This window comes from Drosophila hydei, unplaced genomic scaffold, assembly GCF_003285905.1.
Source record: "Drosophila hydei strain 15085-1641.00,03,60 unplaced genomic scaffold, DhydRS2 tig00008139-arrow-pilon, whole genome shotgun sequence".
Taxonomy (NCBI): Eukaryota; Metazoa; Arthropoda; class Insecta; order Diptera; family Drosophilidae; genus Drosophila; species Drosophila hydei.
Window position 1 is genome coordinate 2,298,638 of NW_022045847.1, and position 72,089 is coordinate 2,370,726.

Sequence of the window (72,089 nt, forward strand, 5' to 3'; positions counted from 1 at the left end):
GTTTCAAATGTTCTTTAATGAAATACAGTTAATTAATAAGTCCGTTCTTGAGGTAACCATATATAAAAGCAAATGCGAAGTCAAAACGAAACAACAAATGTAAATCACCCAGTTTATTAACGCTTGGTGCGGTAGATGAATGCAGTTACAGGGTTAGCTGCATAAAACATCAATGTAAACATTATATAAAATGGGAGGAGGAAGAAGAGGAAGAAAAAGAATGATGCACACTCAATATTTCAATATTGTGCATTTCTCTCAATTCTATCTCTCTTCTCTCTCTCCCTCGCTATCTTTCTCTCGCTCTATCTCTCATAAATTAAAGCGCATCAATAATTAATTTTGAGCTATAAATATTATATGCATATACAAAGTAATACCCATATTAATTATGAATACAAATACAATTGAAGTAGTAGATTTTAATGTAAGCGCAGGTTAAATTCAAAAGTAGGTCCACAAAATGTTCTCCAAGCGAAACAAGCGAATTGTTTAACAATTTTTACAGGCAGCACAAAATATATTCACACATATGAAGTATGGTATATCTATTAAAATATATACATATATATTTAATCACACCCACACAATATACAATTCAGTTAAACAGAGCCGGACTTTTAGCATAAATTTTGTCATTATATTGTTCGTTGTGTCGTGTTTCTTAGGTAAATATTAAGTTCCTGTATATAAACTAAGACATAAAATCGCATTAAATGAAAGCACATTCAAACTAAAATGAAACCGTCTGAAAACAATTTGTGGTTCATCAGTAAAATGCTAAATTTCACTTAGTATATTATGAAAAAATTAGTAAAGCCCAAATAAGGAACAAAAAAATAAAACAAATTTATGAAAGTAGAAATTTCGAATACAGAAGTCGAATTCATTTTATTAAGAGTCAAAATGTAAATCGAAATATATTTGATGTCTGTGCATACTTACTTCATAGTTAATGGCGCTTTTGATCTGTCACAACAAAATAGTGAACGCTAACGTAAAAACTAAAAACTAAAAACTCAAAACAAAAAACTTAAAACTAAAAACTAAAAATAAAAAATGAAAAAGCAAAAAATAAAACTGAAAACAAAATGAAAGAAAAACCTAAAGAAGTAAATACATTTTAATAATAACATGTAAGAAATATAAGTGGAATAGAATGGAGCTGAGAAACAATTAATTTACAATACATACCTTAAAGCTACTTACATTACAATTATATATAGATGACATGCATATATGAATATATTATGTATATATATATATATATGAATATATTATGTATATCAACTCAGCTTAATCATGATATTACATCTAAGTTCAGTTATGTTGTGTAATTATCGAATTTTTGTTAATGTTTTGCTTCATACATTATATAATATATTGTGTACACGTATGTCTACAAATTTGTATGCATATGCATATGCATACATACATACATATATATACATACTTAATTATTAATGAAATTATTTCGCCAATTGCTTTATCCTAGTTCTTGTATTATTATTCTTTCACACCTTTTTTCATAAGTTGTAGTCTAAAGTCGGTTATGTTTATGCTTATGTTCGATTATAGTTTGTTTAGAAAATTTTTACATAGCGTTAGCAATTCTCTTTTTTAAAAAGTTAATTATTGTGAATAAAATAAAAAAATTGCAAAAATCAAATCCAACAAATATAAACACTTTCAAAAATATTGAAGAGTATACTTTTGTAGCTCATTTAGCTAATTTCTCATTATGAATTTATTCACTTAGTTACCAAAACACGTCAAAAACTAAAGCCAAATCCCCATCGATTCATCCATTCAGTTTCGGATTAGCATATCTCGGTTATAAACTTAATTTGGTTTTTCTTAATCGGTATTTTAAGCTTTTAATTATTTTAATTTGGTTTTGGTTTTGGTTTTGTTTTTTGGTAAGTACTTTTGTCCACTATTAAGGCTCTTGTCGCAGAGGTTATCAATGCGATCACATTGCGATTCAAGGACGACCTCTCAGCATCGAATTTATTCATAAGCATCCATAGAAGCTACTCGTGCAAAGTATAAATAAACTTAGTAAACTTCGATTTGCAATCTCAGTTCTGTGAAAGCAAAAAGTTTTGAGCTCAGAGCATATTTTTTGTTGCTTTCCAGCAGCTTAAATAACTCAATTCGGATTATTGATTTCTTATGCCTTTTGTTATTTTATATTACCTCTGAGTTAAAGTTAAACTTTTTGTTACACAAATAACATAAAACGCAGCGCTTCAACAAATGAAATCTAAATTGCAATAGTTTTGTTTTGAAATATGTCATAAGGTTAAATAAATTATTACGTAACTGTGATGTCTGAAGTTTTATTTACAACTGTGCAGGACACTCCTAAATTTCCTTTTCTAATAAATCGTTTTTTATCTAAAGTCACATGAGTTAATTGCTCAGTTTACAAAGTAAAAGTCGTATGTAGAATCATGTTTATGTTTGTAACTAATGTAGTTTTCTACACTTTGTATATTCAGCCTTCTAAGCATAGTAATTGAATTTGGCTCACAAATAATCCACGTGCACAAATTAAGGATAAAGAACTTACTTGACTTTCCAAACAGAATATTGGGAAATTTATGATTCTCAACACTGTTGCTTGTTGTATTACTTAAGAGCTTATAATTTAAATGTAGAACACAGAAGTCATTACTAACTCGCATTCAACATATTTTCAATTAGAATATACAGAGATTTCGATATGTTCCAGGTCCTAAAGCTACAGCTGTGACTTTTCTTTGCAAACTATGCATTATCACAGTGGAACAGATGGAACCATTTTATCAAAAATTCAGTGATCAATATAAGCAAGATGTGGTTCACTTACCAAGTGCAAGAGGACACCTAGCAGTGTTGATGTATCTGTGTCTGACTGTCTTTCCAACATTTAAGGAGTAAAAGCCCCGAAATATAATAACAATAAATGATAATGAGCAGTTAGTTGTCGCAAAGTGTAAAGAGTTAAGTAAATTAATTCGTATACCTTATATTTTATTATATTATAGGTAAAGTAAATACTTTGAACGTCTTTTAGACAGTACTTCTTATTGCTAAATAGAAAAAGGAATAATTCCGTTTTCTATTGTCCATGAAAAGAGCAACAAAATAAGTATACGTGCTAGAGCACAGCTCACTTTAATACGAATTTTCTGATTTCTGATATAGTTAGGGTCCTTGGTAATAACTATCTGAGCATATAATGATCCATAATTGAAATAGGACTCACCATAACTTAAAATAAAACTTGCTGACTGCAGCTTGAAGAATGCACTTATAAATAAATATGTTAACGAAAACAATTGACAATGATACGAAAGTTAGCTTGAACTACGAGTGTAATAGAAGGGCCTACGTATTCCTCCTGGTAAAGTATGGAAATATTTATAGCGTAAGCCACGACTCTTTCTGCATGTAATAAATAGAGAGAAAACACTTAGCAAACGATTGCTTGAAGATTACCTTGCTGCTGGATTGCTGAAGGTTGCTGGAATATTTTCTGCCAGCGAGGTTAATTTCAGTTCAAGAAGTATACGTGTTCTTCAGCAAGATGATCTATCTCTGTTTCTTTGTGTGCCTGTACGATAGATATATTATTTAGAATATATATTCTAGTTGGGGCTTAAACTAGAAAAGTCTGTGGTGCATCTATTTCTTAGAGAACTAAAGAGTTATAATAAACAAGTGTGCTCTAGTCGAGACTGTTCGACTAGGAGATACCCTGAACCCCGTAAGTAGCTGATAGTCGAATCATTCTTCGATTCTTTGATACACACACTGCAAATTACACATGCACACACACATATACACATAGACACATATACACATGTATAAGCACGCGCTCTGCGCACTGCGCAGAGTCAAACGTTCTTTGCTACAGGAACCCACGCGTCCTTCTGCCAGTTACATACATTTTCACGCAACCGAATTTCAATTTTTAATGGGTTCAGGGTATACAAAACTATAGAGTCATCTCATGCTACGCTTAATGATGAGACAGACGTACTTGAAGAAATCTTATAATCTAATTTTCGACTCAGTCAGCATTAAAGGACATCTTCCATATCTTCTGCATATCTTGTTCGAGCGCATATTGTTTTGTGTCACAATGTGTGGCTTAGTGCCTTATGTAAATAAGCTTACCAATTATCTTTGTTTTGTGTCACAATGTGTGGCATAGTGCCTTATGTTAATAAGCTTACGAATTATCTGTTATACTATGAATTAATACGATTTATGATATTTTAATGGCGAATAATATTTAATGGCTTTCGCAGTTTCCTTAATTCATTCGACTCTATGAGAGGAATCGCCAGTCGAATAAATAAATAAACCCATATGTTATGTTTATAAGGATGTTTAATATATATTTCATCTGTCATCTGTTTGTGTCGTAAGTGCAATCGTGCAAATGTCCTTACTGCAAATGGGCTTTAAGATAATAAACATAAAATTGTAAGTATCTAAGTGTCTTTATTTAAAGCTAAATTCCGGTGAGTATGAAACACTTTTTTTTTTAAATATTAAAACTATTTCATGCTAATGACTTAGTTCCTATTAATAGGAGTCACGCTAGTTACTAAGGCAAATTATTACGAGTGTCTTATTATTATCATTATTAAATCTTAATCAAAATGTTTTTTTTATCAATCTATATATAAGACAACATATATCCTTTACCGATATGTGACAGACAATTTCATACTTCTCAAAGTGTACATTGGGGTTTTCCAATGCTCGTGTTGCTGTACACCCGTCTCTTCGTCTAACCCTATAACTGTTGAAATTTGAATACACACCCTGATACGCCTACTTGGGTCGTAGTAAATTGGAAATTTATTTATCTGGTACGTCAGAGAATCTATTAGATAAAGTCTATACATTCTCATGTTGTACAGCTAAAAACTTATATATTCGATTATTGATTTACTGTGGACGTTATCTATCGATGCCTTTTACCTTTTTAAAGAAAATACTCTGTAATTTTCACAGTTTTGAACCTTAAGCCCCACAATTTGACAGTTTCATCACTGTAGACTTTTGATTATATGCCCACTCCTATTGTTGAGTATTATGCAGTCGTGTACAATGATCTTAATAGTTCAAGATGTGTGCATTTAACAGAACGGAATGACAGATTCTGTACTTAACATAGCTACGGAATTCGAGTCATTCGTACGTACATTTGATTGGAGTGCCAGAGTGACATAATGTATGTATAAATATATATTTGACTTTTGATATCTTGAATGAAAAGACAGCAGAATAATTGTCAATATAAAACAAATAATATATAAAATCTCCTCGTTCCAATGGCAATGTGTTAAAATAGTATGCTTATTAAATATGGGTTTGGCGATATATGTGCTACGACTGAGTAAAATTGCTATATATTAATGCTATGAGACTGTAAAGTAAAAGGTGAGCCCAATGGATAGCCGTAGGGAAAGCAACGCACAGGCTAAATAGGACTCATATGCCAGAGTGCAAACGTGCGAAGTCTGGCTAAAAACTGAATTGATATCTTGTGATAGTTCTCTTCGTAAAATCTGGGGGTCGAAAGCATATTTTGAAACTCTATCGATGCCTTATATACTTGAACTTGATTATGTATGCACTAAGCACCCAGATTTTGAAGTGAGCGGCATTGAAGGGATGCAAAATATGCGCACAAAGGAAATGCTATAAAATGCACCCTGCTATGTAAACATTGCTACTCCCCTCAATGAACCCTGAAAGATTGTAAAATAAAGTCTTTCTGTGCGACTTAATGCGTTTTTTATGTTATGTACAAGGAGAGTGTATTCACGACTATCGAACTCTACTCGGTTTCATTGGGTGGCATACGGCAGATATTTGCTTTGAAGTCAAATGAAATTCTAACAACCCCAGCCGAAAAGGTTTGCTTATCGGTTACTTCTTAACAATCGATTATTGCACTTGTTTGCCAATCTAGCAAAACCAATCGGTTTCTAAACTTCAGAAATTATCAATCTTAAACAATTTTGGCATCAAATAAATTGTACTTCATTGTTCAAGACAAGCATAATATACTAGGCATAAATATTTCCATTTAAGCACACCTCAATTGAATGTGAATAAATGCTGTGGTGATTTTCAATTGTTTATTCCTGATTCGGGTACTTCATGTTTTAAAATAATATGAAAGCAAATCGAAATATGTATGAGAAGTACAAAGCTTCGAAGACCTATAATACAGAAACATACATAATAAAAATCACCTAAGCAGGTTCGGTCATCCATTTCCACAAAGTCTACAAGTATTAATATCAAGAATTTGGAACTCGACATACATTACACAGCGCCTCTAAAATCATGCAACTTTACGCGCGACAAACACCATTTGATTACTGCTATTCTGCTGTTAGAATTCGAAAAATAATATAACATCGCAATCGGTTTCTGGCATCGAGCAAATGTATCGATTATTTCAGACAAATTAGATTAATGAACTTTAAATAAAATCTCCAAATCTTACTGGGCTCATAGATACAGAGCAACGGACAGGGTTTGGATGCTTCGGCTAGTTTTCCTGTTAAATAATATTTATTCCATGGTCGGCTACGAGTCCTTTTTCCTGTTACGTGCTTTCAACAAAATCATTATACACTGATTTCTCTAAGTTGAAGCTATAATAAAAACTACAAATCCTTGCAATTTCTTGTTTCTTTTATATTAAACAAACAGTAGCAGAAAATGATTGGGTCAGATTGAAAATTCGAGCTCAGGTTATAATATTCTTGTTTAAATATGTATAACAGGCATAAAGAGAGGGAGCAACTTAATAAATAAAAAACGTACATTCGGGCTGCATAATGGGAATATAAATATTATATAAAAAGATTATGGCTTGCAAACCAAAAATATAAAAATTTATTTTTTATCCTTAGTAAGAAAGCTAACAATGGCTTAAGATTTATTATGTGATACCCTTTTGATGAGCTCACCGATTTTGTATATTTAAGATTTTGGATATCTTTTACAAAACCACTGAACTGAGTTATCGCAAATACTCATATAATTGTCCGACATTATTATGCTCAGAAAATTGCATTCTGAATTCGTATGCATTTTGTTATTTCCTTTGTATAATATACAATGCGCATACATTAGAATATAATAAGTGTAGAATGATTGGAATGTGATCATCGGATTCAGGCTATTTCCTAATCTGGCACTCCCAACTAGAGCAGTCTGGCATGTTTGTGAAAATATTATCAGAACAAGAAAGCTCTAGTCGGGCGTACCCGACTAGGTGGTGCCTTGAGTACCATCTGATCTGTGCTTCTAAATATTTTCCATTGCTTATTTCTAACACTAATAAAGAAAAAGAAGAAACACATTAGGACAACATGAGGACACCTGGATTCGAACAAGCATCAATGCCTCTGCCAACGAATCCACCTCACTGCTTGCAAATCTAAATTAATGTAGCGACTGATAATTCAAGCTTATTCAATTGCAATTTGGATTTTTGGAATAAAAAAGGAATATGAAACATTTAGCTTCATAACCTCTGGGCTACTTAATTGACTTAAATGAAATTTTCAGCATATGATCTACATATTCCATAAAATTAAAAACTATTTTTCATATTGGCTTATTTGCATCGGCACCTAATTTTAATATGTTTAGTCAAATTATGAGTTAGTAATATTAAATGGGGCATAGTTATCGATCATATATCGACATCTATACTATATCGGGATATATATAGGGATCTATAAAAATATCAAGTCTCTTGCGCTTTTAGGCTCTGAGATCGACGCGTTTATAAACACAGACAGGCAGATGAACAGGGCTAAATTGACGCAGCTTGTCCTGCGGATCATGAATATAAATTTTATGCGATCTGTCAAGCCTTCTTTTGCCTGTTATAGACGTTTTAGTAAAACTGTTACGACCAGCTTCCAATTTTTAATGGGTTCAGGATGCAAAAATATAAGCCGAAATTAAGTCAATCTGTTACTTAAAATATGGGAAACATGCCAAAAAACAAAGGCTTAATAATGACTTTAAGCGATTTTATAAATATGGAAATCGTTATCTGATAACAGTGATTCAATTTTTTCTTTTCCATAATCTTTTTTAGTAAATCAACAGCTGAAAAATCTTTAGTGTCTGTCCACATAAGCTAAATATCATGGATTTCACATGTATTTTAAGTTTAATTATATTTTATTTTTGTTTCATTTTTGTCCCATGTCTCATGTCTCTTGTCATGTCTTGCTTGTCTTCTATGTCCTGGCCGCAAATCGATAACAGTGACCTATAAAGGTAGGGGTTGGCATGCTGCACAGCAATGCAACTCCCGTATCCTGTCAACGAATTTTCTATCAATTTGTATTAAACTGTTTTTCTTTAAATCCATTACTATTTATTTAAATTATAATGAAAAATTTGGGACATTTAATAAAGTTCCATTGACTTTAACACTATTTACACGTTTGACTTTGAAGTGCTCTGCGTGTTACCTGTATTCATACAGCTCGAGCACATTTGCTAGCCCGTTTCGAATAGGAATTGGAGATAACAATAAATATGGTCAATAGAGTCCGGCATTTACATAGAACTGTAACACTTTTGTATACTTTCAGTCAGCCTAAAAGCCTATCGCTATCAAGCTAATTTGTTCTCGGGTTTATGTTTTTAACCGTGGAAGGCGTCAAAGTAAAGTGTGTTTAAGCGACCATCTTGTATGTTTTTCTTTTTCTTTTTATTTTTATGATTTTTGTTCTGCGCTGCGCCCCAAATTCAATACAATTCGACGTGGTAATCAAAAGATAAACGGCTGATAGATGCGCACTGGGAACTGAACCCCAATTTCGATTGAAGATAAGAGCTGGTGGTGGAATCTAGACAGATTGCTTTCGTTCTTGCTAATTTCGGGCACAGAACGAAATGCAGAAGGAATAACAATCAAATGAATTCGGAAAGGGAAAAACAACAGCAACAACCACTTCTATGCGAAACTGGAACTCAAAATTGACTCGTCGTTGATGCCGATGTCGTCAGCGTCAATATCAACAGCGAGTATACATACGCATACACTCACACTCTCACACACACACACACACGTAATCCTACACGAAAACGCAAAGTATATACAGATCTCTGTAGAAGACGCCGTCGCCGTCGCCGTCGCCGACGCGTCGTTGACTTGTTTCGCACATAAAGATACAAATGTATCTACAGCAGACAGCAAATGGCGTATATAAAATGATTGGGCATGTGTCTGTATTAGTCTGTCGGCTCGTGAGAGTGCTCTGGTGGTTGATTTTGTGTGCGTGTGTGTATGGGTGAGCGAGATGGAGAGCAGAAAGTGCGCGCCCCAGAAGGAGAGGGCAGCTGCATACGCGTTTTATTACCCATCGTTTGTTTCAACTGCTGCTTCTCTGGCTTTTCATCTTTTCACCGCTAGCCGGCAATGGTGGTGCCATGTGGTTGCTCTCAGCTTGCTGCGCTCGCAGCTCATGTTCATGTTCATGTTCATTCTCATTCTTATTTCCATTTTCATTTCGTTTTCGTACTCTATCTCTGTCCTTTGGCGTGCTAGCAAGCGTAAGTGTTGCGGCCGCTGCTTCTGCTGTGGGTTTATGACCTTTTTTTTGTCTAACTAAGCGACGCAACGCTGTCATCGTCATCCACATCCACATCCACATCGACATCGACATCGACATCCACATCCACTATATCACACACACATAGACAGCCTGCATGGGCCGCCCTGGCACAGGCAAGTGAAGCGTTCACTCTGGCTCTCAACCACCGCCAAGCGACACCTTTTCCCCTTCGCGGAACGCGTCCGTTCGTCTGTCTGTATCTGATTGCTCTGGCTGTTGATGTTGTGCTGTGGCTGTTTCTGTTGGTATTGCTGTTGCTGCTGTTACTGTTACTGTCGGCTCTGTCTTCCCGTATTCTCACTCTCATTTTACGTTTCTGTTGCTTTTTGCTTCGTTCTTGTCTCGACGCCGCTTCGTGCGCCGACTGCGCTTCCACAACCTTCGCCTTCGCCTCGGCATCGGCTGCGGCAGCCATTGACTGAACTGTCAAACTGAACAGCAAATATTATTTTTTGGACACTTTGCTCTCAGGTCGACGCCGCGTAAACCAGACGTCCTGCTCCATACACCATCCAACAATTGATATCTACTTAGGCAAGCGAGCTCCAAGAAGCAGACAAGAATGCTCGATAGCCAAATCGGGGTCGAGGCTTCCAATTTTCCTGAGGTGTCGCACTCGCAGTCAGACAGTAGAAGGCGAAGCCCGGAGCACGGCGCCCAAGCCCAGAGCCCAGCGCCCAGCGCCCAGAGCACAGAGCTCAGAGCCATGGCTGCCATTGTCTGCAGCAGCCACTCAAACGAAGTGTGACTCCAATTGTGAAAATAGAAAGACAAAAAACAAGAAACAATACAAGAAAATAAAAACGTGCTGTAAATCAACGCGAGCCGGTTTGTGTGCTGCCAAAATAACAGTATTAATTATAATTTTGACAAAGCAAGAGGAACGCTCTGCTCCAGCGCCTTTCGACCAACTGTGAATGCTCCCAAACATGCATATATTTAAATGTGGATTACAATTTCGCGTGTGAGTCCCGAGGCAAAGTAAAAGTTGACGTTAACAATACTTGTGGATCGGCTCAAAGCTGTGTGCCTTGTTTGTGTTTTCCTTTCCGTTTCTATAATGTTTGTGGCTTAGTTCGCGGTTGTTGCTCTTTGGCTGGTCTCCGGGACCATCCATATTCGGTTATTCTCCCAACTTGCATGTCCGTCCAGCGACTCGCGCTCGTCGGTTTCTCTGGTACGCTGGGCGTGGATTCAATTAAACTGATTTGTTGCCGCCATTTCTGACAATTCGGACGTTAATAGTGGATCTGATTTATTGTACAATGCTTCTCGTGTAAGTAACTACGAAAGCAACTGGGTCTGCAGACCCTTCAGGTGACTATATATCTACTTATGTAAAGGTGTGCGTTTCACCAAACTGAACAGTCTGTATAGTGCCACTAATACTGCTGAAATACAGCACAAAATGCATTCACGGTTGTAGAATAGCAAAGCACGTGAGCAGATGGACGGACGGACAGCACAGCACACATTTCGAGAGCGATTGTAGTAAGGCCCTTAAACAAGTACAAGCATACAATAACTTCTGAAATACTCTTAATTTTATTTGGTCGAAATAGCAACAAATAATTTCTGATATAAAAAAACAATCAGAAGAAGTAAAACAAATGTAAGCTTCTATAGATTATTGACAGATTGTCATTGATTATTATATCAAAATCAGGATGACTCAAATATATGTGATAAGTATGCATAGCCGTGATTCTAGCCGACTGTGTGCCAAGTGTGAGTCTGATTCATATATAAAACTTTCTTTCTTGTAAGTTAGTAACAAAAGCAAAAACAAATAAATTTGCCTTTCACACAAATATTTTCCAAATTCAGACAGTTTTAGCAACACTCTTCTCCGGGCACATATCTAACCAGGCATTAATAGTTTTGTGGTTTTCCAGAAATCCCCTTTAAATGTGATATATAAATAAATTATAACATATTTTTGCTGACTACGAAATTAGTGAATATTTGCATATATATTTATACCGTCGGCGATGGGCAAGGACAACAGATCTAACGATTAATATAACTTAAGTTAAGTGAAGGTGTTTCACAAAGGAAATCAAGTTAAAAACTTCGAACTCACAATTTCATAATTTATAAATTATTTGTATGTTGTGGCCAGTTCTTTCACTAACGTTACAGCCAGTTGAACTAGCTTAATATTTTGTATATACAGTTTGGAAATACAATTTTGAGATTTAAATAAAATATAGATTTAGCTCTTTTTTAATGTTGCCTATAATATCTTTCAAGATTTTGGCTAAATTAATAACCATGTTCTTTGTATTTATTTGTATTTACAGCTGGTCTATGAAGGACTCAACATCTTGTCAGGAAGGACAACCTGCATGTTGACCTCACCAATTAGTGACTTGGTAAGCTATTTTGAAAAATAATTAAACACTTTTAATTATAAATTATTATACGATTTGATATTCAGCCCTAAACTTGATATGAATGATTAGTCTGCTACTTTTTTATATACCCTAACAATATTCAATCTCAAACTTATGCCCAAAATGCTTATTCAAATGGGGAATTGATACACAAGCATTTTTACAGAGCAACATATGCTAACTGATAATGTTTGTGGGCGATCGCTTGCAAAAAGACAGAAGAGCAGACATCGAAGACACGCAGAGACTACTTTACATAGGAAGGCAATAAACCTTCAATGTGATGCAGGTAGCAAAGTGAGGAAAGGGTTGCTTTAGTTACATTTTGAATGATTTATGAGCGTGAAGCTGAGAAACGACCTTTCGCGATGCATTCAAGAGAACAAATGACGCAAAATGCGATCCCGGGCACAGCGTTTGCCTGTGGCATATATTTTTGCCTAATGACGGCTCAGGATTTCTTCGGGCCGGTGTGGTCCGGCGAAAGCGTGAAGACGGGTTCTTATATGGCCATATCGTAAAACACCCGCATCAGCAGCTCTGGTTCAAAATATTTTGATTTAGACAAAGGCTGAGCCAAAACCACAGAAAACACGCAGCTGGAGATCGAGTTTGGACGTGGAAAAAGGATTCGAGAAATGCAAAAATCCAACTCCAAATGGAAATGAAAATGAAAAAGCAACTGTTAGGTGCGAGCAGGAAGAGATGGCGATTGACACGCTCTCACACAGTGGACACCCATTGAATGTAAAAGAAGCAAAACAGAATTAATGGCGTGTAGAACATCATGTCACTGTCATGCTTTAATTCCGATCTGCCTCCAAGACAAGTGGCAGCTCTTTACATATTACTTTCTGTTCGGCAACCACCGGCAATCAGTTCGAATGAGAGTGCGGCATAAGAAATGTTTGAGTATTTGCATAACTTAATATTCACGCATATATTGAAGTACTGAGACGCCGTGCAGGGTGAGTTAGGGTGACAGAACAGACCCAAGATAAGCAGCGTAGGCAGAAGCTCAGCATTTCTTGGGGCGTGTCGCATATGCCCCTGCTTCGGCAGCCAGATGAATCGCCTCAAATGGCAGAAAGACGCAATGAAATTATGAGCAGACTGAAATGCCATGCAGGCAAAGTTATCGTGACCCTGGCAGTCAAAGCCATCCTAATGCGCGGCATAGGCATAGGCATACGTTAAAACTCCTCCTTAAAAGTCGTGCCTAGTACTCAAACTTGTGCCGAGGCGTAGGTATCAGTTGGCTTGGAATAATGTAATTTATTCTGACACTTTCATAAAAAGAATCCTAACTCTTGGCAACAAAGCAAGACATTATCGCCGCATAATTAATGCCACATGTTGCAACTCAGCGCGGAGTGTTGAAAGGGGCCAGGGGGAAAGGGCGCGGCCGCTCGCAGTGCACCGCGACATAAAAATATCCAGACATCTCGATCTGAAGTTACTGTCGCCGTCGTTGCTGGCGGCACCAAGAAAAATCATAAAGCCATTCGGATTTTAATTGCCTTGCTAGAGCGGCGGCCCCAAGAGTCATTTCCATATTGAGCGCTTTTCATTTGAATACATTTATAAAAATGTTAATCAGCGACGGGAAAACCCACTGGAACCAACCCAGCGCAGCCCAGCGCAGCCCAGCCCAGCCCAGACCAGCCCAACCCAACCCACTTAGCTGCCCCACTCTATTCTAACTTCATTTTATTCACATGCTCTTTAATTTCCATCCCGCTGGCCGTTTGCCGCGCGACTTCCATGCTGTCCGCTGTCGCGTCGCTGCTGCTGTCGCTGTCGCTGTCGCTGTCTTTCCCTCTTTGCTTTGTCTTCCATATTCGCCGGCAAGGCGCATGCGTCGCTCTGGCTATGTGGCAGAGGCCATTAAAAAATGGGCGGAGCTAAGGTCGCCATAGTCAAGGGTTCAACGCACATTCGGCGTGGTAAATTTCGGTTTTCTCGACCTCAAAGACTCGTCCGCTGAATAATGGTGAATATGGAACGTGCTGGACATATGCACATACATTGATAGATAAGCATAAATACGTACTCTGATATGTACCTGTGCTGTAGTTTTTTTCACAGAATACAAAATATATGGATACACTCTGAATGTGGCGTATACCCTGTAAATTTGTACAAATGAAGCATCCAATTCTAACAGCGGTTGAGGGAAAATACCATATTGCTATATTCAAGTATTACAATATTTTATATCTCTTATCATATTGCAATTATTCAAATATGAGATATATACACATATAAGTCTGTATGAAAGCATTTCAGATGGTCGAGTCACAGCCAGAGTCAAGAGTTTGAATCGATCAGCTAAAAGATAGACGTTGAAATATTTTATTATATTTTTAAATATTGAGTTCTTGCCTAAAAGTCAAAATCAATTAGTAAAACTTGAAATTAAGAAGTGTTAAAGTCGGCTAATTATATTTTGGTAAAGTATGAGATGCAATTATCTTTATCTTGATTATTTATAATAAATTAACCGGTCAGATCAGATGTAATGCAACGTTTTTCTAAAGCGTTAATTACATGTATCATAAGTTATTTTTAAATATTTTCTCCATTCTCAGACAAAATATAATTCTGAGAGTCCAATGTAGTCTATCGTAATAGTTGTAGCAAGTTTGTCTTTTGACGACTTGCTGGTTTCTGTATTGCGTATGAAGTATTTTTGCTAGATATCTCTTAAAACAATAACTGCAAAATATTCCTAAAGTGTCAGATAATTAGAACACATAGATATATATTCAATTTATGTTGAGATCTGTTATATTCAAAGTTATCTGGATAGGGGAATTAATTGAGGGTTACAAGTATCTAGAACTAACAGCTCAACAGCACACAACAAGCTGTTTTCTATCTTATTTAATAACGCTTCGTTTCTATAACAACCTGATTTTATTTTTGTTTTATATATTAACAGTCGTTTTGCTAATTTTCTTAATACTTGTGTTGTGGACTGTCGCTTAATTTACATTCCAATTAGTTTTTTTGAACGCATTTTTTTTACATAAAATTTTCTCATAAAATGAGTTAGAGTGAGTAATTCGAGTGTCCAAGACTAAAACCCTGACTAATAGAATAATAGAAATAGATTACTTTTATATACTATAGAATGCAACTACTCTAGTTTAAAGCAATAATTAGAAAACGAAATAATAATAAAATAGTAAAATGATAAATAAAATATGAACAATTAGTTGGTTACTTGAGTCCAGTCACCATACAATCGTGCTTAGCTAGAGCGGCTCAACTCATTGTTCACGGTCGGGAATGGGTTAACAAATTGGAGTAAAAATTTTAAATTTCCACAAATCAGTTATTGATTCATCCCAATAACAATAATGATTTATTAATAATTATATAAAGAGGGCATGTCAAATAGATACAAAACAGTTTTGCAAGGTTTTGGAGCTGACAGTTTAGTTGCAACCGACTTCTTTCTACTACTTAACACAAAGAGGTTCGACTGTATTTGGACCGAGAATGACTGTATTGAACGTCGGCTTCCTTTTTTTGAGTTTCACACATTTTAGTTGTAGGAATACACGCGCTTAAATTGATTTTGGATTTTCTGTGCGAAACTATATAAAATATTTGAAAGCTTTCCATTTAAATATTTTTAACAATTTATTTTTTTAATAAATGCCATACGAGCCCCAACCACTATTAATTCGAACAGCATGTTTTTTTTGCAGTGCGCAATGTTTAACACACTATATTATCAATACTACTAAAGATAACACATACCAATGCATTTCGTCTCAAAGAGAATTTTATTCTCTTCACGACGAAAAAAAAAGTTTTGCTCTATTTCCAACAACAACAAAAATATGAGTAATTTATTCAAACGGTTTGCTTAAGAGATAAGAAAAAAGTGACCACTATTAATTCGAACGCGGCGTAATGTGATTTACTATCATACTTAAAACAATAATTTAATTAATATTAGAATTGTGTAACGTCGCCCTTGGCCTGCATTACGCATTTAACTCGTTTTGGCATTGAGCTTAACAAATTTTTGCAATGCTCTTGAGAAATTGAGTCCCACATCTCTTGCAACTTGATTTTCAAGTCAGAAATATTCCTTTGTGGCTCATTTCGAAGCTGGTTTTTCATTAGCCACCAAATATTTTCAATTGGGCTTAGATCTGGACTATTTGATGGCCAATCTAAAACCTCCATTTGATTATATTGCAGCCAATTTTTGGTTCGCTTGGCTGTGTGCGATGATGCTCCGTCCTGCTGAAAAGTGAATTCACCGCAATCTGATAGTTTTGGTATTGATGGCAACAAACTATCTTGTAAAATATTAATATATTTTTCAGCATTAACTGTCCCTTCAATGAAATGAAGTTTTCCTAATCCTTTGGCAGACATACATCCCCATACCATAGTGCTCGCAGGAAACTTTGTTGTTCTTTTAAGGCAGTCTTTATGGTATGTTTCTGACCTCTTACGGATGACGCGTTTTCTCGTATCGCCGACACTAACATCAAATTTAGCTTCATCGCTGAATATGATGGTATCCCATTGCCTTTGAGTCCAAGACATCCTTTCCCGAGCCCATTGCAAACGCTTCTTTTTTTGACGAAGCGTAAGCAAGGGTTTTTCCTTGGCCTACGAGTAAGATTACGAGTAAGTTATTGGGTACGATGCACAGGTAATAACAAAACATACTTTATAAAAACCATATCCAATACTTTTTAATTGCTGTCGCGTCCACTCTCGCTTGACAGTTTTGCCAATTGTCTGCGACCACTTAGAAGCCAAATTTCTCAAAGATTGGCGACGATCAGCCTTAACAATTTTGGCCAGTTGTCTTTTGTCGCGGGGTGTTATTGCTGATGTTCGGCCTCTATTCGCAATGTTATTTTCAATATTCCCATTTTTTTTGAAAATTTGTATCACCCCATGCACAGACGACTTAGGCAAATTTAATTGCTTGCTTATCTCCGTAAGTGTCTTTCCAGATTTAAAATAATCCCTAATCAATACTCTGATTTCTTTAGAAATAGGTTTACCACGAACCATCGTTGCTAAACTTCTACTGATCTGCAGCAATTCTAAAATTTTTTTGCATGCTGTATTGTGACATTATTTGCAGATCATAACTAGATAATGATTCCGTTACATTAGTTGCTTTTGTTTTGCTCTTCTTGAGATTAAGGTAAGCTTACGCCGCGTTCGAATTAATAGTGGTCACTTTTTTCTTATCTCTTAAGCAAACCGTTTGAATAAATTACTCATATTTTTGTTGTTGTTGGAAATAGAGCAAAACTTTTTTTTTCGTCGTGAAGAGAATAAAATTCTCTTTGAGACGAAATGCATTGGTATGTGTTATCTTTAGTAGTATTGATAATATAGTGTGTTAAACATTGCGCACTGCAAAAAAAACATGCTGTTCGAATTAATAGTGGTTGGGGCTCGTATTTTAGTTTAATGTTGAGCTTAAATTTAAATTAATTTAAATTTGAATTAACTTAAAATGAAAATCTGCATCATAAAGTTTAGGAATTACATCCAAAGCAAACAAAAAAAACATGTCAATAAACTCTAGTCAGCGGTACCCCACTAGGACACATTCTGAACCCAGTCAGCGTTTTTTTAATATTTTCAATAGTTTGTAAATAAAAAACAAATAGAAACCAACACTGGCACACCAAGATTCGAGCCTACGCAACGTACATCAACTCTACCAACACAAATTAAAAATAAAAAACAAGTAATAAAGCTTTAGTCTGAGTACCCGTTTAGGAGGTTCCCTGGTTTCAGTCCTGTCTGCATTTTTAATATTGACAATAGTTTGAATCGAGTATTAAAAAAAGAACAAATAAAACCCGACATAACGACACCAATATTCGAATCAACACCTATGCAACCCGCATCAACATTACCAACACCTCCACATCATAATTAGAAACCAAAAAAAGGTCCTTTCGCCGCTTGGGATCGAACCCTGAAATTGTCTGCAACGAACGCCAAACCTTTTGTTAATAACTTCTTTTTTACTTAATGGATTTCAATAAAACTTTCAACATATGATCTACGTGAGTGGAGTTGTCAGCTTAGTAAAAATGCAAGCTTCCTCACATATTGGCCCTATTTCCAACTAAACTTTAATTTGAAGAATTTGGGGAAATTCCGAGGAATCCAAAATATAATAAAAATTCTGAACTTTATAAAATAAAAATTAAATTGAATTCAGAGGCTCTAGCTCTGTGGGTGCTATGCTCGAGCCTACAAATAGTCTCTAGCTCTTATAGATGCTGAGATAGGCGCGTTCACACAGACGGACAGATGACCGGACTGCAGACTGACAGACGGACAGACTGGCAGACTACATAGTTCAATCGACTCGGCTTGTCGTACTGAGCAAAAATATATACTTTATGAGGTCTGCCTCGCCTCCTTCTACCTGTCACATACATTTGCACAAAACCATTATATCCAGATTTCCAATTTTCAATGGGACCAAGGTATAAGAGGCCCCGACGCCTGCCTGGCGTTATTGGCTATACAGCTTCAGCGATAAATTGTCTCAATCTCGATGAAAGTAGTAGTTGAAAATTCAAACACAAGTCAATAGCAATTTCGATTCTGTGAATAAAAACAACTGCACGCAGTTGAATGTATGTGTGCTTAGGAGAAAGGCGTAACACTTGACGTAATAACTCTTGTATTACTTAACGGATTTCAATGAAATGTTCGGTATATTTCCACTAAAATATTTGTCAGTTTAGTAAATACGCAAACTCTATCAAATATTGCCCTTACTCCACTAGAACTGAACTCTAAGGAATTCGGGGAAATTTTTAACCGAAATATAACAAATCAAAATTGTGTAAAATAAACATAGAACGAAATAAAAAATTCAGAGATTAAATACAAATTATAGATGCTGAGATCGACGAATTGACAGACGGACGAGGCTCAATCGGATTTTCGTCCTGATCAAAAATATATATACTTCATCGGGTCTGCCACGCCTCCTTTTTTATTTGTTATTACATACATTTTAACAAAATAATTTTACCCTGATTTCTCAGTTTGAGCGGGTTCTGGCTATATTTAATAGAAGTAACATAAGGCGTTCAACAAATTGTTGTTGGTCTGATCAACAAATATGCTAGATATTATATCTATAAGAATTCGATGTCCTATCGGAGTTCAGCACGTTTCAGTAGCCAGGTCACACACCCCTGTACGGAGCGACCTCTGGTGTTGCTGGCTAGGCACGGTACATTGAGCTGTAGATGGCGTCGGTGTAAATCGAACAAATACAAGCGCAAACTATATGAATGTTTCGCTTACCATTGGCGCTCTGTTCTCTTGCACTCTCTTCGGCTTACGAACACAAGCAAACATTCTGAAATGCAGCTGTGTTGGTGTTTCTGATTCGATTGTAGTGGTGTCGTCGAGGTCGCTATGGGATTCTGAGCAGAGCCATTTTTCCGGATCGCATTCCAAAACATTCCAAAAAATGTCTAACAAGCAAAGTAGATTCTGAATTGAAATATACGAAGGCATGTGTAAAACGTTTTTGTAGGTAGTGCCTGTTAGAGTTCTCATTCGAAGAGCGTGTTTCCAATTAGCTTTTTCTTTTAACTTGACATGCTTATGGAGCGTCTTTCTATTTCCTTTCCAAAATGATTTATGATTATTATGTTCAATAAACTAATTTTGAGCTGATGTCAAGAAAAATGAACACGTGCTATGAAACAAATGAATTCAAAATTAAATGCGTGAGTCAGAAATCTTTCGATTGTTGATTATAAATAGAAAATCTTCAATTGACATGGGAAACAATTTTCGAGTTCCGAATGAGCCGATAGGCTCTGCCCAAAAGTCAAGTAGTCCATAAATTGCAGCAGCAACAAGTCTAGAATTTTAAAACAAAAAACCAACAGGCTACAAATGAAAATGCCCAATGAATCTCAAGTGCTGAACGAGGGATAAGTAGAATTTCATAGGGATTGAAAGGCGGGGGAAATTAATGAAAATGTAAAAACAAAATGGAAAATACTTATCATAACCAAAAATCCAATGCAGCCTGACAAATGGATAGCGATAGCCATAATGAAATATTTGACAAATGGGTTGATTGTTCAGTTCTTAAGTGCCTTAAGGCAGGATGAAAAGGATGCATAAGTGTGCATGTGCATTATGCACTGGAGGTCTCCATAATGTCTCTGTCAAAATATAGTTAAAGGGAAGTCATAAATATGACTACAAACTAGCTTCGTGCATTGGAAAGTCTTTGACACTGACGCAACAGAATTTCAAATTTGCTGATTGCACCTTGATTAGAATGGAATATATTGAGAATATATGTATATAGCTTCCGTATTGCCAAATGAAGCTATTTTCAGTTAACGTTTCTCTCTAGCGACTCGATAATGAAGCTATTCAATAATTGAAAATACTCACGCATGCCGCTCCGCACAGTGGAATCCCTCAACGAAGAATCGTGAATAAAGAAATTAAGAATTTTGTGTATTCTTTGAAACACCCTATAGAGATCTATGATATCATCAACAAGCAAGTCAATAGCCATATTCGTCTGCTCGACATTTTAGAAACATTGTTTTAAAAAGTCACTTCAAAACTCATTTACATATGTGCATAATAAAACTATTAGCTGCAATCCAGACTGACGCGTTTCGAATGACACGAACATTTACTTAATCATAATGCAGCTGAAATTGAAAATATATATCTCAAAGTATAACTCTACTTTCGAATGTCAATGATTGACTAGCATTGGATATAGTAAATATCAAAATGATTCCACAGTAGAATTATATGCTTTCATCTATTGAGACTTTCTCTTAAATGAAGTTGATTTAAAACTACTAAGAATCAATACGAGCAAAGCAGAGGGCTAAGTTAAATCACAAAATGGATCAGAGAGCTCATACCCGGACTATTTAATAGAAATATGAAATTATTCTTGCATGTGGCAATCTCGGTTTATTGGTTGCTGTTGTTGATGCCACAGCCCCTGCCGCTGCTGTGATTCGCATTGTCGGATTTTTGACCTTAAACCCATTTAGTATTAAGTGTCCCATACCCATACCAGGGCCTTCAAAAGTCGCTCATAATTGGAGTGCTTTCAGCCTAATAACACCAATAAAAAGACAGCTCCAAACAAAAGAAGAAGCTGCCCCATGCATACTTAAAGAAAAGACACTGTAAACGACTTTTCGCACCAAAATTATATTTGAGAGCTGGCTGGCGCCCTTGCGAATATGATTTTATTGCGGGCCATTGGTCTAGGGTCGATCCTGGGTCTTAGGTCGGGGCGTGGCACATCACAAGGCGCTGCTGGCATTTCCCATTCTCCCACTCTCCCACTCTTCCATTGCCCCATTGCATTACAATTCATTTTGCAAATGTTGAGAAGGAAAACTTGGAATAAGCCAAAAGCGAAATTGCGCACAAAATCAAGTGGCACAACTAGCAAAGTCTGATTGTTTGTGTGCTGGCCTCTTTGTGTGGCAGTCGCTTGGAGCTGCTGGCTCCAATGGCGCCGTGCCCAGTTCCACTTATGCCGCGATGGTTCTCTTATAATAGTGCGGCTCAAATTGCCCCCGGCTGGCGACCAGCGCCATGTAATGGCCTCAAATGGTCTTTTTCCATTATCCAAATGGAAAACTTACACAAACAGCGAAGACAAATGGAAACATGCCATGGCAGAATAAAGAAACCGAAAATTTACTCGTGCGCGTCATTCATTGCCTCTTCCATTGCTTTATCAGCCAGAAATTTCGCACAAGTCGAGTCGCACTAAAACCAAACGAGCTACAAGACACCGACTTCCCTTACTTCAAACAGGCCTAGTTCATACAGCGGAAGAAACTGTGCAATGGCTATGAAAATTAAATGCCTTATTCCGCCAACCTTAACGACGAGTCCTAAGTAATTTGTTACTTAGTCTTAGTGTAGCGTAATTGTAATTGGAATTAACTTATATTAATTGGTTACACAGAGTTCTTTACAGTTCAATTGTGACCTTAATATATTTCATTCCATAATTAATTATTATCATTAGCTCCTTCTAATTGCATTAAGATCTCATCAGCTAATGGAACACAATCGGGAATGGCCCAACTTTCAGAGCATTTTATTCCTACTTCAAATGGAACAAAAGCGAAATTTTTAAAACGTTTGCCGACGGCGAATTCTGCAGTTTAATTAAAGCTAGTTTTGAAACCTTTTAAAGGGACACAAAGAGAGACATAAGTTGCTCATGCATATTTATTAATTCAAAAAACAAAGAACAAATTTGTGTTTTATTTAGAATTTGTTAATATTGCGCAGCATTACGAAAGACATTTCATTACTGCTGTTTGGTAATTCATTTTTTTTCTGTAAAAATATACGATTTATATTTCTACACGAGAGAAAAAGAAATTAAAGTAGAAAATATTTCAAGTCTTTGAGCGATTTGTGAATAGATATATAAACAACGGATAAACGAGCGTCTCAATCAGCACAGAATCAGTTTTTTGAAATGTTTTAATATGAATAACTAAACTGAACTATATTAATATGCATTTATTAGATAATTAATTGAGAGATAGAAGAAATATATTTCGAGCCATTTCTAAACATTTTCATCACATTCTTCAAAGAAGAAGAGTGAAATCAAAGCGCGTGTGACTCTTACAAAGTTTATTCAATTTATTCAAACCTGATCTCACAGGCTTTTAGTCCCAAACATTAGCCTCAAGCATTTTAAAATGTGTTTTTCGATCTGCTATATGCTCGGAGGGTCGCACGTTCAGACAGTCGAATAGTTATGGTTCTATAGATTCGTCAGTTGCATAAATATTCATAAAATTACTGAGCTGCTCTTTGCCCATATGCGAATATGTACAGGCTGTAAAAGTGGCATGCGGCACAGTAAGCGGCTTAAAAGCGAACGATGCATTAAAGGCAGCAAACAATAAAATGGCGAATAAAACAAATGCAAAAGAAAGCGAATGTCTCCCAAAATGGGAGCGCTTAAATAGTCGGCAACTAATGGCTCAAGGTCGGCGAGACAATCGTGATGATTTAATGGGCCCATAGACAGATTTGTGGCCTTTAACTCGAAGCGCAAAGGCACATGAAAGAGAAATAACGAGCCGAACATTATTGTGTCGATCGAGGCAATGCCAAGCAATGATCTAAAAACTTAAAAAGAGTTCAAATGCTTAGAATGTAAATAATAAATTCAAGTATTATATCGGATGACAATAATTTGGAGTGAGTCGCTGCGTAAGAGGTTGAAAAGGCCTAAACTGAATGTCGCATAACTTACGTTCTTTATGGAACTGATAAAGGGGGCTGAGAGCCTGAGCATCGCTAAAGCTGGTCAAAATAGAACCAGGACCCAGCGCTGAAATTAAATGCAAAGTTTATCTGCAAGACTTGTAAATTTCAAAACGACATTAACAGACATGTTGACAGTATCTTTCAGAAATGTGTGGGTAGCTTTATGACATTCCGCATGTGTGTTAGCCAGAGTGCTCGACCCCAGTTCCAGTTTCAGTTACTGTTCCATTGAGGTCCTTTGACTGCTGCTGGTGCTTCTGTTGCTGCTGACGAGGCACACAGTTAGGGGGTCGCTTTGCAAGCAGAGATTAGTCCAAACAATGGAATCAGCAAAAAAATGTTAGCAAAGAGTTCAGCTTCGGATGCCCTATGGGGCGTGGCAGCAGCGACGCGACGACGACGACGACGACGACGACGACGACTTAATTAAATGGCAAACGAGAAACGCGACAGGGTTTGCCTGCACATGGCTGACAGTGTTAATCGCCGCCATTAAAAGAATATTGTCGGGCGCTGAAACAAAAAGGGCTGCCGGAGCACCTGTCGGATAAATGACTCTGTGTCAGCACTGTGTGCTCTGAGGACCTGAGCTTCATTTTTTAGCGGTTTGAGAATTACAAAATGAAATGAATACCCCGTCGCTGCACAGTGGTGCGAGCATCTAAGTCACACTAATATTATGTATTTACGCTTATTTTTATTCTGTAATTAAAAATTCTTAAGAAAAAAATATTTATATCAAAAATAAGTTGATGCAGATAATTTATAAATTTCAGTTTAGTTAGTTAAGACTGAGTATTAAAGTTTAAGCTATATTAAAGTTGCAATAAAATCGCGAGATATTTATTTTATACATTCATTTATATTTTTCCATGCGGAACACATGTTGCACTATGAAAGCCCAATAGGAGCCCGTGTGCCTCATATCGAGCTCTGCATGTAATTTAACGCTTAACGTTTTATTAATGCTGTCAGTGGTAACTGAGAGCAGGATGTCGCACATCCATCTGAGTGCCCATATATATGTTACACAGCCAGATTGGAGTAGGTATGAATTTATGCATAAGTATATGCATTCAGGCATGTGGACACTTTCACCTGCCCTGTCAGCAAGTGTGGCTACAGCAGCAGAAGCTGCTGTAGAAGTGTCATGAAACTTTGTTAGAAGCAGTCGTAGCTGAAGCGTTTACGACTTATTAAGTTGGATAAACGTTTACGATATGAAAATGAGTAGAAATCTTGTGTGGTTAATTAAAAAAATACACACACACACGCACACATAAATAGAGAGGACCAACACAGTTGATAGACAATTTTGGTGTCAAGCCCGCGCGCTCAGAGCAAAGTCCCCATCTACCACAGTATGTAATAATAAAATGCCGTGAAATATAACACAAAAGCGGCATGAAATAACCAGACGAGAATTGTGAATCAAGTAGTAAAGAACAAATACAGAGAGAGAGAGAGAGAGAGAGAAACTGCAGCGATTTATGTGGCACGAGTTTGGGCTTGTTAATTGTTTTATGATGCGATCATAAATCTCTTCGCAGCGCAACATACGGCGGACTGCTCATAAATTAGGGCAGGATACGTATTACAGCAAAATAGTCAAATGCAACTTGTGGGCCTCCGTCTTATAGAGCTCTCATTAATTGTCGTTCTTTTAGCTGCGCTCCTAGTTCAGGGTGCAACAAATCAATGCTCATCGTTGCGTTTTGTTTGTAGGAAATTAAAAATATCTCCGATTGATACTTGCTGAGCGCATCATCAATCGTCAGCTAAGCACGTAGAGCATGTATACCATTTCTTTGTATACTATTCCCTGGATGCGAGCCACGCCCAAGGCGCAGGTCGTCGCATGCGTGGGCTGTGTATCTATCCGCATGTCTAACAAAAATGCCGCCGGCAACTCGCAGCCACTCGAGTCCCGGCATGGCCGCTGCGCACGGTGGTGGCAGCCATCGAATCCATGGGCGCTGTAGCGAGGCAACTGACAGCAACAGCGTCGCCACCACCACCAACGACTGTGCCTCTATCCGCTATCCAGCAACACACACTCAGTGGAGCTGTTCCCTTTTAGGGGTGGCTTTTGCAGCTACGCAGCACACTTCGAAAAAAGAAATAGTAACACGCTTGGTACATAAATATCATGTATATAAATAGACTGTTCACATATGGGTGGCTTGTTTTTAAAGTTATTTTCAAAAAGTATAAAGTCTAAATACTGCTGCGCAACACACTTTCAAAAATATACTACATACAAATGATTTATTAATTTTGGGTGTAAATATAAATGAAGTCACTCTTTAGATATGCCTTGCACGACTCACTTATAATGATATTGCTAATTTCTGTGTGTGAAAGGTTCAGCTTTGAAATAGTCTTGGAAATTTGTTAGAGTGTATTTCTTAGGATGATATGATGTTGCATATGGGCAGTTAATTTATGAAATATTTGCTTATTTCTTAAGTGTAAAACGATTTAGGGTTAGTTAACAATACACATAATATATGCAAATAGGCATTTTTAATCATAGTTAGGAAATATATCTCCATTATAGGTGTTATATGGTATAGGTGTATATGTTATATATATATATATAGAATGCTGATTTCGAGTGTTGGCAGGCAGTCGGAGCTCCCGGAATTACTGGGGTTAATAAACGCGCAACGAGCGGAATGCTGGGTCGAACTTTTCTCATTAAACTTTTGACTCCACTTGATGCCCAAAAATATCTAATATAAAAGTATTTTTTGTTTACTTGTCATACTTCTTCAGGAAGTGCTAGGAGCATATTGGTTTTTCACAATGTTTGTTTTGCTGTTCCTCGCTTTCGAAGCTAAAGCCTTGAAATTTCATTGTTCCTATACTCGGTTTATAACATGTCCTATCCTATCCTCGAAACAAAAATCTTTTTAAGGCTCTGTTGAAGGGAAAGTACTTTAACCTTAGTAAAATATCTGCGCTTGTTGGGGTAAGGCTGAGTCTCATAAACATTATCTTCTACGGTTTTGTATCTTGAAACCTTACAGTTGCCAATTGTATACCTGTTGACCTATTGATTCTCTTTTTGGATCCCATTTTATTATTTACAGAATATTAATAACAATTGCAGCGTAGCAAGTCAGTAAAAATCAGTAGGAAGATCAAGCTTATGCTCTACAAATTAAAGAATGATCGGGCGTATACATTTCGGTCTAAGAACGCTCTTATTGCTGCGTGACTATGTGTGTGGCTAATATATAAATATATGTGGAGGTAGCAGCGATTGATAAATACAGCTGCTCTGTGTAGGTCCAGGGCATTTGCAAGTTGAGCAGTCTCGACTGAGCTGGTTCCATTTGGTACGTCGTCAATGCTGGCTGCTCTTAGCATTTTGTTCTAAGCCATCAAATTCCTGGAATTAGCAAAGCACACTTTTGACATTCAATGTTGGGATTACTAAAATATGCGGCTTAAAACATAATTAAACTTGGCTGAAATATTTTTAGAGTAAGGCTTATCTCCGTTTGTAGACAAACTTCTTCTATAAAGGGCAACAGAAATCTTTGGTGAACTCTAAAAATTCTTCTTAATTTTAAATTATTAACATTTGACTTGGGGCTCTTTGGGTTCGCGTGCGCTGTGTGTGGCTCTTGAAATTGAAATCTTGCCTAAAAGTTTTTTCTTGTAAAAGAAATTTTGATGAGCTCCGTTATCAACGAAACTTTTTTGTTGCTGTCCATCTTGGCGGGCTGAAAATATTGTGTTCTCGATGAAAACGACAAAAAGTTCAATTTGCGGCCGCGCAGACGCCGAGTGGCAATATTATCCGTACGGAATGGGATTACCTGCCAGCAGTAAATTGCTGTGGTCTTAATTTTCGCGTTCGCACCTTTACCATTTTGCCCCTGCGCTAGCCCTGGCTTAAATATTTAAAACGTTACAGTGTCTGGCAGGATATTTCAATTAAGTTCGCCTTCTCGCAGTCTCCAGGGTCTGAGCTCGGAGCCAAATTTGGCCACGTCGCAGCAATGTTGAAATTTTATGCTGCGACTCCTGGCTTTGATTCCAAAATGGTCCGTCTTCCCTGCTGCATATCGCATCTAATCTTGCATCTAATAAGCATTTTCAATCAACTTTTATGCTTGCGTTGTAAAACGTAATCGACCTAAGAGAACCTTCCTTGCCTCTGCTCTGAACTGGTCGCCTTTCCAGTCTAGCCCGGCAGAAAACCCTCAATGCATGCGTCGCACAATAACTTAATCCGTAAATTTTATTTTTTAAAAATCCGTAAAAATCGTCCTCTGGATTTCACGTGCGCCTGTGCGCTATAAATTGAAACCCAAACCAAGCCCCATACTCACGTCAGGTGCTCAAATTTCGCACGCAAGTAAATTCCCAGGCAACTCAAAGTCAAGTACAAGTGCGACGACCACGCCCCTTTGCCCTGCCAAATGTGGTTAGCAGCAAACGATCCTGATGCGAATACGGACAAGGGTTAGTCCTGCTCGCTTCAAGCATTCTAAGTGAGCTCCATATACCCATAAATACCCAGATCCAGTCTCATGAAAGTCGTTCATCAAAAATTGGTATTCAATTATAATTAAGTGCGTAGATCATGTTGAGTGATCGTTAAAAGGATGTTCTCAAATTAAAATAAAAATGACTTTAGATTTCTAATTATTTCATTTTACTTTTATTATAACCAAGCAACAGTCTTGACTGTAGTTAATTCTTAATTTAGATACATATAATAATAGATCTATATATCTATAATAAATATAATAAATAATCCAATATAATAACGCGCTCAAATATGGTCTACTTAATTAATCTACTATTCAGTCAGTCATTATTTTTAATAGCTTCATATTCATCTTTATAGTAATAAATTATAAGAAATTATCTGTTCTTTGTAGCTGATGAGTCTGCTTTACTCTGCTAAGCTCTTATCATATTTTCTGCAGCAGATTTGCTCGATGCTCCACTGTGGCAATTGTCATTGATTTTAAATTGATTGAATTACCATTTGCCGCCACGAATATAAATATACTGAGGAGCAAGAGCAACCTGAACAACTAGCTATTGTGATGGCGAGCCTGGCCCTCTGGCGAAAGGAGCAGCGTCAACGAAATCGGAAAGGAGGCAGAGTCCCAATCGGTGGGGCGACTACGAACACTCGTGTTTTTAAAATCGCCAGCCATTTTGTTACGTTTTTATCCCTTTCACGTATTTGATGCGTTTCATTTGATTACTTGCCTCTGCGCGCTGCGTAGCGGACCAGAATACCAAAAACAAAAACCGATTTCACTCTACTTGGCGTTTCGCATCGTTGCTCGTAATAACACGCTTTGATAACTTTCATGGCTCATAGCCGGCCGCCTATTGCACGCTCCTGATCCCAATTCGTGTCCCTGTCCCTGTCCCTGCTCCTTTTGCTCTGCCACTTGCTTATTTCCTTTCCCATGGCCGCCAGCATCAATCTGGGTCCCCTCGACAGATTGGCTTCGTTAAACTTTATTTGAATTTATGCTCGAATTTTGTGCTCCATCTCCAATTTCAAATTGTAGGCGGTACTCAGGGCACGGAACGCCCCATTTTAGAAGCTCTCTCAATGGATCTGGCCTAGAGTTTGCTTATCCTTTCGCTCGTTGCGTTCCCATATTCATTTTGCTTGGTTAATGGACATGAAAATTAAGCCTCCCTTAGACATCGCCATTTTGCTCGTGAATCCGCAATGAATTTATGCACTCAAAGAGACTTCATTTGTTGGGCAAGCAGCAGCCTTTTAATGTATTCAAATGTTTATTTAAGTCTCATTGAATTTCTAGTTTGCAATTTTCCATTTGCAGCTGTGCAGAAATGCAAATTTCGCTCAGAGGGCGGTCCATTGCCGAAAGAACACATACATAATGCTTCTGCCCAGAAGCCAAGAACTAATCGACCGCACAACGGGCACACACACAGCCACAGACACACACACAGACCCATACGGGAATGTATATGCATATACACAATTACCATATAATCGGATATTTATTGGCACTGCATGCGACAATTGTCCGTCTCGTCGCCCTGCCCAACCATTGCTAAACTCAGCTGCCTAAGTTGCTGCGGAGCAGCGTTTATGGCCGCGTTTTTGCGATTTTTATGGTTTTATAATGTACGCCGCTGATTATCGCGCATGATATGCGAATTAAAATTTTACAATTTGCCAAATGCAAATACACGCACACACTGACAAATACATATACATAGCTTGCATACGTCGGGTTAGCTGTGATTGTGCCTGTGCCCGTGCTTGTCGCTGTGGCTGTACCTGTGCCTGTGCCTGTCGCCTTAATGCTATTGCCATCCATTTTAATGAGGCAGTCAACGGACGGAATCGAGCGATACTAAGCAAATTTCAATAATGATTTAATTTTAATTTGGATGCTCGACTGCATTCGCCTGCTTAAGCAACAGCCTCAACTGGCTCCACTGGCCCAGTCAGCAATTTTAATGGAGGTTTAATGCAGCCGTCAAAGCGGCTGTCCCTAAGCGCTCAATTACGAAAGCAACTTATGCACTAATCGTTGTGTCCTCTACTCCAACTGTAGGCGCAACGTAAACCAGAGTCAAACTATACTTTTTCGAATATTAGTCTTATTTTTGTACATTGAAAATGTGAGATTAGAGGCTGAAGGAGGCGTGCCGGACAGGCATATATTATTATATATATGTTATAGCGTCTGTCACGGCTCTTTCTGCCTGTCAGATAGGTTTTCACAAGCCAGTTACACAGTGATTTCCCATTTTCAATGGGTTCATGGTATACAACACATCAAGAGAAAAACGTCATCTGATAATCATCTGAGCGGGTGTGATTTTATTCATCGCAGACGTTGTTTTCGGTTCCATTTTGATTTAAACAAAGGAAACTTTACAACTCTCAAGGGCCGTGCTCCATTTTGGCGCATTCGATTGTAATATTGTTGTGGGCGTGCAGAAGGTTGCAGATGAATTGGAGACAAATCAATTTCATATTCAACGCACAGCGCAAAATTTCAATATGCCTGGATTTTTTGTTATTTGCAATTTGCGGCGTCAAACATGGGAGCACAGCGAATGTCGAGCAGGAAACGTGTCTCCCGCGTTTTATTTACGAAAAAACAGAACCCAACTGAAAGTTATGGATGCATAAAGTATGAAATCGCCCCAGCCTAGATAAAACATGTTCCCCACACATGCGCCAACAAGGAATCGAAATATATACTTAGTCTCTCCATAAATTTTAAGTTTCTGTCCCTCGATTTTGTGCGAATTTCTCTGGGAATTTAATTTTTGCAATAACTTCCCGCTGCTCCCAGCGCACAAGCAAATGGCCAGACGTAAAACAAAAATGAACAAGCAAATCGAAAGAATAAGCACTTGCAGTGCTGGATATATGTTATTGTTATGGCCCATGCGACATGCATAAGAAGTAAGCAGAAGCTTTAATGACGAATCTCGTTCTGCCCCTCCCTCTCCCTCTCCCTCACCCTCTCTTGCCATCGCACTCTCTCGTCCTGGTCTCTGGGAATGTGTTCGTCTGGCCTGGAACAAAGATGGAAAATTTCAATTTAAGGTTTTGAAAAGTTTGTATTGGGAAAGATTTTGAGATACATGGAATGCAGCTATAAACTGCTCTATCATTTGTTTGTTTCTACTTTGGGATAGTTCATACCAAAATCTTGCCCATGTATTTGTATTTTCTGTTTACTTATTCTTTGCTTATGCTAGACCGCAATCTATGTGAGCAGTATTCTTGAATATTCGGTTGCTTGTGTACAGATATATTATATATTGCACATGTGTTAATGCCTTAAACATATATTAAGCGTATATTATATATGCAGCTATATTCCGATTTTTAGCTAAACCGATTCGAGCATGAATCCGAGATGATTTACTAATTTTGCTTACTTTTTGAACTTCTACATTGCGCAGTTTGTGAGATGAAATCGGTGTCCCTCACAGATAGAACTTTTAATTAATTAATGTGGTCCGTTCATTAGGGGTAACAACTCCGAAAGTATTTTATTTTAAATATAAATTCAACAGTGTTTGTTCTATGAACGAGTCTAATGCAGGCAGCAACATTCCCACTCGTCAAATGCATTTTCTTGCACAGCAAATTGTATAATAATTATATCAGTTTTCTATCAATTTGCCATTTGATTTATAAAATATTTCGATAATATATTTTAGGCATCACATGGAGGCGTAAAAAGTTTGAGGCATCAAATCTTATTTTGTGTAATTTAAATATTTCCATTTGCCGCAATCCATTGTCACTAATTGTATATAAAGACTCATTCAATATAGTGGAGCATATCCTTTGGGTATATTCTTGTACATTATGTGAGCATGTGAATGTGTCAAACTTGTGATGTTTTCATTAGTGAGAAACGGACTCAAGATATGTCCTCGTTGGTCAGTCCAGATTTGAGTAGTCCAACTTTTGTGCATCGTGCTCGGAAAAGATATCATAAAGACAAGGAACTCCGAGTTCATAAAAGCCTTAAGCAGTCGATATAGTCAAGGTTGTCTGCTTCTAGGTAAGCTTGTCCGCCAATTCTTTTACATATCTTGTATACTTCAAGAAGATAATGTAACCATATGCTAACAGTTCCATGTCGAAAATAATGTGCCAAAGAAAAGTCTCAGTTCTCGAAAGCTATAAGAAACATGTCTAATAACTGAATATCATAGTTCTTTTTGTTCATGAGAATATTAATAGGCTTGAGATAAGAACTGTTCGGGGATGATGGGAACGTACAGAATAAGCCAAACAGGGGCCAGCAAACAAGGCACACAAACACGTAAATTACATGCCAAATAAGGTGGCCTAGTGCGTGGAGAGGGACTCTAATACTTGGGAACTGCTATTGCTTGGAGCTGCTGTTGCCTGTGACATTTACGTCCAAAGCTCCATCTCGTGTCAACGACAACGTCAACGTCAATGCCAATTCGACAACAACACCGCCTCGTGTCTTTCTGGTCGTTGGAAAATGTTGGAAAAACAAATTTTTATACTTGTTTTTGCCCGGGTTTATATTTGTGTTTTATTTTTCACAGCGCTGCAAAATATGCGAGTGTGTGTGGGATGCTGCTGACGAGCGAGGGACTGTGCAGGGGGATTGATAGTGCGGCTGCCGAGCGTCACTGACATTTGCCATGCCCAGAGATATTCCGAGATATTAGTCATAAAACGAGCACACAAATATATAAATTCGTTTGAGCGTGCAGCTCTCCCTCCGCTGCCTCCCACGCCCCAAATACTCTGCGCTGCCGTATACCTCAGTCGCTCAGTTATGAAGATGGCGGCCAGGTCGTGCCGTTTTTATACGAGCTACTGCGTCCGGGTCCATGAAAATGGAAACCTAATTTTCTAGGGTAATCCTTGGCAGCAAAAAGGCCAATGTGTTCACTCTGCTGTGGGGATGCTGTGGGCTTGCTCTGCCCACCTGAAAACATAAATTATGCAGATCCTGCATACGTGCTTAGATGTATTTTTCCACGAGATGGAGCGACCATAAAGGTAGCATACACACACACACACACGCTTACACACATGCATATACATGGTATGTACGTATGTATATGATTGCTTGTGATACGTGCAACATGTAAAATGAATTCAAAAAGCTTACCCTGTATGTGTAAGTCTGCTCGGTATATATGTAAATATATGTGCGCGCTTACACACATATATGGACGCATAATGTTACTTAGCTGGAGTAGAGCCAAACAGGCAACTGCATAAAAAGTTTTTGGCTGAAATTGCGAAATGGCCAGCCAAGCCAGATCAGCAGCCAGCTCCTCCAGTCCTGTAGCCGTGCAGCATTGCTCGCCTCGTTTATATGCGCGTCAGCCAGCCTCGTGTCCAGCACTTGGCTTATCCTTGATGAAACTAATCCCAACTTCGCTATTTTTATATGTATGTACTTCTGTGCACAGCACACAAAAACTTTTGGCCAATCTTTTTACGACTTCATTTGCCAGTTGGCATTTGGTGGTTGACAGTGCTGGGAGTGGGAATGGGAATGAAAATGGCAACGGCAACGGCAACGGCAACGACTATGGCTGAAAGCAGAGCAGCACAGATGCAATAAGTCCCCGAGTCACGCCACTGCCAGGTTCTTAGGACTCCGCTCTCTAACAGTCTTCCAATTACTATGGGTCCTCCTATCTTTGCATTCTATTTATTTGTTGTGTAACTTTTGGCGAGCACTGTACAACAGGCAGACAACAAACAATTGACACTTCTTTAACATTTTTAATTTAAACTTAACGTGACAAGAAGTACTTGAAGGCAGTAAAAGAAAGTTGTATCAACACTTGGAACAGAACTCGTATTAAATTTCAAAAATGTTATATAAAATGATAATATTACAAGATGAAATTTTTGATCATTTTAACTTTGACATTTTTGGTTACTTTTTTCTGTATATCGTTTATTGCAGCTGGAAATGATTTCATGCAGGCTCCACCTAAATTTATCTAAAACTTTTTTATATGCGCTTAGCCAACTGGCGCCTTTCGCCTTGCCCTAACCCAGCCCCACCCCAGCACCAGTCCCTGTCGCGGTCTCCGTTCCAGCTACAGCACCAGCTCCTGCCGCTGTTGCAATTTCGCGCTGGTTGCATTTCAAGTTTTTTGAAACTGCGGAGAGGACGAGGAGCTGGCTGTCGTAAAAAGTAAAGATCGCTGTCCGCGCTGCTGGAGCCAAGCGAAATTTCACTTCGTTTCGCGTTATTGGGCAAACCCATTCCGGGTGCCAAGAAACCATAGCGAAATATACAAGCGAAAACCAAGGAGACTACAAGATGTTGCACTGCTACAAATGGCCCTAAAAGTAAGAAGCAATGCGATTTAGCAATTCCTAATTCAAGTTTGGTTCAAGTAAAAACAAAAATATAAATTGCCGACACTTGATATTCATCCAAATTCCAGTCATGGAATTTAAGGCAATTTAAGCCTTTGCTAAGGGACTTTGTAATTACTGATTAAACTGTCAGAGTTTTGTGGGCTGGCCTGGCCTATGACTTTCGGGAGTTGTTAGCACTTAAGAGTTCTATAAATTACTGCTTCATGGGCTTTTATCGCATGTGTTTTAGGGAAGTCAGCAAGACGTATACATTCTTTTGTCTCTGTGTATTTGCATGTGCGTGCTATTGCCAGGGCACTCGTATCGTAAACTTTCTTATGAGAGTTTCTAGTTTGGTGCCGAGCGCCAAAAATCCTTTGAGATGATTAAAACAACAGAAAGTTGAAAACTATTTGAATTTGCAATAAAACAAACGCCGCAAAAGAACAAACCATCCAAACTATTTCAGCAAACAGAGCTGAATCAGCCGAAGAGTCCAATGTCAGCTCGTCATTAAGGCTACAACGGCTTATAACATTCTAGCCTTTACCTCGCTTCTTGGTTGCAGCATGTGTATTTGCTTCTTGAATTGAAATAGAAAATATCAAAAAGTTTCATCTGCTGGTAAAAATTTCAATTGGAAACGCAAAGAAAACGATTTCGTTTTCCAATTGAGCCCGCAGTGGGCGCTGCTGGGCCGAGCTGTGGATGTGACTGTCATAAAACATACCTCCATGTTGTTATTGGGCGCGCAGCGCACAAACAACTTTGCGCTCCCCTTTGCCTCGTTGTGTGCAGTAAATAAATTGAAACGAATTCAATTGGCAGCGGAATGTTTACAAGAGCAATGAGGAAACGAAGCCAAAGACAAACAAACGGCAGACGCCATCAGACAGAAGACAGGGAGTCCAGCACATGACAAATAACAAATAAACAAATTCAAAAGTCTTCGAGGCTCATTCGTCAACTGAGGCAACCTTCGACTTTATTTGCCAGACGACGCGTCGTCCAGCCTGGCCTACGCAACTTCTCCAGTTGTCATTGGCGCCCCTCACTCATTCACAGCCACAGCCACATGCTCATCCCCATCCGCTTCCACTTCCACTTCCACAAGCCTACTCCAGGCCTGCAGACAAGCCTACGTGTATTGATGGCTGTGCCATCGCAAATGTCATTGGCATAATAAGCTGTTTGTTTTAACGGCGCTCGTTTCTGGACGTACCCAAACAAAAATAATGGCACAACCCAAGCCGATGTCGTCGGTGTCGGTGTCGGTGTCGGCAATGGAATAACTTTGGAGCGGCCAGCTCTATGGGCGAGCGCAGCACAACCAACATAACATGGCATCGTAACCAACGACTTCATAAATTCGCTTTTCGTATTTATTTACAATAATTTATTTCAATAACAACGCCAGCCATTTTTCTCCATCCATCTCCATAACCATCTGTAGCCCCAGTCACGCTCTCCACTTAGCCCCAGTTTTGCCCCGTTGAAGTGTCCCAGCATTGTTCGGCTTCTCTCTTTTCTTCACTTCAAATGATATTTCAAATATTTGTACAGTTTTCATTGTGCGTTGGTTCTTCGGGGACAGCATAAATAGTCGAATATCAATTTATGCGTTTCCATAATGGGGAAAGTCTAGATACGACTCTCCTTTGAGAAACAACAGAGCTTCAAATGTTTGCGGGAAATGAATTTTTATACCCTCCTCACATTGAAGAACAGTGTATCGCTTTTTGTTAAAATACATATTTAGCAGACAGACGAAGGAGTGGCCGGCCGCCTTACATATTCTTGATGTAGTTCAGTAGTCAGTTAAAAACTGGTTTTTAAAAATATTATTTATTGTTTGAAGCGCGTGTTCGGGAAGTCTCAAGCATAGCACTCAAAGAGACGCAGACCCCATTAATTAATCAGGTCGATGAGCTGAGTCGACCTTACCATGTCTATGTGTCTGTTGGTCTAAATGTCTGTCTGTCTGCATGAACACAGGCCACAAGAGCTTAAGACTTGAAATTTCAAATATATATTCCTGTATACCATGCGCAGTACACGATTATCTTTGTTTTAATTCACCCATTTCCTCTATCGATAAAAATCGATAGTTCGATTTGCTCCTTGATAACTTGTTATTAAATATACTTAAATTATCAAAGCAGCATTATATAAAGATTTAAGTGCATCTGTATTCTCGTAAAATGATCTTGAAAATAATATGAACAAATGCTCTTTGAGTTAGTATGGATATCTAAAAAGTTTTCCCTTTAATTCTCAAACTCCGGCCCGGACTTTTCAAGCCTTTGAGTTTGCTGCGGGCATGCAATTTTTTTACACGCGAAATAAAAATTCTTGCAGAACAGTTTCGCCGCTCTCCCTCTGTCGTCTTTCCTTTTACATGCTTAACGCCGCTTGTGCTTCGCATTCGTGTGCCAGCCATTTACAGAATAGAATTCTTGATTAAATTGGGGTACATTTCGTGTTTCCCACTCCAAGCGGCTTACGGGCCACACTGCTGACTGCCATTCTCTCATTTAGCTGGCTTGGTTGTCGTTCAGGTGGGCGGGTCCCGATTCCAGCACATAAACAGTGAACTGGGAACTGGGAATAAGAAGAAGAATATTTGCTGCATATTCAAGCGCCCCTCTGCCACCCACGCTGTTCACTCAATGCCAGCGAAATACAGTTCCAAAACTCCTCGTACCTGAGTTTGTTGAAACATGCGAAACTTATTTTGCAAGTTTTATGTTGACGAGCAGCAGTGAAGCAGCAGCAGCAGCAGCTTTTATTTTTTTCCTCTCACTTTTTCCTTCTTTTTTCAGTTTTCACATTTTGTTTTCTGGTTCAAATTACAATTGCACTGAGCGAAATTAGAAAAAGTTTTAAGCAAGAAGTCAAGGTGTACATTTTTCTATTACACCGATAACATTTGAAATGTCATTATCTCTCTCTATATATCATGGTATTTGTTTAGCTCATGAAATTTGTAAAATGCACTTGAAATTGAACCAGCTGAAATCAGAATTAGTTCTTAGTATTTTTAGTGTAGCGGATGCATAAAATCAACAGTAAGAAAACTTAGAAGGAACTGAAGAGGAATTCACGCCTGCCCCGGATCTGGCGTCGCGTTGCATGGCGAGTTGTCATCGCTATTCAGCCGAATGGCGATGGAGTTAGGGCGTTGGCAAGCCGAGCATAAAATTTCTAACCATCCTTGGAGCATGTAACGGGCGTGGTAGGAATGCTGCTCGTGCCACAGCCACAGCCACAAGATGCGAGTGGCTTAACGAATTTCTGTTGCTTGCATTAGAAGGGCTTAATTCTTAGCATGCTGATGACTAAAGCAGAAGAAGCAACGGACAACGCAGCTATATGCATAATTCAGTGATGCCAAGTCTCAAATATAGATACATTTACAGATACTGTTTAGCATATAAGCAGGCAAAAACTCTGTCACCTTATTAAAACAACAACGACGAAAATAAGCAATGGCATAAAAAAGGCACGAGCACATGCGGCCGACTAATGGGCTTGTTTTGTTGGCATTGGTGAGCGCGTTACGCGCCTGGACGTCTGGAAGGCTGGAAGGCTGGAAGTCGGCGCACTAAATACGCAGCGGGAATGGCCTCGAGAGAGAAAAAAGTAATAAGCAGCCGCAGCGGCACAAAGGCCGTTTGTTCTGGTCTTTTATAGTTTTATTGTCGGAGCCGATGAATCCTTTCTGTATTTAGAGGTCGCTCCAGTTATGGATATGCGCATGAAATATTTCATTTGAATCTTACAATCGGTCGAAGGTCATTCGCCTGCACTACATTTTTATCAAATTGCTCTCTTTTTTCTGTGAAACACATCAGCTTATCCCTTTTTTTGTAGTTTCTTACAAGACAGATTATGAAAACCTTGAGAAAAATATGAAGTTTAATTACCGTTGCAATCTACAAATGTCAAAAAATCGTTCTCCATTTAGTAGTTTACAATGCAATCTGAGCTCTTTGCTGTTTGAAATGGTTTGTCCTGGCCTAGAGCCTGTGTGTTCAAATAATCTACACATAAATTTATGCTGAACATGCTTGAACTTCGAACTCATCATCATAAAACATGGCAAAGGGCGCTGGAACAGCGTTGGAGCAGCGGTATTTGAGCCCAACTAAATTAGTGCAATTCAACACGAGCTAACCCCATCTACCAAGGCAAACCACCGATAATACATAGCAATGAAGCAGAAAATCCCTGAAAAGCTCTAAGCCGTATCGCTTTAGGCATCGCTTCCTAATGCCGCGGGAGGCGGGGTGACTGTCACATTGATATGCGAGGTTGGGCTCAGATTAATGGGCAGCCAACTGAAATGCCAACGAAACGTAGAACTAATTCCGTCGTTCTCAGTTAAATAGCATACACAGGCAATGAGACGCTGGATGTGACCCCAACAGAGTTTTCCCACAGTGGGTAGAACTTGGGGCTCTTGATACATGACATGAAGCATAATATATGTTTATTAATTTAATACAACTTTTTATCAATATAATATTTTATCCGAGATAATATAATATTGCTTACATTTGAAGATTTTCGAAATTCCATACAAGTTTTCTAAATTAACTTACTTGTATTCATATTACTAAATTTAAAAGCAATCATCTAATATTTTAAGTATATCATTTAATGCTACTTCACGTCAGATTTATCAAAATATCTGTCGACTATATTTTATCATATATATTTATATTTATTCATAATATGTTGATTAACATTTTTGTTCAGAAAAGTTCAGACAGGTTCAACAGAGGAAATAAATATACATTAAAATATATATGTGTATATTATTATATAATTATATTATATATAATTAAATGTATACAAATATAAATATAATTAATTTATATTATATATAATTAAATAAATGCAGTAAAGATGTATATTTATAATATCTTGATTAGCAGAAGTAATTTCATTGTGGCTCAACAACTCATCAACAACAAATGTTGAATAATGATATACAATATTTATAGTCCCTACAAATGTTTTTTTTTGTTATATTTTTTGTGTTGTGTTGATAAAACATAGTTTTAGTAAGAAAATGACGGTGGTGCTCCATAGTGCACGGGCTTCTTGACTGTGGACACGTTTTCGCTGCTGGGCCAAGTGTTTGCAGCTGAGATAAACGATTTCCAATAAAAATACGGCACTGCCCGTACGCCGGAAATAGTATTCCAGCAGTTTTGGCCTTAGCCTTAACCTTAGCATTGCCATTGTTTGCCTTCCTGCAAATCCTACCAATTTTTGGGCAGCAGCGATGTTATCTAGTTCAATTGTTGCTGCTCCTGCGAGTCGTCAGCGGACGGTGATGATGAGGCTCGATGGCACATTAAATTGTATTAAAATGCGCAACGCACAAACACAAACACAATCACACGCCTCTATGCAAACCCCTCGCCCGTGACTTACTTTTAATGCTCCCAGGCGACAGGCAACGGAACCTTCACTGCCAGCTTAAGCGACGGCATTTATTTAGGCTGCTCTCATCAGTAGGTGTTTCCAGAGCAAACGTTATTTTCTTTATTTATTTTATTGGAAAATGCCAACGAGACGTTGCTTAAAGATGTCTCACGCTTTGAATTTGTTTTTGGCATTCTATTCGCACGTCTGATGGAAATCGCATAGTAAGTTTTTATTGTATTAGTTTCCTAATAGCAATCAAAGCTCATGCTCATTAAGAACAACTAGGTGTGTATTTCATATGTTTGATTCCAACCAAATTCTAAATCATATTGTAGACTAGCACGTTAAAGAGTAGAAACGACCAGAATAGCGCAAGATACATATTATAATTACTATTTTGAAATCTTTATGAAGAGCAAAGCAAATAATTTAGCTTTTGAAACATTTTATACTGATATATACCCCTTCTACCTTATGCTATGCTGCTCTTGTACGTATTTATTTATATAATAATATATGAGAAACAAACTTACTTAGTTTTGACAAAAATAATGTCACTGTTTCTTACTTCTTCTTAAAGGTTTCTTAATCAGTTCATAAGTTATAAATTAATTTATGCTTCAGCTGAAGACTACAAAATGCCGACGGATAAGTCCAATGGCGACGAATCAAGAACCTGCTTAGAATGCGAGAGCAAACGGTCATGGAGCGCCGACGCAATGAAATGAAATGAAGAGAACGCGTTGTCATAGCAACGATAGCGGCAGCCATCTTGGATGTGAGAGGGAACCGCCATGTAGCGGCCATGCTGGCATGCTGCTATGCTGGCAAGCCACCGGCACTCACCTGCGGCGGCGGCTATTGTGAAGTTCTGTAACGTGACTGAAATATCGGTACCAGACAAATGTTGTTTTTGCTTGTGCGGCGTTTTTGACGTTCTGCCAGGCCGCATTGCCGCAGCTGCGACATTCGCGGCCAGCGCTGAACGAATGCGCCTGCGTTGCGCCCGGACTACGACATCGTCTGACATAGGAAGGAATGGAAGCAGAGACGATGGCAGCGACGTTATCGAGGTATGTAAAGGAATGAAATGGAACAGATTGGCAATAAATGAATACTGCTCTGCCATTTGTCGGGGTTGAAATGATCACAGTGATTGGTATAGACATAAGAGAGAAGGAGATATGTGTATTGCGTCCTCCTCAGAGGGTTGCAATCGAATACATGAACCATTTTCGTGTTGTCTTTGCTAAGTCTAAAGATGACTAGACAAATGCCAATATGGTTCATTATTAAGGTAAACCAATTGGATTTTTTTTGTTTCAAATGCATAAATGAAATAACTATATACTTTATTATTTCTATATATAAAAAAACATATGCAAAATAAATTTGTATAATTTTGCAGTTATTTTGTCATGCATAAACACAGTTGAATATTTTTGATATGAAACGCAGTCAACGCTCGCTCACTAACACATCCATAGTTGCTGTTGCGTTTGTGTTAGTACCTGCGCTCTTTGCTCTCCCTCTCGCTCTCTCTCTCTCTCTTTCAACTTTGCTTGTGTGCGTACGGGCTCTCTTAAGCAGCCCTCTCTTAAGACCGGCAACGTGCATTAGTATTGGTTCAGCTCTCTTCATTGGTTCCGTAACTTTCTTAATAATGTTCTCTTTACATGCTGCACCTGTTAAAGCCGTCGTGGCGCTCTTGGATGTCTCTTGTCATTTGATTGCGTCGCATTGTTTTGGTCTACGCTCACGCTCTTTGTTATGCACTCTTTTGTGATTGCTGGCGTTTTTGCTTACTGGTCGCAGTTGCTTGGACCTCCACTGCATAACCAACCCCCGCGCTATAGTTAGCATGCCCAGCATACGCCAGCCAATGCAACTCCTATTCCGATGGGATGACGCGGCGCAGCTTGAAATCTTGTTAGAATTTATGAGAATCTCAAAGTCCTGCGCAAGTTTCTGAGCTTTGGGTAGATGCAATTTCCTTTTTTTACGATTTGCCCGCATTCATTGCATTCTTTTCGGTTCGGTTCGCTTTCACAACTTTTCGCCATTGCCTTCGCGTCCGTCTCAGGCATCCTTTAGACGGATTTTGTTGCGCAGGAAAATATAATGCGCTCTTCCACCATTTGGCAACAATCTTGGCTGTCGATGCAATTTAGCAATGCAACTCGCTGCTGTGTGGGTGATTGGCTGTGTTTCCTAATAAGAATAGTCCGCACACCCCTTCTGACTGCTGACTGCTGGCCACTGTGAATTCTGATAAGAATGATTGCTGCAATTGCAACAAGGATAGCACCAGCAAGGAAAATTCATCAGCAGCATATAATGCCAACCCATTCCAGCATTCCGGCACTCCAGCATTCCAGCATTCCAGCAGCAAATGCTAACTAGATTCAATCTTCCTAATGGTTTGCGTCTCGACTAACTCAACCAGCCGTAAATAAGAAAATTTCAAAACAATCCATGTTATTATAATAACTCGAAGCATTCGACTTTGTCCGCTTTCTGCTCATGAGCCTAGTACACTGTATATCGATAATCGATTTCACACAGTTCCATGTAATCGATAAGGGGGCAGCAAGGCATTCATAATTGATGATAAGGTGAGTGAATTGACAATTATATTTCGAGTCGAACGTTTCGTCACAGCTTCACGTGCTGACCAAACTAAATTTGAATACTCAAGCCAATTCAAGTCCAATTCATATATAATATATATGAAATGTGTATTCAAGAGAGCAAGCAAATCGAATTAATTAATAATCATATATATATATATATGATTATATATATATATGTATATGTAAGTGAAATGTGACTATAACTTTATTCCCATTGTAAATACATGTCAATCGATCTATATATATATATATGTATATAGATCGATTGACATGTATTTACAATGGGAATAAAGTTATAGTCACATTTCACTTACTTGGCATGGCTAATGGGAAGGCAATAAGTCTGAAGTAAGTGCAAAACGCGATCAATAAACGAAACGAGAACTTAAAGTCGAAATCAAATTGTAAATTGACAAACAACAAAAATAATATTGTGGGCAAAGACATAAATCTGAGCAGCGTTAAGCTACCGTAAGCTCAATGGATCCACTTCCCCTTTGGCCAGGGCGGGATTTGAACTGTTCTCCGACTGCTGCGAACGGACGTCATAATCGTTTCAGTGACAATGCATAAAATTTCAGTTTTACGATTTAACTGGGCTATAAAGCAGCCAATTAGTGTCAGTGGAGAAGACAAAAACCGAAGACGAGCGTGGCTCTGGCTCAATGGCAATGCATTCTGATTGGTACCAGGAACCAGGCAAAAGCGAGCCAGGGCGGGTGGGGGAGGGCAGGGTGCTTGTGGCATGGGGCATGGGGCATGGGGCAGTGAAACGGGACTTACGTACATTAATATTCAGGCTGTCGATTCAACTCTTGTCTAGGGATGAGGCCGCGACAAGTGCGAAGTGCATTTAATTGTTTTATGATCATTTTGACAGGCCATTAAAATTATTCAGGCTCACTCCCAATTCCAGTAGCTTCATTTTGTTTCTTTTTTTGGCTTAGAAGCCTACGACCAGGTGCTGCCTAATCTACGACACGCAACCAACACGAGCCCACCCAAAGCACATACCAATCCCAATCACAGTTCCTGTGCTCAATGTGGAGAACAGCCGCGAGTCATAAAAGTGATGACAATTTCGTCATTTTTTATTTGTTATGACAGCGAGTCAGCGAGCTGGCACGCTTGCGGTCTCTGCAGCACAGGTGTGTACAGGTGAGCGGGCAAGAAAACATGCCCGTTCCTCAATATTGTTGCGTTCTTGAATAATTTTAATGCCATAAAGTACAATGTCAAATGTTGACGCTATTTATCAGCTATGCCGGTCAATGCACCGTGGGGGAAAATGATTGAAAATATTATAAAAATAAAGTTATGCAAAATGTATCATAATAAAACCTGCTGAAACTAAATTAATTTCAGAATAAGTTAAATACTAAAATCATATCTTATATACCGAACCCTTATCGGCTCCCTTTCATCAGGTATCTGAAAACATGGCAAATCAATTAGGTTACGCATTGTTAGTTAGTTCCTCAATGGAAACGAGACAAATTGCAATTTACAGGCTGCACTTGGATGCCAATGGCAATTGCAATGGCAAAGGCAATCGATTGGCGACATGGGCTCCACTAATTGTGATTGCCAGTGGCATTGGCATTGCCACTAGCCGGGAAACTAAAGGCAGAGTTAAATGTTTTGTTTATTTGTGAACGCATTTCGGACTGGAGTGTGTGGCAGTGAGTGCTGAGCCCTTGCACAAGTTGTACTTCAACTACTTTTACTGTGCAACCAATTCTAATATAAACAGAGTCAAAGGAAAGAACTGATTGGCAGCGCAGATGGTGGCCATGCCAAAAGACTAAGACTGGCAGCTCGAGCCAGGTGAAGTAAGTAAACAAAAATGCAGAATGTCCGCTGATTGATATTATCCGGTGGCACACGCAGCACTCGTACACACACACACACACAGATATAGCTGGCAGGCGGACAGAATGGTAATCGAGAATGGATTTCCATTTAGCATTTCCGTTGCAGCCATATTTCATTCGGGCTGTCAACATGAGTTCCAGCCATTTAGTATGTGCGGTCGCAGTTGTACCTAATCAGAATTCCATTCTAGCATAATGCCGGGTCCAACTTTAGCTATGATATGCAGTGTATGCGAACCTTCCTCGTTCAGCTTTGGCTTCGGCTTACTGCATTTGATATAAGCTTAATTAAGTAAGTTGATTAAGATTAAATTTCAGTGCACTCAAATTAACTTAAATAAGCCTAATCCCTTGCGGTCTGCATTCTGCTGCATTCTCTTTAAAGATTTCGTTTCTTGTTTTCCAACTGAAAAGTTGGAACAGAACAAATGCCAAAAATATTTCATTTACTTAAAAGCTTTCGAATCTCACTGATGATTTTTCTTATTTTCTCTGTTTTTCAGTTTTCTTTTTACTTGCTTGCTATGATAAAATTAAATATATGAAGAAAGAAAAAGGAAAGAGCAACAAGAAAAGCAAAACTTAAAATATATTTGATGCGACCCGCCGTAGATACATATATGTTAAGTGAAATGGGATTGTGTGTGTGCTTGGTCTTTGTGTATGTGTATGTGTGTGTGTGTGTATCTGGGAAATGTCTAAAAGCGATTTACTTTAGTTTCCATTTCGGTTGCTGGCCTCCGTTTGTTAGTCCCGATTTCTATACCCTGTAAAAAACATTGAAATTCACACAAATGGATATTGATAGCGACATTTTTGTAGCCAAAATAATATTACTAAACAGCAATTGATAAAATGCTGATTAATAATTATTATCTAATAATAACGATAGCTTCTGTGGTGCAGGGTAAGCACGGCGCCAGCTTGCCATGCCCAACTGCTGCTGCTGCTGCTGCTGCTCTTGTTATTTTCCATTTCGATTTTATTTTCGTTCTTCGTTGGGTTTCCATTTCGTTCATTGCCAGCAGAAACAACAACAGCAACAAAAGCAAAACTATCATTACCATTCCATTATCATCATGGGCATGTTCCATTGTTGTTGCTATTGTAGTCCGTTGTTTCGGTTGCCAATTTCTGTTGTTGTTTTCATTCTACTCAGACCATACCCTTCCCCATCTATAGCAATCCTATTGTTCAAGTATGAGACACGTACACTCTCTCATGTATGTATGTGTACACCTTGCAATTTATTTACTATATACTATATATATATATAATACATAGATATACATATATATTGTATTTTTGTACTTCAACTTCTCATTCATTCTTAGCTCGTACTTGGGTTGTTCGTATTTTCGTTTCGCATCATAATTTTTGCGTGCAGCGACAACAAAAGCAAAAACAAATGGCTATGACGCCGAAAATCACGTTCCGAGGAATTCACTTGGGACAAAGCAAAAAATAAATAATAATACTGAATGCTGAAAGTCACAGCAGATTCCTAGACAGGGCCAATCACTTCAACTTCACAAATACCAGTTGTCTCACCCCAGCCACCCAGAACTCCCACGCAGTCGTTTCTAACTTTGGCCGGGACTACGTTTCCGAAATGTACTGTAAACAAAGCACGCGCCAATTCGGATAGGGCGGACACTGAATGAGGAATCTGTCAAGCAACATCTCAGCTCACCAACTGACTAGGTCTGATCTCTAAGCGAATGCTCTCAAGCATATCAGGTGAATGAGTTGACTTTATTTATGGGCCTTCACAGAAAGAATCTTAATTCAGCGAACTATTTTCTGATATCTGATATATTTGTGTTGTTGCTTTAAAATATATTTTCATAAGTCAGAGAATAAAAGTATTCTAAGCTGTATTTGCAGCTATTTTTTTGTGCCCTGAAATTCTCTAATAAAATCGGAATTTGACGCGCGCATTTTATAATCGTAAATGCAAGAACTAAATAATTACAATGCAATAAAAGCGACAATTCAAATTGATATGTTTCATTGGATTAATGACTTAATTATATCTTGCTCATTCATTTTCTTTCGCTAAAACTTTCTGTAAATGATATAAATTAAGCTGATTTAAGGTTAAATGACGAAAAAAGAAATGAATATCTCAATGGCTTAAGAACGCATCAGACCAAGCCTTAAGCTGCTGCTGCTGTTGCTTATCCGCAGAAGAATGAGCAGTGCATAAACGCAAGTGAGGCAGCAACAACACTGCGCCAGCCGATGCACAGCTGTGTCGGCCATAGCAGCCATAGTGACATTACTATTGTCGTCTCGCTCCCGCGCCCAATAGCTTATATGCATACAGTGCCAGCCTGCTTCGAAATGCCATAACGGAGTAGCATATGGATTTATTCCTGTACCGGTAGCCAACGTGACAGCACGTACACACATACTTATGTACATGCACATTCACATGTACATGCACATGCACACGGTGCGCTTTCGTTCATTTCCCATGCAGATGCGTCCAGGCCACTTGAGTGTATCGCTACAATATGGTTGACATTTCGTTCAACCATACATTAACCTTTGCAGTTACACACACATCAACTCGTATATGTATGTGTGTGTGTAGCACAACTTTCCTTAAAGCACGACCATGCGCAATGCAAGCTGAATAGCAATGTGCGAGGAAACGACGCTTTTTGCGAAAGCAGACTGCAAATTACTTAAATTTATTTACAGCCTGGTAAATTTAAACGATTTTCATTATATTTTAATAATCAGATACAATTTTATTTCGTTGTTTTATTATATTTTATTTATAGTGGCATTGTTTTACTATAAACAACTACTTTTTACTTTACTTTTTAATGAATTATACAAAATGCGTTTACCACTTGATTCTGATAAATAATTCTAATAATCGAAAAGCTTACTACATTGTCAATATTATTATGCCACAGATCGATTTGATATTTTTTATGCATAATAAAAATCTCTTATCAGCTGCTCATGCAAAAATCAAATTTATGTTCCTAAAATAGATTTGGAAATGGATAATGCTTCGTTAGAAATTACATTAAGTGGCGTGGCAAGCTCCATAAAGTACAAATTGTAAAGAACAACTTCACTAAATTACATTCAGAAGTTATTCTATTTCCCATAGTAAATATATATTTACAGAAAAACGAGAAGACAACGATAACTATAATGAATATTAAAAAAATTTAGTTTATATATATTTATTTATTAAGCACTTAAGAAGAGGCTTTTATTTTGGGTACATACAGATCTTATACAATAAAGTCATAATTCAGAGACGCTTCTAATGACCACATACTTTCAATAAAATATATACTTAAGGGTCTTAAGTTGTCTTTAGTATATATGGATATGTCTGTGGCTCCACTCGCAGGCAACGGGTGTGGCTATACGACTGCAATACGTATTTTAATTTCAAACAGAAAACCCGTTTCTTCTCGGTTGGGCATTTAATCGGATTTGCAAAAGTTGCAATTTATGCATTTAAGTATTGCAGGCACCATCAGCTCCCAGCAGTGAGCCATTTGGAGTTAAGAATTTAAAAAATATTTTGCGATCTTATTGTGGAAATATTGGAGATGTGCTGCAATGGCATCAGGATCGGCATGGGTTTTTTGGGGTCGTTGATCCACTAGACAGCGTTGCATATGCTTTCCCTAACATTTACGATTTGCAGCTTCAATGTGAAGCTTCTAGTTAGCCGCAGATAGAAATAACTAAAAATATAGCTAAAGGCCTTTTAGGCGATTGGTCAATAAAACTCATTTCGCAGATAGACTTCAGTCAATTGTCATAACAAAGCGAATCGTTGAAAAAACGAAACAAAACAACGGAACACAACGGCAGCTGTCGATGGCAAATATTTGCGCTGTCCGACAGCATGTGGTCCACGGGTACATGGTCCATATTCGGAGCCACAGAAGCGGACAGAACTCAGATCACAATTTTAACCCGTTCACTGGAAACCAATTGAGATGAGGAACAGAAAACGAGAAAATTGCAGCTAGAAAATTGCAGTTTTTATGGCTGTCATAAACAGCGGCATCGCTCGGCTGAGACTTTCACTTTTCTATAAGGGAAATAAAGGCTGCAACGACGCGACGTCGATGTCAATGTCGATGTCGGCGTCGGTGTCGGTGTCGGTGTCGGTGTCGTGGTTCCTGGAACATTAGTGATGCTTCATTTTTTGTAGAAAAATTTTGGTTTGCTTCTTTTGGGTAATTGTATGTGGAGCGTCACAGACGCACAACGAACCCTTTACCAGCTGAGCACGACAGGGAAGTTCTACTTCCACAGCGGGTGTCGTAAAGTGAAATTTAGGTAGATTTACAGAATTTAGAATTCCGTTGGTATGAACTTTGTCTTATTTGTATACATAGATATTTTTGAGACTTCGAAATGGATAGCCTGGTCATCCATATGAATTATTTTATTAATTATTATTTTACAAAATTAATCTATCTTCTTAAGAGCGGCGAAGTGATTTACTCTCTTAGTTTATTACCATCTTGAAATCGCTTTCGATGCTTATTCGGATCATCACTCAACGGAATTCGGAATTCTATCCGCAGTCGTGTCACCCATTTTGATAGCACCATTCATAAATATGTCTGAACTAGAGTAAATTCAACAAATCAACGCCAAGGAACGCGACGATTCAGAAAGTTTTCTTGGGCTGCTAATCTTCTGAAAATGGAAAATATTAATGAGAAAAAGTTTAGCGGCTTGGGGCGTTGTCGTTTGAAGAGCTTTTATGCTGTTGCCATGGGTCTCGAGCTCGATACGAAAATGGCTGTACTGCCCTGAAATGTGTCTCATTATGAAAATGTAACCAATTTGGAATCCAGACACAGACGTGAACCAAAAAAATACATATCGATGAGACTGAAGTTCCAGTAGAAGCAATAGAAGGACAGTCGCCTCTGTAATATTTGCAGTTGCTCGTGTAATATGGGATAAGTGTTTTTTGTCAATGGACTTAACTAGAATTTATGCACACGAGCATATTCCATTGGGGAATACTCTGTATTTGACTAATAACAGCAACAACACGCCAGAAAACAAGAGCAGAAACAACAACACAACTAAAAAGCTTGTCTAAAATATGCATACTGGTCTGTGAAAAAATGATGACGTCGTTGAATGCCATTGGAGTGGGTGGAATATAGATGAATGCTGTGGCAAACTGGAGCTGGTCAATGGGTGAATACTGTATTTATGGTTGGGCTGGTTGGGTGACTGGTAAACAAGCAAATAGACAAACAAGCGACCACTCGACGGTGACGATGTCGAGGGCTACTGTGAGCGCAGAATAAAATTGTGAACGGGCGATGAAGAGGAGGAGGGGAAAAGAGTAAGAGAGGAGGGCATCTCCAGGCCATAAGGCCAGCACACCACACGACCTATAAAAGTAACGCAAGCATGTGAAGAGTGTTCGGTAGGGGTGTGATAAGTGTGGCCATCGCAACGCGTTGCCTCGCGGAGACGTAATCAAATAACCATGGAATAATGGAGCGCACATCAGGGCAAATACAGGGACATGAGTAGATGTTCGGAAAACTGGGCCCAATGGGATATGAATGCATCAGTGACGACGCACTCTGCTACGATACTGTTGGTCCACATCAATATAAAAACTTTTTCTTGTATCTCTCCGGCCTCTAACCCATCCACAAAACCAACTATAAATTTACTGCATTTTACGTATTTTTTGGTTTTCGCACACAAGACGACGCCTGCTCCAACGAGCGGTCCAATGCTTCCGAAACATTGAAATAAAATGATAAGCGTGAAATAATAATGAGGAGCGTGTTCCGGCATAAATCTGCTTGGGTCTTGCCAAAGTGTTTCGAATATACATACATTTAAATGCAATGATGATTTTGAGCTTTTTTATACCCTAGCCAAGAGTATATACGAATACGCTGTTACTCATTGAAGGTCAAAAGAACGGATTCATATTCTATATATATATTCCTGATATATATACTTTCTCTACTGCTATATAAATCCAAGCTTCCAATATTATTACAAAACTTATCCTTCGAACTACTATTTCATATATCCACTAAGAAGCTACTCGACTTTAGAATAAGAGTGTACAGCATTTCTCTCCAATGTCTGAGAGAGTGAATGGCAAAGATAACTATTCCTCCTTCTCCTACCCTGTATGAATGCTTACATGGATACAACAATTTGAGCCTCTTGTGTAACAGCCTGTTATGAAAATAATTCACACTCACAATTCAATGTAAGGTAATGAGGTGAAAGATCTACTCTCGTAAATTTCTGTCAAGCAACGATGCATATCATGTATTCATATGCAGCTGAAACTTAAGTTGGAATCGTCATATCAACTGCGAATATATATAACGAATAAGTATGGGCTTTAATATTATCTTATTTAACTGCATTAATGACTAAAAGGCTGTTGCGTCTCCTTGATACCTTAATAAAAAATGTAAAAGTAATAAATTTTTTTGAAAATTCTGTCAGGTGATAATAAGAATTTATGATCCCACAAACTCTGCAATAAACATGAAATTAAAAACTATTTAATCTTAGTCAGAATAAGGATGACTTCGTCCTTATGACTTGTGTCATTCGCATTAGTTTTGAATGCGAACAGTTTTCACTTGATATGCTATCGCTTTTATTATTTAAATCATTTCAAGATTTAGTCTACATTATATTGATCTATAGAAATATGTGCCTAAGAAATTAGCTCATAAATACTTCACCTGTCTCCTTATTTAACTGCAAGTCTTCGTGTGTATCAGTATAAATCCAACCAAATATAAAAATCTCATTATTTTATTTAAATATTAATTCTAATTTGCAAGTCTTCGACTTCTAGAAATTTCTAATTTAGAAATCAAGCTACTGCTCTATATCCTATATAAGCTGTAAAATCAACTGTTCTTATACCAAATTGTTTTCTTTAATCGGATTAATATATATTTTTATTTATATTCTTTAAGCATTTATTAAACGACTTTTCAATAATTGAATAATATAAAATTTCAAAAAATCGAAGAAGCTTACATATATTTTTTAATTAACTGTAACTCCATGGCATTTCAGTTGGATAATTTTGGCCGGGCCTCCTGAGGAGCGAACAGTTTAGACGGCAGTTGTTACGGGTGAGTCTATACTACACACTAATATATAAATATATGAAATGAAGGTAGTCATAAACTTTCAATTTAAACTGTGGCACAGGTGCAACTAGCACAAGATACAAAAGCAGATGCGATGCAGACTACATCCCTTAAGGCGCGCAACTTTCTTATGATGCTTTCCAGTTTTATTTGCAAACATGATTTTTGCTAAATTACATACAATCCTCCAGGAAATAGGAATGTGTGTGCGGCATAAGAAATAGTTGGGCCAAAGTTTTGTACCTTTTGCCATTTATTTTTCGGCAAATGCCGTCTCGATATGAAAAAAGGCAAAAAAGTTGATCAAATAAATGGCGAAATTTCCATATCCCGACGATAAGCTCAGAAACGTGTTTTCATATGTAGCCCAGCCGAAAGATTTTCATCAATTGGGTATACCTATCCACTGTAATTCTCCTCCCATCAAGCAACGACCACGTATCAAGTTGTGCAAAACTCTTGTTCGGGGTGGTTGTTCTGCGAGCCTTGCGCAAGCTGATGTCCTGTCGATGCCCCGCCATTAGGGCGGGGAAGGGAGGTATGGGGATTACGATGGCGGCAGGTACAACCCCCATCATTTAGCTAAGTAAATGGGTTGGCTGCAGAACGTGACTTGCAGCGCCTTTGACTCGAAAGCGCCGAACCAAGTTTTCGTTTCATTCTCCAGGTACGAATTGAAGCAATCTAAGCAGAACAATGGCCTTCACTCAGCACAAAACGAACAAATAAAGCAAAAAGGAATGTATCCTCATTTAGTTGGAATATCATTTTATATTATATAAATAAAGCTGAATGCAACTGAGGCTCATTGCTTATATATATTAATTTTCATCCAAGATATACCTGTATATATATATATATCTATATACATATTTATACACTATTTTCGTTAAAAGACATCGCCATTTTTGCCATTTTGTACCATTGTACACTTTCATTTCATTAAGTCTAGCAGTACACGCCAGCCACAAGCTCAAACTGGGGCAACTAATGAGCAATATATGAGCAATATGTAACTAGACGTGGTTACGAAATATCAACGTTTGACTCGTTTATCGTATTTCCAATGCTATTGTCGCTCCATCCCAAGCCCACAGCCCAGACCCTGTGTTCGTTTCCTGAATCGATGCCCGTAGACAACCCCAGAAATTTAATAAACACGCAAGTGCACGGAAGTAAATTATCCCGACAGTCAATTATGTAAGCTGCTCTCAGCTGAGACGAGTTTTGCGGGCAGGCACTCAGAGCGCTCTTGCTCTGGCAGGTATATAGTTGACGTCTTTAGAAACCACATAAATAAATACCTCGTTTATTTGCTTGCCTGGGCTTGCGTGCGGTTTGAACATCCGAGTTCTTTCCGCTGGTGGTTTCATTAAGCTCTTTCCACACCCGCTTCAATTGGTTGCTTAATTTGTGGTCGCAATTTGCCAGTGTTTTTGCTTTTAATTAAAACGCTCTTTCATCTTTCTTTCTTGACAGGTGATACCTAGATTATATGTGTGTTTTCTTCAGCTTTGCGATTGCTTAAGTAATAAATGACCCAAATTAAACGATTTGTTACTTACGATTCGACTTTACGGTATTTAAAGTTAACCAGTTTTTAATTCATGATACATGAACTCATTTTGACTAGTGACTCTACCTGACTTTTAAATTATTAAAATCAAAGGAATTTTATTTAAAAGTCTTGTAAAGGGAAAATTAAGAATCCAACGTAAATTGTAAATTTAACAGGAATAAATAGCTCTAGTACGCATATACCTCTTTTTCGGTCATTTTTACATATTGATAGTTTCATTTTAGCACTGAAGATATCTTTTATATGTAATTATGTTATTATTATTATTATATATAAATTTGTTTTTATTAAAGAGCTTGAACTAGGTTTCCATACAAAGTTTAAAATTGGATTTTCCTGTTGCTCCGAAACATCCAATTCTATGACTCAATTACTTGAGATATTATTTGCAATTCGAGTTCAAAGGCATCTAAAATTAGTCGAATAGATTTTTGTTTACAAATTTCCTAATACGTCTTGTTTATATGTTTGGATGCCACCAACGCGCACAAACTGCTGCTGAAATTTGGATCAAGAACAACGTTGAACGATATAAATACGAATACGTATATTTATATATTTAAATATACATAACTGAGCACATAGTTCTGTATCTCTGGCAGAGGGCGAAATGAATTTGCCGAGCGCTCAAGTGAAGAAGAAGTTGGGCTTCGGCGTGCCATGTCGATGATCTTTTGAATAAATAATGAAATTGCGTCTGCACTGGATAGCTTTACGTTTGTGCACCGTCTACTTATATTCTTCTAATAACCCTACAGTATTCACCTATCAGAAACTAAATTTTACTCAAAATTATTTTGTATGTGTATTGTACTCGAATAATTTATTCAAACCCGTTGATAGAAAACAATAAAAATACCAAAATTAAATAAGTATGTACAACAAGTTGCTCATGAATATGTTATTCTTTGTCATATAGAGCTGGGTAAGCTACTGGAGAGTAGTGATGATTCTTTCGTCATCACTTAGTCAAAGTTTTTAATCAACATCTCGAATGGCCAATGGCCTGAAATTAATTAAATTTTACTAATTTCGCAGCCAAAATTTGCATGAGTAGTCGAAGCTGAAAACGCCTCTGGAGGCCGATTGTTTGTCGTAATTACATTAAAAGACCAACAAATTTAATCAGAGAATGGTGGGCAGAGACTCAAAAGGTTGCACCTTAACTCAAAACTCCAATGAGCTAAGCTTATTAGGCGGCATAAGGTGTTTACCATTGGAGCTTGCTGCAGACCCTTTTTGCTCTCTCCTTGGTTTGTTTTGCCAAATGGCCGAGCTGTGGATTTCTAGAAGAGCAGTCGTAAAAATGAAATATTAATTGGCCATAGACAAAGGGCGAATAAAGAATATCCAGCTGTTCCGCTTTAAAGCGCTAACTGCTCCAGTTTTCAACTCATTCCACTTAGCAGTCCCGAAATTAATTATAACAGTAGAGAACAGTTCACTACAGTGGCTAAAACTTAGAATATCGTTGCGGGCGCCATGGATCCAGAGCAGCGACAACAACTACTAGCAACCTAGTTGTAATTGAAGCGATAACAACCACTGTACTTCGCTAAGGCTTCTCTGCATATAAGTATTTCTTACTCGCCACACACACTGTACATCCTTTTCGCTCTCGCCGTTAGAGGAAGGGAGAGAGCACAACTCTCGCTCGCGGCGGCCATTGATATAGACGCCAGCCAAGCTGTGTGCACAAAACCCACCCCATTTCAATAGAAAATAACGGCTCATATTACAGCAGAGTACTATTTGGGCAAATCAGTGGCCAGACAGACAGGCAGGCAGAAATTCGGACAGTGATGAATTCTTGTTATTGTACCATATTCTTTTGATGATGTTGTGGAATTTAATTTGTATTCTCGGTCGAAAATGCTGCGGCCGCATAAGAACAAAATAAAACTTTGTCTGCATTTGTTTTAGAGAGTGCGTGTGCGAGCGTGGGAGGGACTGAGCGTATGGCACGCTCTAACAATACGCCAAGCAACATTTTTAATGCACCCCAGAAAAAATACGAGAAATAAATTAAATCATATTTTTTGTTGAGCAAAAATGTAAATTGAAAGCATTTCATACTATTACTATATTGCTATTGCTATCATACATATATTGCTTGTCCACATAACTTTGAAGTCCTTTACAATTAATGGACTATGCTTATCGAGATCAAGACACAACTTTAGAGTTGATAGTTGTTCGTGTTAAGGGCCCAATTAAGTTACAGGAACTTCAAAATGGCTGTCAATGAAAAGGAGCTTGGAGCGATGAATGGCAAATGGGGCGGCGAGCATTGAACCCGAATTTGAATAAGAGCTGGCTGCGATGGTTGAGGTGACGGGCGTTCAGTTGGCATAGGAATTGGCATTTGCGAAGTAAGCCAGATTGATGTCTCTTATAGCCAAAACTTCTTGGCTCGTCAGGGCAGCGTAATATTATTTTTTTAATGTATGTAATGAATATTTCTAGTTGGGGGACTTGAAGTGGATACTACAGAAAATAGCTTGCTCTACGATTCTCTGCCCGTTGCGCTGATCTCCTGGCGGTCGTCCTGACGTAACTGAAAATTGCTTGGCTTAGAGAACGGCACGAACTTTGGGGAGCAATCGTAGGTTTTATCATTGGGGGATTTATGTCATATGATGGCAGATTGCCAAGCTGCAACTACAACAACTACAGACAGACATATATAGATGTAGCCAGCACATCCAACAGGAATCTTCGTGTATGCTGCCTGGCTGCTGTTTTTTATTTGTTTTATTTTCTCTCATTTTCTTGCATGTTGTTTTTTTACAATTCGTTGTCGAGTATAACGGATAGAAAAAGTTGAGCGAGTCATAAAGAACGTTGCACAGTGGATGTACAGCGAAGAAACATTGAAGAAACTTGCTTATAGAAAAATATTTATGTTATATAAAAGCCTCTGATATCTATAAATTGTTTATTTTTATTGATTAATTTATTAGCGAAAACAAAAACGTATCATATCAAATTGAAATTTATTCATGAATGCTTAATTTACATATCATAGGCTTATCGATGTAGATTTCATTCAATTTTAAATTGATGCCAGCTTACAAAAGAATAGACAAAACTACATTTATAATGTTCGCATCTTCATAGATTCCAATATATGTGTATATGATTTTGCAAAACCAAACTAAGCGTTTCGATATACGAAACTCTTTATTAGGGAACAATTTGCAAAACAAAAATTGAATTAATGTAATTCAAAATATTATATCAACTTTATCATAGCATCTACATAAGCATTTAATTAATAATTTAATAATACCCCACACAAATTATGCCTTAAAGTAATTCTAATGTGGAATTAATTTCAAAGCGTTTTCCGCGATTGCTCCACGGTCATGGGCACCGTGGAGCCAATTTGTTGCGGTCCATCAATATGCTGTGCCATACACACATCCACATCTATATCCGCATCCACATTGGCATCGGCATCCAGCTGGCTAACAAACCGAATAGCCAAAGCAGGCAGAACGAAGCAACTGAGCCGTTGAGGACGACTGACGACTGTTTTCGGTTGGATTGCAGATTTTTCTCGACTCGAGCTACAGACGGACGTGAATATGGGGCCAAGGCAGCGACGAGCTTAAGTGGCTCCCCGAACATTGGAGTTCGACAGTCTCCGGCTGCTGTTGGAATGAAAAAAATATGTGCATAAATTTAAAGAATCTCAATGTACTTGGTTCGTGTTCATTGGTGCGCCGCTGCTTTACCTCTGGCTCCACATACGCCTTCAACTGCGCCTCCTGCCGCCAGCGCCACCGTCCTGTGTGATTTGTGAGGTCAATTATTGGACTTCTTCTTGTCTTGCTGCTGCTACGGGTGCTCTTCCCTCGGTGGCTGCTGCTGGCTCTTCGTCAGGTTCTGTTTCTAGCGACTAACTTTATTCCATCACCGGCGCGGTTGCTTTTTGTGGTTGTCACTTTGTTATTTATTCAGCACCATGGCCCGCCCATTGACTGGGCTGTCAATTGTGGGCATGGTTGGGGCTGATACTGAAACTATGGCTGTGCCTTTGCCTGTGCCTTTGCCTTTGCCTGGGGCTCTTAATGAGTTCGTGCGCGTTCTTGGCCTGTCTTCAACTTGGCGGCCTTTGAATTTGAATGCTAATGAGTGCATGGCATCAATAAATTTAGTTTGCCTGGGCTTTGCTTTTATCGCGTCACTTGCATAATTCACTCGCTGCGGGGCGGGACGATCTGGACGGGGGCTTAATACTTGCGTAGGGCCTCTGAAGACAATTGGACACACACTGACACCCTCTGCAGCCGGGTGTAGGGGTCAATAGAAATTGATGGGTCACTTTGTTAACAGCACTGATTACAAATTATTTGTGCTCCTTAATTCTGCGCAACGCAAGGACATGAACCCGTAGGATATCTGATTGGTTGTGCTTTCATACAAATTCCTCCTGTTCCTGCTGCTCTTCCTTATGGAAGTAGGCAGACCACAACTATGTATCATTCATGCTATATTTGTTTGAAAGGGAAGCGCAAAAATAACTTAATATATCTTGTGTCTTATTCGAATGCTTTAGGTTAAAATTCTTATTTATGTTTTTATTTTTTGAAGCTTATGCATATTCTTAACTCAACAAGTTATATAATTAACCAAATATTTATAAACGGGATCTTAATAACATTTAAATGTCTAAGTTCATTAAATAATTTTCTTACACAATTGACAGCAAAGATTAATTTTCTTACATGAGATATGCTTTTTTAGTATTTATCGTATATAAAGGGTACTTACTTTCAACATTATATATTAAGATACAACCCAGTGACGGCATAAATAACCTGTTTATTTTAAAATGCATAATATTTCATCAATATACTACGTAACAAAGTGCGACCCCAAAGAATGTATATTATTTTTAAGAAGTATCTGTCTGTTTGAATGTTTTTGAACTATTCGATTTCAGAACCTATAAAAACTGTAGATCAATTTGATTCAATCGACATCTCCCACTATCAATCTATTAAAAACGTTATCGAACTTCACTCGCTTTTGAAATTTAGGTCTCAATATTTTGTATGTAGCTTTATGTGCTATTCACTTAATTTCTATTTGTTTTATATTTTGGATACCGACTGCGAATTTAATAAAAGTCTTTAAATATAATTCAATTCTAAATCATCGCAATATGCTAAAGATCTTTAATTTTTTGCTGAACACTTCACTGTAACTTTGTGGCAATTAGCACCAATCCCACGCACATTCTCTATAATATAATATAATGGAATCGCAATTGTGATTGAGATGGGGTGAATTTTCAACTACTGCTTTAGTTTTTCATTTGTTCCTATGTAAGAAACTGCTGAAGTGGCAACGATGGTTGAGACGGTGAGCAACTTCTATATGTTCCGACTGAAGCAGTCCAATCTGCTTGTTATTATATACATGATTTTAGACTTATTTATTGTGTTATTGGAAATTCCAATAGATGTTTATAGATCTAAGCTACAAATAAGTTAAAATTCCAATTATAAAAACAACTAGACATATAACATCTAATATATATATATATATATATATATATATATATATGTGGCTCCACATATATATATATCATATTTATCATATATATATAATATATATATTTATACGCATTTCAGCTCTGATCCCAATATAGTGTATGCAAAAACATTAAAAATATTAAAATATGCATACACCAAGCTTATTCGAGGGTAAATTTAATACAATTTTCACCTGTACGAAGATAATGTTCACCAGCTACAGTACAGGGTATTACTTAGTTGAATATTTTTACCTACAGTAATCTACTATTAGTATTTATATTATTAATTTTCGTTTTTTTATTAGTTTATTCATGTGTATATTAATTACGTGCATTTGTTACATAACCCTGTCTCAAAGCTATAAACAATTACATATGATCTTAATATGTATTTGTAGCAGCAGCGCAGTTGCCGTACTCGTTGACATGTACTTAGTTATCAGAAACAAACAACATAATTGCACGTAACAGAAATAAGGTATTCTGTTCGTTGCAATTTTCTTTTATCTTATCTTACATGCCTAAGTGCATGAAAATCAACCTAGCGGCAAAATTTTGAAACTATGACGTGAGCTCTGGGTATTGGCATCCTTCTACCGCAATGCCAGCTCTGTCTGGGCCTCTAGAGTCTCGTGAATGATAGATAAATATAGACCATAAGCTGCTGCATATATCGCCGGTAGAGGTCGCTGCTGCGCCGTCGCGGACAGGCGAGCTGCTAGTCAAGTTTATCTGGCTTTCGGCCATGTTGAATTTATCTGGTGAGTGAATGTATCTGATACGAAGTAGAGTGCGTCCTTTTCTCGCACATGCGCTTGACTCGTTTCAGCTTCAGGCGTGGCAAAAACTCACCCACTCAGCCAGTTTGTATCAGTATCACCGCGGCGTCGGCAACGGCAGCGGCACACACATACCAATGCACACACAAATACTAGTACATATCTCAGCAAAACCAGCTCTCTCTCTGTCTCTCTATCTCTCTCTGCCTCAGCAGCGATTCCCTCCCCTTGCTGCGTCCATTGACCAAAGCGCGTGACTTCCATTATTGTGTCTCCGTTGTCATGGAAACTGTGCGCAATGGCCCGGGAACGGTTACCCTGATAGCCACCCGTTACAATTTTCTATTTTCAATCGGAGCTTGTCTGGATTTTTAACATAATTTCTTCAAGTAGTTTTCGTAGAGTTTTCCATAGGATTATAGCTTTCTCAATAAAAATGCATAAAAATATAAATATAGATTTAATTAATTTTCAATTGATATTCAAATTATTTATAAATAGTTCTTTATTTGATTTTAAAGATTTTCAAAAAGTTAAGAGTCCAAAGACGGGAAGCAAGTTCATAGTTAAATTCTTGCATTGTCTTTGTCAAATTATTTTTAATTTGCCGCCGGCATTTTGACTCGCTCAGAATTACATTTGACAGTAGAATTTGAACTCTAAAAATATTCGTCAGAAATACCTAATTGTCTAACCACAGCAAAGATTCTTTAAATAAATGAGCAATTAATGTTCGAGTGCAAATTGTTACTTATGGGTTCTTTGGCTCTTTAACCTTAAAGGGCGAATCAATTATCGGTTTTGTATGAGCTGAATTTTTATAGAACTGGGCAATTTCACTTAATTGAGGCGACAAGTTTCAATTCATTCAATTCATGTTTCAATTCATTAGTCAATTGTCCTGAACTCATAGAACAGGGTATAATGTTTGTTTATAATTGTATTTAACTGACAAAAGGAGTCAAGGCCGATCCCATTAAATATATGTGACTTGAGTCGATCAAGCAATTCGCCTTTGGCAGTCAGTCTGTCTAGAGCTATGTACATTTTAATTCACTTAATTTCAACAATTTGCTAGGCTTTTTATTTAAAATAACTTAGAGAACAAAAAATCAAATAGACAGATCGACAAATACTTCAGACAAATTCTCCATTCCACCCCCGAAAAATAAATATATTTATAGACTATATATAAATATATAGATACCCAAATCACTCTTACTAATTAATTCTTCATACTCCATTATAAATTATAAAACATTTCAATAGCGTCAGTATCACTTTCTTTTGGAACGTGAAATTTATGAATATAATAGATTTCTAGAAATTTATTTGACCACTTCATTAATATACATACATTCATTTCCCTTTCACGCAAGTTCTGTATGCTGTTTAAACGTCCATTTTCCAGATATAGCCGTATAATGTCGAACCATTTATGGTCAGCAGCGCTGAATTTGCATAACTGGAATGCAGAAATTATTTTAATACATGCATTGCATAAAATGCACCTTTTTATATGCATGCGTATCTCCCATTTCTCAGCGTTGGACGAATACCGACAAAAAACAACAAAAACTGAAAAGCGAAAAGCTATTTCATATATAGCTATTTCGTATATATTCATTTCGCTATGTACTCATATGAAATTGAGTAGTACGAGTCGTATGAACTGCTGGGTCGTTATGCAAATGCCACGACAGCGGGTCCTGTGGGTTAAGATTAATATTTTAGTCACGTTAATTCATAATTTCAAGTTGGAGTCCAGGAATAAAATTCGTAACTTATTTTGTGCTCATGATGCACGCAAATACCCCGACTTATGTGTAGTCAACTCGAATGACTCGTATGAATCCATAAACCGTTCGATTTATAATGATGCTTCAGGCTGGGGCTCAAATGCAAATGGCAAATAGGAATGCTCTCGGCGCAGCTACGATAAACGGAAAAAAGACAAAAAGACAGAGCGTTGGCAAGGTAGATGTCCCGCACCTTAGATTTACTGCCTGATGAATCAAAGTTTCTCTATCGTCTGTAACCAACTACGAAAGACTTTGCTCCATTGGCAGAAACAATTAAGCAAGATACGTGCAACATGTTGTGAGGCGCAGTTGCCGAAACAAGAGGTAAGCAAATGAATAACAGAATGCGGCAAATTTCATTAGATGCCTGGCCAAACGAAATTGACGCAATGTGACTGACAACGAGCAAGAAATCTGTTGTGGCTATAAAAACTTTGACCACAAATATTTTGTCCAATACTTTTGGCGACCAAAACAAAAAAAAAATGAAACCGTTTTTCGGCCAAAATTAGCTTCAGACATACATATTAATTCGATGTCAACTTGGTCTAATAGGACTAATATAGTAGTGCAATAATAATTAGCCGTGGCTAGAGCTTGTGAGCACATATTAACATATCTACATAAATTGTATTTCATGGACGAATTGCAGTATATATATGTATATATAGATATGTAGAGGAGCCCGATATGACCGACCCTGACTTGTGTAAGGATTGCAACAAGAGAAGCACTCACTTAAGCTTGGTCGAGTGAGATAGGTGTTTGCACAGTGACCGACTAGCAGACAGACAGAACCAGGAATTGGGCATAAAAAGCCAAGTCAACAGACGCTTGTTTGTTCTTCGCTTTGTACTCGGAACAGGCATAGAGTCAATTAATATATTTGGTTCAGTCGCAGCGACATTCTTCGAATTATGAAAGCTAGAAAATCAACATTGTAGCGAAGTAGAAGAAAATTCGTTTGGTTTTTATCTAATATCTTGGTCGTTGCTTTGTTTGCTTGCCTGTTATGTGTACATCAAGGTGTGTTGCTCTGGAACCACCAAATATGCCATGGGCCGTCTGCTTCAATTCGCGTAGTGTGCGCTCCCATTCAAGCGATTTAAGCGGCTTCTATGACCACAAGAGCTAAACATGGGGAGAATTGAAAAACTTACAGTTAGCCACGTATACCTGGCTATCATACAAATATATTACTTCATCTGTGCACTGCACGAAAACACTGACGACTGTGGTTGGGGCTCAGTGGCTGAGGAAAGTTGATATATACGATATCAGGTTAGTTGTTGTAATATAATCCGAGTTAAATACATACATATACAATTTAATAAATTTTATATTTTTATTTGTTCCCAAAACTCATTGAAAATGGGATTTTATATTAAAGTGTATGTAACAAACGAAGGGGTTAGCCCCCTAAAGTATTGATCCGAACGACTAGCTGAGGCGACTTGGCCCTGTCCCTGCCTGATTGTGGCCCTGTCTGACTGTGTGTCCCCATATAGCACGCGCAGATCAAATTTGATTCAAATAATCATTAACTGTAACCGTTTAAATATTATCGATTAAAAACCTTATCGTTATGCCGTTATTAAGCTTTATCTCGTAAGGCTTAAGAGAGCTAGAGATTCTAAGTTTTGCATGTATTTTTATATGTATTTTAGATCATTTTGATTTTTTTATAAATTAGATAACTACACCAAATTACTCAAAATCCTTTAAATTAAAGTTCAGTCCAATTATAGCCAATACGTTAAGAGAAAATATTTCAATAGAATATGTAATTCATACGTTTTCATTGAAATCCGTCAAACCACACAGAACTTATAAACTATACATACATTATTAAATATACATAGTATACATACATTAAAATGTGTCTATTCTTTTTTATTCGATAGCAATTGCGATTGAATCATGTTTGAATTGTCATGGCGGTGCGCGTTGTATAGCAGATATTGGTTCGAATCCTGGTGTCATAATGTCGACTTTTCTCTTTTGGTTTTATGCTAGATACTAGCTATTTAATAATCCCCGACTATTATTTTCTTACTTATTTTAAATAAACTCTGTTTTTATATATACCACCCGAAGGTACTATTATCGAGGTTATTAGCTATGTTGACAGTAGGCGGTCGGAATCGGGGATATAAACATATTTTCCAAGGTTTTTCAGATCAGGAATGATCACTGGGGAAATCTTTGACTAACTGGTGTAAAATAAAATAAAATAATGCACTCATTGGTACGTGGTTTCATAAAGGTCTTAGCTCTTTTTGGATAGTGAACATTGCTATAGATATTTCTTATAAAAAAAGCATTAGCGACGTAGAAAGTATTTAAACTTTGATCACATATTAATTTATATAAATGAAATATAAGTTAATTTATTTAAATTAATGTGTAATTGTATTTTAATATTATTTCTTTTGTACTATTTTGCGTATACTAAATCTTAAATGCAGCGAGGTAAAAATTCTAATAAAGTATTTTTTGAGTGAAGTAGAGTCAAGATGAACCTTGTCTGAAAATTGTTGTCAGTGTAACTTTTTTGAAACTCGTCTGCATTTCCAGTTGTCACAAATCCAAGGTATGCCAACCAGAAAAGCCAGCTAAGGAATTATAGGATATGTGCATTTGTAAAGTGGAACGGAGGCATTCTTCTGCATCGTTACGTTTTGCTGAAATAAAAGAAAAGCCAACCTCGACGTGGGTGGATAGCGAGCCAGTCAGAGAGCACCGGTTCACTCCTCGCTCGTCTCCTTGCAACCGAATCGTTGCAACTGCTGTGCAAATAATTGTAGAGAAAACGCTTGGCTCTGTCCAGACAGAAGGCATGAGCGCTTCGCTCCAATCCCTTGGATGGGAAGCGACCATATATACCCGTGGTGTTGGCCACGTCCATCGGGAGCGGAGAGTCAACAACAGCCGGCAGCCAATTCGTCGAGTGACTGCCACTTGAAACTGATTTACTTTCGGCAACTTATGGCCCCTGCCTCACGAGCGTTATGGCCAGCAATCCTGCCTCGAATGTAGCTCTGTCTCGGAATGCTGCTGCCGTCGACATCGACACGTTTACAGCTGCCAGAAGTTTTCTCATTTTGGCAAGATGCTCGCTCGTAACGAAAATTGTCGACTTTGCCAAGCGCCGTTGGGATACAACAAAAACAAATTCCATAGCAAATGCGATGAGAAAATTGGAACCGCATGCAGCAGGCAACATTTCTTGTAAAAGGTTTTGCTGTTTCTTGTCGCCAACAAGCGTCCTTATCAGCAGACGAAAGCCATCCTAATAATAGACCAAAAGAGAAAGAGAATGAGACAGAGAGAGAGAGAGAACGAAATAGCCCAGCCTTAAGGGTAGTGGGAATTATGATGCATTTATAACATAAACAGGTGTCAATGCACTGAGATGCAGATTCGAAATTGAACTTAATATTTTAGGGCTTATAGTAATTTAAGCAAGTTTTTGAATCAGACTCAAATTGATTGATTTTATATTTATCAACATACACATATATAGTCAGACAGATATTTATTGTTTTGCCATGTGTGTTTCAATGAAAACTAGTCTGTTCTTTCAACTCATTCCAATCAATCTAAATCAACTCAATTTTAACATATCTTTTGCATATTCAAAACTTAAAAAAAAAATATAAATCAAATTATAATGTAATAAGTAAATGATAATATATCCTTTTCGAAGGTTATTCTTTCACCTTCCAAAGTTGGTAACTAGTGCAGAAGTGCTCAAAATATTATGAAATCTTTTAATTTGAATATCTTTTGTAATGGTACACATAGTATCAGTGTTGTTTCTCGATCTCTTAGGTACAAACAACCCTCTTCTAATATTTACATACATTTTGTGTATAAATTATTTGGTATCCTGTTTAACCCTTGCCTGCACAAGGCTAATTACATTTTCTACAATTATTTACACTTTCCAAAAATGATTGCCGTAAGAGTTTGCTGTCTGGCACATTTTTTCAAGAAAATATGAGCTTGGGAATGGGTCTGTTATTATTTACGAGTTCCAAGTCGTTGCAAGAACAACAGACCTTGAAAGCAAATTAGGCACAACCTGCGCGCAATTATCGTTAGTTTCCGCAATGTATCGCAAAGGGTTGAGTTTAGGCTCAAGGCGACGTGGCCGTAGCTATAAGAATGCCTTAATGTTGTTGATGTTATTGTTAGTGATGAGCTCAATGCCAGTGCAGCAGTCCTTATAACTGAGGCGGCCATCGTAAAAAATAAAATGGGAATAACACCAGCGAGGGCATAAAAAACCAGAAGGGGCAACTGACAAACCAGAAGGCCTCAAGAGAGAGCGCATGAAGTGAAAGTGAAAAGGGAACAAGCAAGGCGAATACAGAAAGGGGTGTTGTTGTTGTTGTTGTTTACGTTTCGAGAATATGTGCAAGATATGCCATGCCAGATACCAGATACCAGGTCAAATCCACGCATTATAGCCGCACAGTTGGCTCATTGACTGTTTGCGGCTAGTGGCCGATCACCGAAGTGACCCTGAGTCTCGTATGATTCTGTATTGGTCTGGATTTGCTCGCCTTTGCAGTGCCGCTTTCCAGTTCAAAATTTTACGGTCTACCAGAGTTGGCTGTAAAAAAAGTAAAACCCATTAAAAATTTTACTGCTCTCAAGGTCGTCTGCGTGAATTTTATTTCACTTTTATAGCGCAGTTGTCACCAAGACATCGACGAGACGGCTGTCAACAATTGCTGCCAGGTTCTTGACTGACCCAATTTGTTTAAATGACACTTTGAGCACTTCAGCACTTCATTGATGTCTTCCTAATAATGTGTGGTGGCAGCTTGATGATTCATTGTTTCGTTTTTATATTCTATATTAAATAGTGTTCAGTCTATGCCCCGCACGAAATCTCAGGGATCAATAAAAAAAGAAACAAACATTAAAATAACATTTAAATACTTAACTCAAATGCTTGTTTCACTTAAATTTCTTTAGGATCTACATGACTGATATATATATTTATATACCTTAAATAAATGGGTATACCTTAAAATAATGGGTATATCAAAAAAGCAATTAAAAGCTATGCAGGCTATGATTATGAAATAAAAGTTATTTACTTCTAATTTTTAGGATTATATCTCACGTATACTGATTTTATGCTCCTTCAAGAAGTGAAAGAGTATATAACATTCTTACTAGTTTTTTAATATATTTACATATCTTAAATAAATGGTATATATACCTTATATATATCAAAATAGCAATAAAAAAGCTATACAGGCGAGCAGTATGAATTGAAATAAAAATTATTTACTTCTAATTTTTAGGATTATTTCATTATGTTCATTCAAGAAGTGAAAGAGTATATAACATTCTAACTAGTTTTTTTTTAAATATATATATACATACATTAAATAAATGAGTATATATACCTTAAAATATGGGTATATCAAAATAGCAATAAAAAGTTATGCAGGCGAGCAGTATGAATATGAAATAAAATATATTTACTTATAATTTATAGGATTATATCATTATGTTCAAGAAGGGAAAGAGTATACAACATTTTCACTACTTTTTTAATGCACCTTTAAGTGCGAAGGTCTTTTTCTAAGGTTTCGTTAAGTGCTGCTTTCTGTTTCTTATATCACATGCTCAGTTCTTTTTTGATTCACAGTAGTTCGCAGAAATACTTTTTGTAAACTACATTTATATTATGAAGGTCTACTTGGCTTATTTGCCAATTTTGTGCACGCTTCGAATCGCAACAAAAATGTAAGAACGACAAAAATACTTAGAAGCTAGTGCCGAAACGAAATCCAATGGCTAACATACATGCTGAAACATTCATGAGTCCAAATTGAACACGTTTCGGCGTCTCCAGTCGAGTTGTTCTTCGTTCGACTGCAGTCTCAGCTCGATTGAGTCGAATTACGTTCAATTGAGCTTAGTTTCTCTGAGAAGGTAGGGATGGGACACTGGTGCGTTGCGAAGCGGACTGCAATTAAGGTCTGCTTCGATGGGTTCGGCAGGGCCAACGCACTCTGCAAGAGCTTTGCTCACGTAGCTCGCACTGCATCTCAAAGAATTTTTACACCTTTCTCTCTGCGTTTTGTTTGCTTTACTACAACAGCAAGAATCAGTTATCGAAATTATTCAGTTGAAAGCGCATCACCAAAAGATACCCTATACTGAGTTACATATACAAATTTCTTTCAGTTCAGCTACAATATTGAACGCATTTATATTATTAAGAAACTATTGTAGTTGTTAGTTACAAGCTCAAATGTTTCTTTTGCTTGTTACATAAATTAGAACAAATCAGTCTGCCCTTTCAGACTACTCTTAATGGTTGCAGGGTATAAAATAATAAAATATATGAAACAGCAAGAAGCTGAATAGCAAGTTCCTTGGCCAATTTATCAAAGCAAAGATTTAGGGTTTCACAGTGATATGCGAAGGGATGGTGTCAAGTCAGTGTTGGTGTTAAGCATGTTGATGGATTTGTGTATTTGTAGTATGTTAATATTCGTTTTGCATAAAGTATGGGAAATCATTGCGAATAATCCTTTGAATAATTTGAAGGTGGCTTATTCTAACTTTAAATTATTATTTGATACGCTGTAAGTAAATTTAATCTCGTTAATTGCTCACGAAATCTTAAATATAATAAATACATACAAATACTAATATTACAATTACTTAATCAATTAATCAACTTTACTGTTGATGAAATAATTTTCATATTTAATTTAGTTAATTCGTTGATTGCAGCTAGTCTTCGCGCTACATTCTGTGAAAAATGTCCATAAATACTTCGCAGGTTTGCTGCTGGCCTTGCGCCTTTGCTTAAGATAAAAGAGCAAAGCTTATATAAATATATAGCATTTCAATCACACGTAACCGACTGTATAATACTGGTTCACAGATCAAATTCTATTAAAAATCCATTTTTCACGCTTCAAGTAGGCAACAAAGTTTAAAGCTCAATATTAAGTAATATTCCGTTCAGGATTATGAAACATATTGACGCATTGCAGTTATGCACGCATTGCTTCCGTTTGTAGCCAAAAATAAAATTGTTGGAGGTACTGTTAAGTCAATAATATAGCAGACCTGACTGACGCTTTATTAATTGTTTACTTTGTAAACAGCGTGTAGACAGTAGCTTAGCTGCCCGAGTCACCCTGTGTCGACAACGTAACCAAACGCAAAAGAGAACGAAGCATTCTCTTTGGCAGCCCGTGCGACCTGTTTCTCTTGAAAACTCAGCTGTTTTTTGGGGTTGGCTGTTACCAACACCAAGGAGCAATATTTGAAGACAAGCTAAAATTATAAATACGACAATTGGCTCGGACGGAATTTTTAGAAAGTTCACGAATTTTGGCTTTTATTTATTTGATGGACATCGAGCCGGCCAGCAAGCAAAACAAATATTCGCAATCTCGCTAAGCCAGCAGAAAATATCCTAATACAGCTTATACATTGCGAATGTTATTTATATTATTGACACATGTGGGGCATACGAAATTATACAAATATAAAGTATATAAAGTAAATATCAAATCATAAACTGGATATTTAATTGACATCGTTATATAGGATATTTGTTGCTCTTTTTGCTAACTTGCCTAGTGAAAAGGTATATTGGCATTGTTCCATATATGTCTTGCTGACTGTCAATTTCCCCGCTATTAAAGGCAGAGACTTGGTGTATTATAAAATACCCTGTATTTTCAACATTGTTAGTCGGTTAGGTTACTGTACAATCCTTCGAAGTACTGACTGTATTTCTAAGTTTGACAGATAGAAACTTAAAGTCTAATGCCAAATTACTGTTGATCCACTTTATTGGTTTACCAAACACTGTTTACATGTGTAACTCTTGAAGGCGTGGCAAAGCGGAAAACTCAATGCTGATGTCTTTACCATGCAAGATTCAATAGTTTTTAGACATCAATGAGTATTATACAGTCGGTAGCGCCAGTTTAAGCTGTGGCCTGTGGGGTCCTCGATCTGTTTCTTTCGCATGCTTATTGTGAAGTAAAAATTTCGAGAAAGTAATAAAAGCTAAAATATATTAGTAGAACGTTTGCTTATTAATCGACGGACTGTGGGCAACTCATTTGCCAAACAGAACTCGTACAACCTAAAGCAAAATGTTGACAAGCAATAAATTTTGGTAACCGATGAGTTTATTAGTCGACGAGCATCGACCCCCCGCAACCTGCGCTCCGCTCTGTGTCGGATTGGCTCATAAATAAGCATCGGAACGGAATATTCGCTGGCTAGCCGGCGACAAGCACTTAAATCCCCATCCCGGTATTCCTGTTTATCGATGCTGATGATGACGACGATAATGTGCTACTCATGACTCGATGCTGATGCCAAAGCGCTTATTACTCGATGGCATATTTTGTATGCAGCCGAAGACTTTCGCGGGGCGAAACTAATGGAAGACTTTGGCGATGTCACGAGCGCCAGTTATGGTTAAGTGCACTTTTTTCGCTCTCGATGTTGCTGCTTGCCCTCTTGGAGTAACGCCCATCGCTTGCTACTTGCTGCTTGCTGCTTGCCACCAAATGCAAATTCTGTGTAATGAGCATCGCATTCGGGAGTTGGGCGACTTTCATTTCAGTGAAAAACTTGGCTAATGCCATGCCTACACTCCCCATCCCCATGACCATCTCCAGCCACATCCACATCCTCATCCACATCCCCATCTCCATTGCTGGCGATGCGCTTCATGAGCTTTGTGCAGAAAATTTGAATATTGCTAGGTTGGCCTGCCTTTTGAACGAAGTCCGCCTACCTAGAAGTAACCCAAGCTCATCTGGGAATCATGCCCACGTACACCCTTCGCCATATTCCCTGTATGTGTGTGTGTGTGTATGCAGCATGCTTGGCTTTTGGTGGTGGAAACGAGCGGTGCAACCACCACCCTGAATTAAGCTTGTACAAACCGTAGCACACGTTGGCGTCGTCATTATTTGCACTTTGCCCTGCATCCACATAGACTGAGCCAAACTCTTTGCCAGCTCGCAGCATCGTGCCCCCAACAAGCGTCATTTGTTCAAATTTGGAGCGCTGCCTGCGGAGCTCTGCGTCTGTTATTAATTTTCGCACAGCTACGTCAGAATACCATCTCGTTCTTTGCTCCAGCATCCTTTAACCATCCATCCGCCTGACTACGTATTGTTCGGTACCGTTTAGAGCCAATTGCGTCTTTGGATTTTGTCTATGTTGTTGGCTTTGGTTTGGGTTGCGTTTCATTAATTAACTGAAATGGTCTCGACGAGCTTTGCACGTTACAACAATGAATTATTTATATAAAATGTGTCTGGCTTCTCCTGTTTATTTCTTCTATTTGCTCTCTTGCATCTTTGTTGCTGTCGCTGCTGCTGCTGCTGGTCGCAAATTTCGTGCTATTTTAATTCGACTCATTCTCATGTCTGATTTCCATTGCCATTATCACTCGTGTTTCTCTAATCAGAAGGTGCAATGAAAATAAAATAAAAAATAAACTTATTTGAAAGAAGAACTCCAATCGAGCTCGACAGAAATAGTATAAATTATTCAATTATTTAAGCGACAAGTCAACGATCTTGGTCAATTTAATAATATAACAAGTGAGGCCGAGCCACAGAGTTCTTAAGCCACATAGCTATATTTTTTCAGTTCTATATGAAATACGCTAAGAAATTAAGTAAGGCTAAATACCTTCGTGACGTCTGCATGTTACCAGCGTGTTTTATATATGCATATTATACACATTATCCATATGTTTTATTTGCTCGACTTTTTTAAATGGATTTTCATTTGCAAACTTAGCAAACAAAAATAATTCCTACTCGGTTAATCCAGCATTTGAATCTGTGCTCTGCGTTTATCTTACTGTAATGAATTTTCATGCCTCGTTGGGGTTGGGTTGGGCTTGGGGCTGGGCGTTACCATTACACTGCTGTGGGCTAAGACTCATCTTGACCGCATTACAAAATGTTGTTTAATTTTTTAAGTCCATTGAATGCGATGCGCCGTCCATATTTGGGTACAATCAGAGCAGAGTGTAAAAAGGGATTTAAATTTCGACATTTTCAGGACAAGGGTGGCTCAACTCCATTCCGGGATTCTTTATGGATTTGTTTTGTGAAGCACCAACTGTATTTGCAGCTGCATTTGCATTTGCATTTGATTATAATATTTTCTGTATATAAATGCGTAATGAGAACAATTGGGATTTCATGACGTTGAGATATGTTAATATAATTTCTGAATTCAGAATTCAAGTTAACTCAAGGAGGAAATCTTAATTGTCGGGACGACTTCGAATAAGTATAAGCAGCCATTGAGAACGTTTAAAGCGGCATTTCATTTAATTCAATATGCTGCGTATTGAACTCATATGTTAGAGCTAACAAAGGTAAACAATAAGCGAAAAACATTTCAATTTTATTTAGTGTGTTTATGAAAATGGCAACAATCAGACAGAAACCATAATCGGGAATGCAATTGAAGACAGCAGCTTTTGCGCCATGCCGGCTGCTGTAAAACAAAGCAACACAGCCACACACATGTCTATATACATATATATATATATATATATTTGTATACATGGAGTCGCACACACCCAACATAATAAAATAAAATACACCCTATCAATATAAATGGCAATGGCAATGGCAACAACAAAAGCCATGGCAACAACACTCGCATGAATCACGTTTCAACTTTCAGCTGGAACTCAAGACAAGAACGACAACTCGAACACCAACAACGGACAACCCACAAAGGAACGAAGAAAGAAAAACAACTTAGGGAAAATACAAAAATGTGTGTACAAATAATGCAGCCATTTTGGATAGAAATGGAACCTAACAAAACTCACAAAACAACAACAACAACAACATCTTGTGTAATGCTGAGGTAAAGTTCGAATCTAGCCCGAAATCGAATTAAACGTTCAATGACAGGGACCTTGTTTTGTTAAGC

At 37.8% G+C, this 72,089-nt stretch overlaps 1 protein-coding gene and 1 long non-coding RNA gene across 3 annotated transcripts in view; both read left to right on the plus strand.

Annotated features, from left to right (window-relative positions):
- The window catches only part of LOC111602529 (homeobox protein abdominal-B), a 3,910-nt gene extending 3,676 nt beyond the window's left edge, over positions 1-234 (plus strand). The window contains exon 5 of the mRNA XM_023319658.2: positions 1-234. This exon is cut by the window's left edge and continues 517 nt beyond it. The gene's annotated coding sequence lies outside the window, so the exon portion shown is untranslated.
- Positions 235-11,454: 11,220 nt separating this feature from the next.
- LOC111602459 lies at positions 11,455-51,725 on the plus strand. 2 transcript variants are annotated; one of them, XR_002751617.2, is made up of 4 exons: positions 11,455-11,699; positions 11,972-12,043; positions 51,319-51,377; positions 51,457-51,725. It is a non-coding gene; the product is annotated as an uncharacterized LOC111602459 (long non-coding RNA). The 2 variants fall into 2 exon arrangements; XR_002751620.1 differs by lacking the exons at positions 11,455-11,699; positions 11,972-12,043 and adding an exon at positions 44,015-44,184.
- Positions 51,726-72,089: the final 20,364 nt, after the last annotated feature.